The 72089-nt window shown below is 39.6% G+C and overlaps 5 protein-coding genes across 6 annotated transcripts in view; 4 read left to right on the top strand and 1 right to left on the bottom strand.

Annotated features, from left to right (window-relative positions):
• Nucleotides 1-2193: 2193 nt before the first annotated feature.
• On the bottom strand, nt 2194-11461 carry LOC145500188 (uncharacterized). Of its 2 annotated transcripts, XM_081479704.1 has the most exons (3): nt 11320-11461; nt 5905-6385; nt 2194-5374 (listed from the first exon to the last, which is right to left on the bottom strand). In XM_081479704.1, exons 2-3 carry the CDS (start codon nt 6367-6369, stop codon nt 4115-4117), a joined length of 1725 nt encoding a protein of 574 aa, XP_081335830.1. In that variant the 5' UTR covers nt 6370-6385; nt 11320-11461; the 3' UTR covers nt 2194-4114. The 2 variants fall into 2 exon arrangements, with proteins under 2 accessions (XP_081335830.1, XP_081335820.1); XM_081479694.1 differs by lacking the exon at nt 11320-11461 and having other exon boundaries at nt 5905-6839.
• Nucleotides 11462-12926: 1465 nt separating this feature from the next.
• LOC145500196 (tRNA (adenine(37)-N6)-methyltransferase-like) lies at nt 12927-26448 on the top strand. The gene is made up of 3 exons (XM_081479716.1): nt 12927-13101; nt 24052-24310; nt 25291-26448. The coding sequence occupies exons 1-3, from the start codon at nt 12927-12929 to the stop codon at nt 26435-26437; spliced, it is 1581 nt and encodes a 526-aa protein (XP_081335842.1). The 3' UTR covers nt 26438-26448.
• A 688-nt stretch (nt 26449-27136) lies between these two features.
• Nucleotides 27137-42061, top strand: LOC145500247 (uncharacterized). The gene is made up of 14 exons (XM_081479759.1): nt 27137-27285; nt 28754-28894; nt 29402-29652; nt 32341-32422; nt 32803-33051; nt 33406-33479; nt 34541-34717; nt 35223-35396; nt 36323-36484; nt 37069-37179; nt 38268-38451; nt 38795-38852; nt 40357-40471; nt 40592-42061. Exons 1-14 carry the CDS (start codon nt 27139-27141, stop codon nt 40623-40625), a joined length of 1959 nt encoding a protein of 652 aa, XP_081335885.1. The 5' UTR covers nt 27137-27138; the 3' UTR covers nt 40626-42061.
• Nucleotides 42062-43192: 1131 nt separating this feature from the next.
• On the top strand, nt 43193-53848 carry LOC145500224 (uncharacterized). The gene is made up of 3 exons (XM_081479745.1): nt 43193-43306; nt 52492-52857; nt 53331-53848. Exons 1-3 carry the CDS (start codon nt 43295-43297, stop codon nt 53676-53678), a joined length of 726 nt encoding a protein of 241 aa, XP_081335871.1. The 5' UTR covers nt 43193-43294; the 3' UTR covers nt 53679-53848.
• An 11246-nt stretch (nt 53849-65094) lies between these two features.
• LOC145499950 (uncharacterized) overlaps nt 65095-72089 on the top strand; it is a 7838-nt gene continuing 843 nt past the window's right edge. The window contains exons 1-2 of the mRNA XM_081479470.1: nt 65095-65210; nt 71557-71922. Of these exons, the coding sequence (XP_081335596.1) occupies nt 65199-65210; nt 71557-71922 (378 nt within the window). The 5' untranslated portion in view covers nt 65095-65198. The remainder of the gene's footprint in view (nt 65211-71556; nt 71923-72089) is intronic.

The following is a 72089-nucleotide window of genomic DNA, read 5'->3' as shown; positions in this document are numbered from 1 at the left end:
TCCATAAGCAAGCTATAACTTCGTGCCGGTCGGGGAGGGGGTAATGGTTTAGTGTAGGAAATAACGGGATGATCGGTCAATAAGTTAGGCCGTTATCTGACTCGAATAAGGATCTCAGCTAATTATTTCCTCGTGTATGGTTTTCTCAGTTTTACTTCAGCGACGCAAGCATAAGGTGCAAACGGAAAGGAACGGTTGGCTTAACGAGTTGCTGTTTTTTCCCCAAACAAATACTTCTTGGTCACGTACTTTATGTCCGTATGTCACACTGATAAGGTTAAGGCTTCTACTTTCATCATCAAGTAGAAGAAGAAGACAGTTTCTATACATAGGGCTGCGTTTTAATTTCCAACGCGCTACTTTCTTCTGAATGTAAAATTTCCTCAGTTAGACGTTGGATTCATCATTTTGTTCCGCTATAACAGACGTAACGCACACCTGGGTGATTGTCAGAAAATATGGTTACAGACAAATGAGCTTCATTTTACTGGAGCAGTGCTTGTCCTGTATTGAGAGTGTTGTATAAAAGCGATGTATAAAATGGTCACTTGTCTTTGCATTGTGTTAATGTAATGTTTCTTTAGGTACGTTTATTTGTTAAAGGGAGATATATTTAGGACAGAGTTTTCTGTTTAAAAATAATTGACGAGGCAATTTAGTACGTCGAAATCCACCTCAGAAGCCTTAAAGTATCCATGCGATATGAAACATAAAATATTTAAACTTTTCTGGTATCAAAATAATGAAACTGATTCATACACTTATTGACTTTTAGTGTTTTCAATTGGCAGCTATTTCGGTTGTGAAGCTAGTTAATTAAAGTGACCTTGCGAGGTGAGCCCAATCACTTTCTTAGGGTCTGCGCGTTTTCGGTCAGCGGTAGTCGAACGCCGACACTCTGTACAAAAAAAATCGTACAAAAACAGAAAGCAGGAGTCAAAATCCTGGTTGCGTTTTGATTATGCGCATGCGCTTAAATCCAATAACGGTTTCTGAACACGCGTGGAGCCGAGAGTAACCGCTGTGACTATCGCTGGATTCTCATAGATCCGAATAGAGTTCTCGATTAAAAGGATCGCCGCTTCTAGGAACGAGATTGCTCAACCTGCGTGTAAACCTAAATTCTTTGTTGAAAACGAAGAACACCACACGGGGATAATTTGTTGGTCGGAAGTTGCCGGGGTTTCTATTAGTTATGTCAGTGCTAATCTGAATCCTCATGTAAGATTTCCAGCAGCAGGTAACCGTTTCGATTTTGCGCTGTAAAGTAAGACCTGGATCCCCAATTCTTTTAGAATTAAGGAAGTGCGGGCGAAAATTTTCCAGTCGATAGAATTTTTTAAATTTTTACTGCCGTCAGATAATGAGTTACTTGTGTCAGAAATGCAAAAAAATTGGGGGTCACTGACTTCGTTTCAGAGATAAAGCGTGTGGAAAACTACGTATATCCTGATTTTGAAAAATTGGCGCACGTAATTCAACATGGTCTACAGGGGTTTATAGTTAAAAATATCGAAGGTGAGTCAACGGAGACAAACGATCTTAGTCACATTTTGTAGTAGTGGGTCTGTTGCGTAAATAATTCCAAATGTTGCCAACGTTTTCACAAGACTTAACCCTTCAAGAGGCATTTGAAACCGCCGCACAGACAAACGAAGAGCTAAAAATAACGGAATTCGATGGTGAATTTTGCGAAAAATTCAAACTTCTAATCGATAGATTTTCTTCATTTTTTCGCTAAACTTAGAAAATCCGTAGAGAAAATGATCCATCAAAAGAACAATAGGGGTTACCGATTGACCAAGATCGTTAAATCCAGGCCAAGCTATAGCAATGGCCATCTGCCCTATCATTGTCCATTTTATTACTTAGCGGGCGCTCTCATACATGACGTGGCGTGTGAATTTACGTGCGCAGTAAGGATGCGCAGAAACAATTAGTGCGAACGTCCCTAAGGGAGCGTCACTGCAGAACGATCTTTCAGACGATTTCTCGTCTGTTCCTACTATATCACATTTAGTTAGCCTGGGGCGCGAGATGTCTATGAGGTGAAATCATCGATTTTCAAAACCTGTAGTCCCCTAATCAAGCTGTATGTCGTCATACAATGAGAATAGAGACTGAGTAAAACTTAGAGTGGTTTACTATGCTCCTCTCTTCCCCCCCTCCCCCCCCCCCCCCCACCTCCAAGCATTTTTCCACAGGGGTGCATAACGGATCTCTTCCTTGAAATATTGTTCCCCGACTTGCCAAGTTTTTGTTGGTTGGGAAACCCATGGTCAGTCACTTTCATTAACCGGCTATCCTAAGCAAGAAATACCTTGGTAATCCCGTGAGTTACTTTTGCTGGTTCTTACAATTTGTTTGATTCTGTAAAATTTCCCCCTCCCCACTGAAGGTGTAGTAATTTGCCTGGAACCACACTCCCAAGAGGGACATTTGCTGTGACGTAGAAGTTGGGAAAAAATGAACAGATATCAATTTGTCAGCGACCAGAAAAATTGTTGTAAAAATACTCATTTGTCGGTTACTTCATGGCCATGCGGGCTGCAGATGACTGAAGTCTAACAAATTGGTTCTTTATGTGCCCATGTTTCGAGCCTGTTAAAAATTGATGAAGTTTCAGTAGTGATAAAATATAACTGTAAAAGACATTCTCTCACAAGTTTATTGAATCTAAACATGTTGGAGAATATTTTAGAGTTAAGCAGTTACAAGTAGCCAACTTTACTACACCTTGCTCTTGTTTTATGTTACTTCAACATCAGTCCAAACTACCGTCACGTCTCAATGCTAATACTCTGTAAATCCGAGATTAAATAAAGTGTATGTGTTTGAATGTTAAGCTACCAATTTATGTCTTCTTACCCTTTCTCCTTTGCCGATACTGATATTGCATTTCTCGAACTATAAAATCGAAACGTATATATTCATTAAGAGCAAGGTTACATCTATATTTCAGCATTTATGCTTTTTATGATGAAAAGCTTATTTCAACCCCAAAACCCTTGTCTTAACATACAATTTCTCCTTACTGGTTTCCATGAATTTCTTATCATCAGGGAAAAAATCATTCTGTAGTGTTAAATTCCTGTATTCTTGCCAGCTTAGCTTTGATTTCATAATGCTAAGGAGAATTTATGTGGCTGTCTCTTTGCGTCCTGGGGATATCTGGCACATCTAAAACGAAGAAAGGCACGACAAAATTTGGGCTTTCAAACTATTTACATAGTTGTCATTAACTCGTTGCCTGTTTTCTCACGCTTAGATATCTAAACCTCCCAACCTGTCAAATGACATGCATAACGGAAAAAAATAAACTCGTATCTGTCCCAACACCATATGGATCCAAATCTCTCCCAGCACCATACTAGTTGTTAGATGTAAATCAATAAGCCAATCAGTCAATCGATCAATAGGTCAATCAGTCAATCAGTCGAAATCAGTCAATCAGTCAATCAGTCAATCAGTCAATCAGTCAATCAGTCAATCGGTCAATCGGTCAATCGGTCAATCGGTCAATCGGTCAATCGGTCAATCGGTCAATCAGTCAATCAGTCAATCAGTCAGTCAATCAGTCAATTAATCAACCATTCAATCAATCGATCAATCAACCACTCAATCAAACATAAAATCAATCAATCGATCAATCATTCAGTTCGGCTGTGGTGTTATAAAGGTCCTCATTGCTTGGTGAGGACATATTACTAGCTAACACTTTGAAAGTAACCTTATTTTTAGTCAACATTCACCTACTATTCATTCTACACACGTAAAATCCCTGGTCACTACAAGGGATGGACCATTGTATGTTTTGAAGGGGGCTGAGTAGCGTTTATGAGCAAAATATATTTTTTTAACGTTGGGTCAAGAAAGAATTTTATTTTGATTTGCTCCACATCTTTGTTTTCCATTGTCTGCTCTGCATTATTTGTGCACGTTTTCCTGTGCAGGAACTTTTTTCAAGTAATTACCCAGCTACCTCCACCCCCGTCAAATATATAATCTCCATCCCTGAACGGTATAGTTTCGTGACTTAAAGACACATTACATTTAAAGACAACAGCGATAACAACAAGAGCAACAACAAAACTGTCACGGTATTCGGGATGCCTCACTTTGTGATGTAAGCAACATGAGCGCCGTATGGACTTAGCGACTGCCATTTATTGTTGTACCCTCCCCAGCCATAGTGCATGAAGAACTTGTAATCATTTGCTGTTTTCCAGGAGCAGACTGTTTTGGTTTTTTTCCCAAACCACCATCCGGTTGTCTTTTTTTCACAGTGACGATAACTTCTGGATGTTTTCTGATATTTGGTAGCCACAGCTGAGTGCCCAGCCTTGCTTTCTGTTAAGAAGCTAAATACAACAGGATAGCCTATGTCGAGAAACGAAACACCTTTGGATTCAATCCAGGAGCGGCTTCCTCGTCCAGCAATTTTACCGCCGGCGCTTCGTCCTTTGCGACTCTCGAGATAACTGACCACTCGTGCCTTGGATCCCTGGCGTTGTCGAAACCATGGGGCGATGAAATGCATTTTGGAAGTATAAGTTGAACCACGGCCGGCATCATCACAGAAAGTTTGTATCCATGGTCGAATGCTTTCCACGAAGCGCTTTACATCATCTGTTAGGGAAAGCGGTGCCTTCGTGTGACTATCTCCGTATATTCTTGAACTAAATATCGAGTTTGGGCTGGCTGCACGTCTGTCATAGTATCCAAATACTTGTGCCCAAGCCACAGGACTACATCCACTGTAGCAACCGCCACAACAACTGTGTTGGTCATAGTCGGGAAAGTCCGCTTCAGAGTATACAGATCCTTTACACGGAGTGCCACTACCTGAAGAGCGCTTGAACCGTTTGGAATGTAGGTTGATTGCAAAGTGTTTCTTAACCACTTCGTTCTTGAGACCCTTTATTTTGACTACAAATCCCATTTCGCGCCCCTGCAAAACAGTTCGTACAACTTTTTCGTTGCTATGGACCTCAAGCTTTAGGTAGAAGAGGTTGTTGGGTGTCTTCTTTATAGCTAATGGATTGATCTTAGGTTTCCCCTCCAGTAGGCAGACGTCGACAAGAACCTTACAGAGTTTCTGCTGCCAGTCTGATCTCCATAGACGTGGACGCACATTACCATAGCTTGTTACGTAAACGTCGATTGATTTGAAATTTTCACCAAGAGCGACTCTAATGATAGAGCCTGGCGAAATACCTTCTTCGTCTGTTTCTAGTTTCTTCTTCTCTACTCGTGAAACTAGTTCTGTCGAGGCCCAGTATAACTTCGTTTGCTTATCGCGCTCTTGCCATCGATTCTTCAAATCACTGAGACTTTGATTCACCATTAGATCTAACTGACGCCAATCGTCAATCTGTTTGACAAGATTGAGTAGTTAGGCTGGAAACTAATGAATTATTTCTATGGTATTATTAACAAATTCAACGATACATTTGAAGTAACGTTGGTCCACAAATGTTCGGATCTGTACACTTGTTGGATGATTTCTTTCAGTTATCAAATAAAAGTAATTTTGATTTTTCCAGGTTTTTTTTTTTGGTCTTTTATCATTTGTACGAGCTGATATAAACTTCCAGAGGGGTTTAACGTTGAATAATCAGCTCACCTAAGATATAATTAGCCCTAGAAAATACAAAGAAAACCTTTCTATATATGAATATCGATGCGTAGCATTTAAATTTCGCCTTACTACATTGACTGCAATTTAGTCATAAATTTCCTGATATTTTTACTCGGTAGCAGAACCAACCACTTGGAGATTACCGCTTAAAGAAAGAGCGTTTAAAATTGAACTGAACTTTTGACTTGTGAGCATGAGACAACAATAATAAAAGGAGAAAAAGAAAACAAATTTAAATCATATATTACTTATATTAATTTCACCTTGGCGATATCTGCTGTCCAGTTGTAGCTCGCCGCCACAACATTTCCATGGTCATTCTTACAAATTGTCAATCCCATTGGTGACAGCCGATAATACTTCTCGCAACGCTGACCGTTCTTTTGAGCCTGCTCTATGAGCACATTAGTTGGTCTTGGATCCGGGCCACTCTCTACTTCTCGGAAATCTCCAGTTTTAGGTCCGGCAGAAAACACTACGTAATCACTTCCGGTGTCTATTTCGTAATAGGCTACGTAGTCTGGATCAAGGTCCAGTCGATAAATTGGACGAGTGGGGCCTCGGTCATCAGATACATTGATTTTCATGAGATCTTTGAAGTCATTAAGGTCGCTGACTTCAACGATGGAGTCCAGGACCTCGTAGGGAAGCTTCAAGGCGGCTAACCTGGACGCCAAGGCAATGATGATACTGGGAAGAAGCAGGCAGGTCTGTGGCCTCCTAGTCATTTTATTCCAAAGCAACCTTTTGTTCAGACAAACAAACAAAAAGTCAGAAAAAAGGCAGGATCTAAAAGAAATCATATGTCTGGTTTATTTTACTCTTGAAAATCACTGTTCGGACGGAAACATCTAATTACGAAACATTGATCAGCAAGGTGAAAAAAATCAATCATAAGACCAAGCAACCGAGCAACAAAACAATTAAGCAAAAAAGCGATCAAGCAAACAAAAAAAGCAAGAAACCCACCAACCAAACAACCATGCATCAGAGTAACTTAGCAACAAAGAAACCAAACAGCCAAACAGCCAAACAGTTAAACAGCCAAACCGTTAAACAGCCAAACAGTTAAACAGCCAAACAGCCAAACAGCCAAGCAAGCAAGCAAGCAAGCAAGCAAGTAAGCAAGCAAGCAAGCAAGCAAGCAAGCAAGCAAGCAAGCAAGCAAGCAAGCAAGCAAGCAAGCAAGCAAGCAAGCAACCAAGCAACCAAGCAGGCGGGCCACCAAACAACTAAGCAACAAAGCCACTAAGCAACTAGGAAACCAAACACCAAAGAACCAAACAATCAAACAATCAAAGAACCAAAGAACCGAAGAACCGAAGAACCGAAGAACCGAAGAACCGAAGAACCGAAGAACCGAAGAACCGAAGAACCGAAGAACCGAAGAACCGAAGAACCGAAGAACCGAAGAACCGAAGAACCGAAGAACCGAAGAACCGAAGAACCAAAGAACAAAGAACCAAAGAACAAAGAACCAAGCAACCAAGCAACCAGGCAACCAAACACCAAAGAACCCAAGAACCAAAGAATCAAAGAACCAAAGAACCAAAGAACCAAAGAACCAAAGAACCAAAGAACCAAAGAACCAAAGAACCAAAGAACCAAAGAACCAAAGAACCAAAGTATCAAAGAACCAAAGAACCAAAGAACCAAAGAACCAAAGGACCAAAGAACCAAAGAACCAAAGAACCAAAGGACCAAAGAACCAAAGAACCGAAGAACCGAAGAACCGAAGAACCAAAGTATCAAAGAACCAAAGAACCAAAGAACCAAACACCAAAGAACCAAAGAATCAAAGAACCAAAGAACCAAAGAATCAAAGAACCAAAGAACCAAAGAACCAAAGAAACAAAGAAACAAAGAAACAAAGAACCAAAGAACCAAAGAACCAAAGAACCAAAGAACCAAAGAACCAAAGAACCAAAGAACCAAAGAACCAAAGAACCAAAGAACCAAAGAACCAAAGAACCAAAGAACCAAAGTATCAAAGAACCAAAGAACCAAAGAACCAAAGAACCAAAGAACCAAAGTATCAAAGAACCAAAGAACCAAAGAACCAAAGAACAAAGAACCAAAGTATCAAAGAACCAAAGAACCAAAGAATCAAAGAACCAAAGAACCAAAGAACCAAAGAACCAAAGAACCAAAGAACCAAAGAACAAAGAACCAAAGTATCAAAGAACCAAAGAACCAAAGAACCAAAGAACCAAAGAACCAAAGAACCAAAGAACCAAACAACCAAACAACTAAACAACCAAGCAACCAAGAAACCAAACAACTAAACAACCAAGCAACCAGGCAACCAAACACCAAAGAACCAAAGTATCAAAGAACCAAAGAACCAAAGAACCAAACAACTAAACAACCAAGCAACCAAGAAACCAAACAACTAAACAACCAAGCAACCAGGCAACCAAACACCAAAGAACCAAAGTATCAAAGAACCAAAGAACCAAAGAACCAAAGAACCAAAGAACCAAAGAACCAAAGAACCAAAGAACCAAAGAACCAAAGAAACAAAGAACCAAAGAACCAAAGAACCAAAGAACCAAGAAATCAAACAACCAAACAACTAAACAACCAAGCAACCAAACAACCAAGCAACCACAGCTACCAAGCAACCAAATAGTTAAACAATTAAACAACCAATCAATCAAGCAACCAAACTAAACAATCAAATAATCAAACAACTAAGAAACCAAGCAACAAAGCAACCAAGCAACCAAGCAAACAAGCAACCAGGCAACCAAGCAACCAAGCAACCAGGCAATCAAGCTACCAAGCAACCAGGCAACCAAACACCAAAGAACCAAAGAACCAAAGAATTAAAGAACCAAACAACCAAGAAATCAAACAACCAAACAACTAAACAACCAAGCAACCACAGCTACCAAGCAACCAAGCAACCAAGCAACCAAGCAACCATGCAACCAAGCGACCAAGAAACCAAGCAACCAAACAGTTAAACAATTAAATAACCAATCAAGCAAGCAACCAAGAAACCAAGCAATCGAGAAACTAAACAATCAAATAATCAAACAACTAAGAAACCAAGCAACAAAGCAACCAAGCAACCAGGCAACCAAACATTCAAATAATCAAGCAACCAAGCAACCAACCAAGCATGCAAGCAAGTATGCAAGCAGGCAACCAAACTACCAAGCAACCAAATTACCAAACAACAACCAAGCAACCAAACAAACAAGCAACCAAGCGACCAAACAACTAAGCAGCCAAGCAACCAAAGAACTAAACAACAAAGCAACAAAGCAACCAAGCAGCAAAGTAACTAAGCAACCAAAGAACTAAGAAACCAATCAAACAATCAAGCAACCAAGCAACCAAGCAGGCAGGCAACCAAACAACTAAGGAACAAAGCCACCAAACAAAAAGGCAACCAATCACCAAAGAACAAAGAACCAAGGAACCAAAGAACCAAACAACTAAACAACCAAGCAACCACGGCTACCAAGCAATTAAGCAACCAAGGAACCAAGTAACCAAGCAGCCAAGAAACCAAGAAACCAAGCAGCCAAGTAACCAAGCAACCAAAGACCTAAGAATCCAATCAAACAATCAAGCAACCAAGCAACCAAGCAACCAAACAACAAAGTAACTAAGTAACCAAGCAGCCAAGCAGTCAAGCAGCCAAGTAACCAAGTAACCAAACAACAAAGCAACCAAGGAACCAAACAAACAAGCAACCAAGCAACCAGGCAACCAAGCAACCAGGCAACCAAGCAACCAAGCAACCAAGCAACCAAGCAACCAAGCAATCAGGTGTTTGGATTGAGGGGTGATGGGAAGGCTAGAAGGAATATGAATAATGAATGAATTAAAATATATTTACCAGTGAATCTTTTACTGTAAACTGGAATTTTCAACCCTACGCTTAATCGGTACAGCTCCTACTTGGGAAATAAAGTGGTAATTACACCATGCAGTACCACCGTCGCTATTGATTCTTTTTGCTTTAAAGCCTGTTTCGAATTTCTTCTGATAGTTTACCCGTATGAGGTATAATATCATTGTTTTACTCGAGGAATTAACTAAATTAATGATAAAACGGAAAAAAAAAAATTTTAGTTGAAATTGTTTTGTACTTCTCGTGACGACTCGACGTATAATTTGTCCAAATAAATTGGCTGTTTTGGCTACATTTGATTCATGCGTGATGTAAACACGTACGCAAAAACCTGAATAAAAACAAAATTGATTTATAATTATTTGTATCCTTTGTAACTGATTTATTTTTACTTAAGTTAGAAAATTGGCAGTCATGTGCGTGAATGTGAAAATTAATTATCTCTTTTTGATAATAGTCTCTTGCTTTTTAATTTAATAGGCACTTTTGCCGTTGTTAAAATAGCCTGAAACCAAGTCGACTTCCTTCGACTAAGCTGCTCGTAGAATCCAAAAACGGTTTAATCAGCCTACCTGTAGTCATTGTGAATGCCAAATTTTCTAGTGTAAATTTTGAAACGAAACTGAGACAATTTGAATAGGCTTGCCTGAGGTGTTTTGTCTGCAGATAAAATAGCGCTCGGCGTCATGTATCGGGAAAAGTCGTCCATGCTTAATAACTCATACTTTTTTCATCAAACTACAGTTTCACATCAAACAGCGGTAAAAAACAAGCGTAAACTTCGACCGGTTCAGATTCAAAATCTTGGCATTTGAAGGAAATTATTTGACACTGTTTGCCGAAAAGATCCGATTTAATTTTATACGTTAGCAAGGAATTGTATTTGCCCCGAGGACAGATCTAGAGCAATCACGCACAAAAACATCAATGCAGCATCACGGTTTTGGGTGCAGTTAATTGAAGTCTTACAATTATCGACCATTATCGGCTGAATTTTGAAAAGCTGGAACTTGATCATACCGGGTTTCTCATCATCAGATGTAGAAAGGCTGTTATAGCTATCAGGACTTTAAGTTAACTTTTTAGTCCACTTGCAAAGTTTTGCTAGTAAGATTTTTTCCTCTTGCAAATTGGTGAGACCACTAGCAAATAATTTCCAATTGTTTGGGAGACATGGATGATTCTAACTCGCAAACGTGTGCTAGGGGATATTTTTCTCACTCACAGATTGTCAAAATCACTCGCATTTTGCGAGTTTGAGAGCGTTAATTTCGAGCCCTGGCTATATCATACCTCAGTCTAGTCCGCGGGATCTTTTCTCACGTCCATTTACTGTTCAGATTCTTAACAGTTCTTCGTTAGCTAGAGTAAACTTTTTAATCCAGAAAAGTGTCTCACTTCATCCGTTAAATTTAGTCCATATGCAAACTCACTTTCAACTCGCTTATTGACGTTAAGGTGATTTTTCCCTGATGATCGCTTTGTGGTTTCAGCGCAACGCTTGAGACCGTTTGTAGTCAGTTTTCTCGGTAGTTTCCCTGGTCTAACTCATGTTTCACAAAACAGAAAAAAATTTACGGTTCTTTGTTGAGTTCTTAAAAAAAATTAACAAATCTGTGCTGATTTTAAAGCCTTGAAATAAGGAAGAAAATAAAATAATAAACTAGCCAAAATCAACCGTGCATTTGTGATGTGCATTCACAGTCCGATAAGACGAATTCATCATCCGCCAAGAAGTACCTAAGTACAGACAACTTGAAGACTGATCACTTGATCCGATCTGGACGGAAACAAACGGAATCTCGCTTACCTTTTCTGAAGCTTTTAACTGACGGAACGCTATCAAAAGAACTGAGGGAAAATAATTGTAGTGCCAGTAGGAATAACGGAATGATCGGTCCGTAAGTTAGATTGACTTAAAAACAGATTGCGTTTAATTTGTAACATGAAAAAGTATCAATTCTTGTTTGTTTTCTTTGCATATGTAAATAAGGCGGATCCAGACCTTCAGCTAAGTGGGGGAGGGGGGTGGGGGGGAAGCGTTTTGTTTTGCTTGCCCTGCCGGCCTTTCTTCATTCTATGATTTCTCTCTTTTTTTATCCAAAATAAGGGGGGACGGCCCCCTTAGATCAGCCACAGGAAATAACAGGATTCTCCGAGTAATGAGAGTGATCAGGGCTAATGTTGTAACGAATATGGTTTATTGTTATGATTGCGTGACCGTCAAGACCTGTTTTGTTTTATGTGACATACCGATGAGTTGTCGACCTTTCATTCGGACACGTGTAAGTTAAAGCGCATGGAGAAGAAGATTGATTGAAGGATCGTCGAATATACCATTGTAATAGAACGCGGAAAGAGCTATGTGACGTCGTTTGTCCTTTTAATTTAGACCCAGAAATGTATACCACTTAATCGAAGGCAGGTTTGTTACGCTTAAGGATATTTGTGTTGTTTAGATTTATGTTTATGCACACCCCGCGTGCCCGAATTAAGAACATTTCGATTAGCGTAGATTTATAGTAATAGCTTTATTTCTACTCGTTGTATTTGAGTTTTACGAGCTTTCAAGTCCAATAAACCAATTGAGAACGATAGATGCCTGGAGGTCCCGTTATTATATAGCATTTCTCCGATGCGGCACTGTTACAATTAGGAATTCACAGACCGAAAGAATCGATTAATTTCAGCGTCCGCCCCGTTACACATGTGCATGATACACATGTGCATTATATAAATCCAGCAGAAGTGGATCAGCTAGTTATTTAGTCATCCCAGTTTTACTTCAGCGATGCAAACATTGAACCGTTTATTTTGTGGCCGGCCAGGGATGGAGGAATCCCGGGGAGGAACATAATAAACCTTGGAATAAACGCGGAGCCGGATTTCTTCCCCTCTCCCTCCACTCTTAATTCCAAACAGCCTCTTTGGAGCGCTAGGAGACCCCCTTTTTTTTAGAAAGGTTAGTGGATACGGATCGCAGAAATCTAAGTCCGATTGAAAATTATATATATCATTATATATATCATTATATATATCATTAATTATATTATATTGAAAATTATATATATCATTCAGGAAGACGAAGTAAACTAATCTTTTGTCGCGGAGTTTTCGTCGCCCGGCTTATTCGTTTCGCTCTTTCTAAGGAGTGACCAGAAATGGACAAAAAAGACTGATCATATCGGGAAACGCTTTTCTTCGTCTTTATTCCTGAAGTTGTTTATCAGAAATTCCCCAGTACACTAAGCGACTCGATATTATTTGTCTTTCGAATGATGATTTGACTGTATCATTCGAATAGTGTCGCCGTCTGTCACCATAATTTTAATTTTCTATTCCCCTGACTGAGCCAGCGATACCTAGCGCAAACAAATCATGAACCGGTAGCTACGTAGTGTATGGGGACATATACCAATGGAGACGGGATACGAGATAAAACTAAATATGGCGGACGAAGCCAAGGTCCAACTTCTCGAGAGAAAAATTGCCGTCGCAAGAAGAGAACTTAGTAAACTAAGGAGTGATATGAATTCCATGAAGAAGATGTTTGTTCACAAGTGCAAACAAGTTAAAGAAATGGTTGAGACAGGTGAGGTTCCTCAGAGTTTTTCACAAACACTTCAGTTGCACGCACCCGATCGACATGATCGAACTTGAATTCGATTAATGTAAGTTCGATGGGGCCGTTCGATGGTTGAAGGTGAAATACATTCATTTAAAAATGCAAGTTATATAGGAACAATGTCCGTGTTTGCTGAATGTTTCGTTTTTTTTCTTATGAGTAATGCAGTGTAATTCCGTGAGCGAGAATATGTAGAAGACTCGGCTCATGGTACTTTGCGAAACGAAACGAAACGAAACGGTACTTTGCGAAACGGTACTTTGCGAAATGGTACTTTGCGAAATGGTACTTTGCGAAACGGTACTTTGCGAAATGGTACTTTGCGAAACGAAAATATTGTAAAACTATTGAATTGGGCAAATAAACATTGATTGCAAAACAGGTATAAGTGGACCCAGGTTTGCGTGATGCCTGACAGGAAATGAAGAGTCTTTTCTAATTTAAGCATGAAGTTAGAAATACCGGCAACTGATGAGATCCACATGGAGGATCGAAACCATGGTCTTGCCTGAACTAAGCCGAACAATGGCATATAAAACACGCAAAAGACAGTCAGCAGGACTTGCACGTAAACAGCTACATTTGAATCATGTGGTGCCAGAACAACCAAAGGAGGATCAAACCTATACATCGAGCAAGAGAAACATAAGCTTGATCAGATAGCTGCAAGAAACATAAGAATGTCTCTAGACAAACATATAGCTTTCTCAAAGTAAAGCTACGGCATCTCCGAAGGAAGTCGTACGAGAGCAAATATGATATCCGTGATAAGGATCTACCTACTGTGCTTGCAAACAGTTCTAATCAAAGCCGGGCGCGGCGTCACAATATAGAATGCAAGTAAGCAACACATTCACGGTAAATTTCATATTTTGTCCCTCAAAAGCAAATTCCTGGAGACTTAAAAGCATATCTTGAAATGAGCCTAAACAATGCATAAACACATGGCAAATTACAGAGGTGTCAAACTCAATGAGTCGACATGCAGATAACAGCGGAAACCATGCAGACCTATGAGCTATAAAAATTTGCCATAGCATGATCTAGCGGCTCATCTCCACTTAAAATTCCTCCTTATTACACAACATGAAGTACCTTCATGAACACGAGAGAAGCGACAAGAAAGGTTGAGTGACCGAACAGAGAACGGCAAATCTACAAATGTCACGAACCGTAGAAGTCATGTAGGCTAGTCAACCCCATTTTACACAGATTATATGCATTTTCGAGTGGTCTGCGTTTCGTTTTCCAGGTGTCTGTTTGAGAGATCTGTGTTCTGCTAATTAAAAGAGCTGCTTACCGTTTATGCAAATTTCCCAACTAAAATGCCGCACCGACTGTTCTATTCTATGGATAACTTCATGCTTAAATTAGAAAAGACTCTTCATTTCCTGTCAGGCACCACGCAAACCTGGGTTGACTTATTCCTGTTTCGCAATGTTTATTTGCCCCATTCAATATTTTTACAATGTTTTCGTTTCGCAAAGTACCATTTCGCAAAGTACCGTTTTGTTTCGTTTCATTTCGCAAAGTACCGTAAGCCGGAAGACTCTGTTATCCAAGACTAAATTATTTCCCAATTGTCAGACGTCTTTGTGTTGATCTCCGTCTTCGTGGGGATCTCCAGGGGTCCGGGGTATCCTCCCCAAGAGGTTTAGTGCAATCTGGGGGATCTAACGTGTCAAAATTGTATTTCATATTCACAACTTTATTTACCATCGTTTTTAAAGAGATTCCTTTTTATTCCAGCGTGGCCAATCGATGAAAATCGATCATTAGAAGGCAATCGATATAATCAATATAATCGATTTTAATTAATCGGTTATTATCGATCGCCTCGACAGAGATCGACATTGCAACCACTGGGGTCGCCAATACGACTAGATTTTCTTCACTGGCCTTTTCACACTTGGTCGCCAGGCTGACCCCTAAGTTATCTTAATTCTTTGTATTTTTTTCTTATTATTTTCATACCCATCGAATGAGTGGAATGAATGTTGAATACCAAACTATACTTCTCGTTTTCACACATGTACTGTAGCCCTTGAAACGGTGTTCTTCTTGTGCAGTGATTTTTTATGTTGTGAAGTGAAATCAACATCTCTCATTGACAACTTGCTGTATCAGAACCTGAGACTGTGGTGAAAACTGTAGTTTCTATTGTTGGAAAGCTAAGCATTTGTATAGATTTTGGTTATCGAAGAATAAAGCCTATACAACATTTACATGTGTAAACAAGCTGAAGGAAAATTGACTATGCAAGTTTGTTTATCCGTATCACATGTGTCGTATTACTCGCCTGGTTACTTGACAAAGCATGCAGTAAAATGTTACAGCTTCATTTTTTTACTGTAACATTGTTTTCATTGACAAATGTAATTCCCAATAATCATGTGAAAGAAAAAAAACTGTTCTTAATTTATGGTGAATCATGTTGATAAAATTGAAAACAAGTTGTAATACATTTCAGACAAAATATTATATACATGCAGATATTGGATTTCACTATTCAGAACGACTCGACCACATTCATAATTGTTAAACAGTTAACAGTTGATTCCCTCAGTGCAGGGAAACCATGTGTAAAATAATTGTTTGGAAATTTATATCTGACAAAAGTACAACTGAGAACCAAAGTGAATTGGTTTTACCGATTACACCATCAGATGGTGCATTACAGTACTAAGGACGGTGCCTACTTTTGTTAGTACGCACACGCTCTGCGCATCACATAAGGCATGGTTTAAGAGCCATTCGCATGCTTGGGTTGAAATTGACGTAATCAACTACCCTACTAAGTATATGACTAAAATGAAAGCAAAATTTTCCTACTGTGACCAAATCAAGTTTATTGAACCTGTACTTGTAAACAGGAACATATCGATAACCATTAACTGTTAACATCTTCCAGCTGAAAAACTAGCTGTTATCTCTTGAAAATTATACTGAAATCCAACTGTGAACATGTATCTGCAGATGACGTAGTGTGCGTGCAAAACAAGTGCGAGATATTCAAATGTTTTACTTACTGGGGAGGTGACAGGAAAAAATGTAACAGACACCATAAAAGTTTTCAAAAAAAGATCAATAACTTTACCACTACATTTTATGTTATGAAATGAAGTGGCAAACCGTTTCAACATGTGATTAGTTTCTGGATGTGAGCAAAAGGTATTTCCACTGTATTGTAGCTGAACCAGTGGAAGGCTGTCAGAGAAGCTAAAAGCGCTGTTGCAATGATTTTGTTATTAAAAACATACCAAAAATGGTTTTCATGCTACCATTTACCATGTAGCCTTGAGACCTTTATAAATGTGTTTGCTTTTCTGTATGTGAAGGTTAATTCTAAGGAAATCTGTGAAGAAATTTAACAAATCGAATGTGGTTTAGCGTGGTCTGCACTCTTATCAACTGTGATAAGAGTCATCAAGCTCCCTATCAAGATTAGATCCAGTAAGAATGTTAAGCTTTTAAAGCAAAATTATGTAAATTATCTTAAGGATTCATACATGTTCATAGGGCTCGACCATTTTTCTATTTCTTAAGTCAACTTTACTTAGTATTTGAAGAAGCTAGTCATAAAAGGGGATAAGTGACAATTTTGGTTTTTTTGCTCCAAATTAGCTGAATTTTTGCATGTGGTCTTCAGTGTAATAGGAAAATGTGGTCTTGTATTTTTGTCACTGGTTTTTGCTTTGTTTTCGAGTTAAAACGTATGCAAAAAAACTTGGCTTTTCCTAGCTATGTCTTTAGGAGTTTATTTGTTGAACAGCAAACAGGCAGACTGTTTATAGTGTATGAAGTCAAAATGAAATCCCACAACATATAGAGCAGAAATCTGGGAACAGATTGTTTACATCAGTTATTGTGACGTGAACACAACACGTGAATTGATCGAGCGTCAAATGAAATACCATTGAACAAAAAAGAGATGTGCCGCATTAGGCATCATAAAGCCTCGATAAACCCGTAAGTCATCAGCACGTTTTAAAGAATCAAAATGTGTCCTGAAACTTCGAAGGCAGCTGATATACTGTAATCGTGTTATCAGCATTTGAAGTCAGATCAAGCCAGGCAGCAAAGTCCAAGAGCAGTTCTTGCCCAAGAAAAATACCCTCTGGTGAGTTGTGGCCCATTTGCCAAGCATTGCTAGCGTCAAAGTTTGGAAAGCGAGAACTGGTTTTAGAGTGATAAAATTTGTCTTGTATCGACCGCCATGTTTTCCCACGCACGAGGTGTAAAGACCCTTCCCGGCATGCATTGTGATCACGTTCTGCGGACGTTTCTCGAACTGGTAACTACAATCGTGGACAAAAGTCCTTGGGACACGTATGCAATGTAATGGATTATCTGTGTTTTAGAACTGAAGTATGAAGAAAACGCTGCTATATCCTTTATAAATGGGTTGCTGTCCCCCCTCCCCACCCAACACAATGTTGAAAATCAGTTGAAATTGCACATAGTAGTTTTCAACATTGTATGGGGGGTGGGTGGTGAGGTTAGGCAGGTGAAGTTGTATTTGCGCCTGGCGTGTACGCAAAAGCGCCAAAAGTGAAAATTTGTCCCAAGACTTTTGTCCATGATTGTCTGGATTTCAGTTGAGAAATAAAATGTCACTTTTCAGCGGTTTTCCACAGTCTAAATGTGTTTTCTCTCGACTCTGTGAATAGATAGTAATACAAAGATTATTTCTGAGATATTTTGTGGTTTATTTAAGCTTTCTTTTTTTCTTTTCAATTTTTCCCAACGCAAATGCGTGGCGTAAATCGGAATTTGCACTATCTCATACTCGCGCATGCAGTATTTGAAAGGACACACATGGTTAATGCTCAAGGCAGCAACGAGCATAAGGCATTATAGATTATTGTGCATATGACAAGAATTTTTATCGAACAGCGAGTGAAAGTCTTTTTTTTGTTTTGGAAGGAAAACAGAAGATTCTCACCCCGGGAAATCGCACGGAAATGTCAAATGTTGAAGTCATCTGTATCATGAATATGATACATGCAGTGAGTGGGCATCGTAAACTATAATTTCATCCAAACGGTATCGAACCAAATATTAGCACGTTTCCCGCCAGTGGAAGTCATTTCCTTTATTTATTTACGAAACAGTATTGTGACATTTTTTTTAGTGTTGTGGACACTCCTTATTTGCATAACTCAATAGTTCTCAGCAACAGTACTCACTTTAAAACCTTAAAATCTACCTACTTATTTCCGAAAGCTCACATTTAAGACATGTCGAAGTGAAATGTGTTTGGTAATCGATCTTTCTACACCTTTATAGCTGGTAAAAACTTAATTTTGAGCTCTGCAAGCACGGTACTCACTTTCCATTTGTTAAGAATTGTTTAAAGTCAATTCTTCCATACTGGATCAAGTGAGTACCGTTGTATTTACTGCCAGTGTGCTGTGACGAGACTTTTGTGAAGCAATTCCGAAACAGTACCATAAATCTCGTGTTGAAAAGTAGTTTCGCTGGTTTTCTTACTTAGTTGATACTTAACATTGACGAAACACTGTTTTTCTTCGCCACTGAGTACTGTGCGATGACCAATAAACAGTGACGTCACTACAAAGAGCATAGCGCCTCAGTATACTTAAACGCGCTGTAATAACTGTTAAGGTGATCACTAAGATTGAATTAAATACCAAATTTGTTGTTTAAGTACTAGAAGTATCTGCAAAACTGTACATTATAATGTAAACAATTCGTTACACATCCAAATCAAGCGATGCCGTTAACACTGCCATCACATACAAAAGTTTCTAGATTATTTGAGATCAACACCCTTCTCGATCGGTCCAAAACCACTGAAAAATACGGAAAAGCTGTGTAAAAGTCCTTAGAAATGCCTTTCTCATCTCAGATGTTCACATTCTCGGGTTCTAAATGCATTTAGGGTTAAAAAACATCCTGATTGTACATATTTCCACGAGACGCGAAAATCAGACAATCGTGGACAAAAGTCCTTGGGACACTTATGCAATGTTATGGATTATCTGTGTTTTAGAACTGAAGTATGAAGAAAACACTGCAATATCCTTTATAAATGGGTTGCTGTGCCCCCTCCCCACCCAACACAATGTTGAAAATCAGTTGAAATTGCACGTAGTAGTTTTCAACATTGTATGGGGGTGGTGGGCGAGGTTAGGCAGGTGAAGTTGTATTTGCACCTGGCATGTACACAAAAGCGCCAAAAGTGAAAATTTGTCCCAAGACTTTTGTCCATGATTGTAGATTGTTTCGGCTTTTTTCATTTAAACATAATAATGGCCAACAAGTAGCGATTGATTGTAACATAGATCTGTGATCCAGGTTGTGTTGATTTTATTTCATATCGGCATGATTTGTAGCGTTTTGAACTTCTGGGATCAGCGGACATGCAGATGTATGCAGACCTGTACATTGCACAGAAGGGTTAATTTGTTAATCTGTTTGCCCTATTTATAGAGCATTTTCATGTGAAATCATCAAATTCTTAAATCCAAAACTAAAGAGCCACAAGAGTTGTTATCCTCATCAGGTATAAGAGGTACCAGCGCATTTTGAATTCTGAAGTTAGGCAGTGCGTGACATGAAGCTACGATTGCGTTTGTCGAAAAATATGTATTTATCTCATGATTTTTAGCCATTTAAGACATTGCTGTATTTGGAAAAGTGCTTATTTAATGTTTATTTGTTCAGTGCAGATAATCATTGTTCGAGATAACCAAAGTAAGTTCCAGATGCTAACACTATTTTCCGGCCGCCATATTTTACCTATTTAGATGTGAAATCAATATTTTTGAGCTTATACATTGCATGAAATTAACAGTTTGCTGTTTTCTAAGTGAAGTCAACATCCTTTTCGTCATGCATTATGTCAAATCGACATTTTTACCTATTTAGACCTGAAATCAACATTTTTGAGCTTATACGCTGCGTTAAATTAACATTTTTCTGTTTTCTAAGTCAAATCAACATCCTTGCCATCACACGTTAACGTGAAATCAGCATTTTTACCTATTTAGTTAACATTTTTGAGCTTATACGTTGCGTGAAATTAACATTTTGCTGTTTTCTAAGTGAAATCAACATCCTTTCCGTCACACATTAACATGAAATCAACATTTTTACCTATTTAGACCTGAAATCAACATTTTTGAGCTTATACGCTGCATGAAATTAACATTTTGCTGTTTTCTAAGTGAAATCAACATCCTTGCCGTCACGCATTAACGTGAAATCAGCATTTTTACCTATTTAGACTTGAAATCAATATTTTTGAGCTTATACGTTGCGTGAAATTAACATTTTGCTGTTTTCTTAGTGAAATCAACGTCCTTGCTGTCACGCGTTGCGTGATATCAACATTTTTACCTATTTAGACCTGAAATCAACATTTTTTAGCTTATACACTGCATGAAATTAACATTTTGCTGTTTTCTAAGTGAAATCAACAACCTTCCCGTCACAGGTTAACGTGAAATCAACATTTAAACCTTTTTTGACCTAAAATCGACATTTTTGAGTTTTTATGTTGCTTGAAATTGACATTTGGCTGCTTTCTAAGAGAAATCAACATCCTTGCCATTGCGCATTAACATGAGTCAACATTTTAACCACTTTTGACCTGAACGCAACAAATTTGAGCTTATAAATTATAAGTTGCATGAAATTGACATTTTGCTGGTTTCTAAGTGAAATCAAAGTCCTTGCGGTCGTGGTGGGTTGATCCTTTGTTATAATAAACCGAGGTGAGACTTCGACTTATAACAAAGGCTTGGCTTGGCTATTATAACAAAGGATCGGCTCTGTTTACCATAACAAAGGCCCGGCTTTGTTTATTTGAACGGCTGGGCAGGAAAAGGGTGTCAGGTATTTTAATCAAAAGTGAACTTTGTCGAAAACGTTGCAAATTTCGCATGCAGTTTTGTTCAGGTACATGTATGTTAAGTAATGTCCCGTAGTTTTCGCGCTAAAGTTTGCTTCGTTTTTGAGATATTGCGTATGCAATAAACCACTCGGTTTTTCCAACCTGTGTGCCTTTTTGGCATACGTTATTTCTCGAGAACAAAGAGCAACCCAGCGAAAAAAACTTCAGAGCAATGTTTCTTAGGTAAAACGAAGCCCACATGCCAAAATTCAGCTAGTTTTGAGCACTTTCAAAAATGGCTGAAAAATCCAGGGGACTTTCTTGCACACGGCCTTTCAAATGCCCTCTTTCTGTCAAGTTTGTGATCACATTTAATGATGACTGATGACTCACACACGAGGCTCTCTAATTACAATCTCAACGCAAATTGGGTTTGCTGAATGAGTACATAATCAACTAAGAAAACTGAGATGTTACAAATAATTATAAATAAGCGAAACAAAGTAATAGAGTTCAGTGCAGTGTTGGGGTCAACAGCTTGAATACTTTAAAACTGACTTTCATGACATTTCCTTACCTTATGGACTAAAGCTAAAACACAATCAGGGTGGCAAAGTAGGGGCCACTTTGGTAAAAAAGTCAATTTTACAATATCTTTGTTTTTCATGCATGACTTGCAAGTACAATGTCTCTTCATTACTTATCTAAAGTACCTTGGGGCATTCGCATCTAGTTTTAGAGATATGCCCTATCAATTTCTGGGAGATGGACACTAAAAAAATAGAAAATGAATGAACAAACCATAGTATTCTTTTTTTACCAATTTTATGTCCTTGCCCTGCTGACTCCATTTCTTGTGATAAAACTTGCATAAAATATAGTTTTGCCTTGCAAAAAAGGGCAAGAAGCTCGGAGCTTGGTAACCAGGCCTAAAAAGGGAGGCTGATGGGTATCTCTGGTTATTAGATACCAGTAAGGTATCCAGTAACTGAAATTACAGAATCGTATTGGAAATGTCACAGTGAGATATTTAAAATCTTTTTTGAGATTAAAAAAAATGCCAGTTTGTGTCTTAAATTGCATTTGAAGGCACAGGGGGTACGGACACTATAAGGGGGTAGAGACACTACATTTTGGTTGTTGTGTCCATATTTTTACAACAATTAAAACCTAAAAATCCCCATAAATATCATATTTGTATATTACCCAACCACAACAAAAAACAAGTAGAGTTATTTTACATTTAGTCAAATGTGGTTCTTGTAAATCACATGGGGGTACGGACACTACAGGATTTTGGCGATCATTGAAGTCTCAACTTTTAAGTGCTGTAGATTTTTTTTCTTACATGTTTATAACCAAAACATTAAATACCAAGAATAGATGTTTCAAATGCACTCAGAGAGATATTTCTAGTCATATAATGTTTAACTTTTCCAACAAAACCTCGTATGAGAGTGAAGAATGATCATTGTAGTTAATTTTCCAATTTAAGCAATTGGAAAGAAGAAGCCTGAAACAATCAGGGCTTCAACGGGATTCGAACCCGTGACCTCCGCGATACCGGTGCGATGCTCTACCAACTGAGCTATGAAGCCACACATTGGGAGCGAGGTCAATTAATTGAGTTCATATCGTCCCGTGAGGAGTGAAATGATGTGAAGTTTATATGAATAAACTTCACATCATTTCACTCCTCACGGGAAGATATGAACTCAATTAATTGACCTCGCTCCCAATGTGTGGCTTCATAGCTCAGTTGGTAGAGCATCGCACCGGTATCGCGGAGGTCACGGGTTCGAATCCCGTTGAAGCCCTGATTGTTTCAGGCTTCTTCTTTCCAATTGCTTAAATTGGAAAATTAACTACAATGATCATTCTTCACTCTCATCTACAACCGCAGTTCATATATGAATTATTTCATATAAACTTCACAAAACCTTGTATTTTGGAGCTAAAGGTTCGAAAAATACCATTTTGCATAACATGGTACAGTTAAGCAAAAGACCATTTTACAGCTTTCTGCTCAGTGACCTGGCCTTTGAATGGCAGCAAGGCTGGAGGTGGCCTTGTTTTGATACCGACCTCAATGTTTTTGTTGTGTAAATCAAGTTGTTCTAATGCTAACTATGTTCATTTACATGACAACAGCAGAGAGGTCTGTATCAAAGCAAGGTCACCTCCAGCCTCGGTGCCATTCAAAGGCCAGTTCCCCGAGCAGACAACTGTAAAATGGTCTGTTGGACCACTGGCCAAATATATAAATGCATTTATCACCAAAAAAACTTTGGATTTCATATTGCACATCTAATTATCCAAATAATTTACCCTAAGTTTCAAACAATGCACGGTCAAGTTACAATGAAGGAGCCAAAAATAGAAAATTTCAAGTGGTCCTCCATAACACTAAAATTCAGCCTATTTTTGACGCTTTGACCTTTATATTAAAGATGCTCTTTTGTCCCTGGACACCTTTTATGATGAAAGTCAGAAAGTTCAAATGGAACAACTTTATCACAGATTTTTCAGCTCATTATGTGGACAAACCTAATCTAAGGACGAAGAAACATGGAACAAAGTCTTTTTTATGGAGTTTATTTGCTATATTTGTTCTGTTTCCTCCTCTCCTACATGTAAGCTGAAATAGCAAATTGATAAAAACAAACAAAAAAACACACGCACAGTTATCACTGAGCATATCTTGTTCTGTGGTTGCCCAGGTTGATAAATAAGGAAATAAATAAATAAATAAATAAATAAATAAATAAATAAATAAATAAATAAATAAATAAATAAATACAAATATTTAACACCCATTTCTATTTCCTAACTAATCTATTTATGACATTTATTCACACCAAGCTGAAGCATGTGCTAGACGACACCAGAAAAATCGTGAAAGATTGCTGTATTATTCTACTGAAAAAAAAGACAACAACTTGCCATCCCTCCTTTTCTGTTAAGAAAAGTAGGAAGTTAAAAAATGTATTCCTGAACCGGATAACTGAGTAACATTTTTTTGTCTCCATACACTGACTACAATATTCTTTCCTCAGGAAAACAGGAAAGCACCCCACAGGATAGTAACAAGGAACTCATCTCTGGCAACAATCCCCAACGGCAAAATACTCAGATATCATTTTATCCTGGAATGATGCCAATTGGGTTTGTTCAGTCTTGCTTCAAAGAAAAGAATGGAATTCCTAGACAGCCCAGTGTTTGCCCAGCGGCTAAGGCTGAGCTTTGTGTTTCAGTCAGAGGATTTACCAACCCTGGACACTGCTTAGATGGACTGGAGAATTTTTCTCATGTGTGGTAAGGTTGAAACAAATCTACCATTTACTTGTCAATTTATGCTTTTGTTTACCTTAGGGGTGGTTTTCAATTGAGTGTCGAAAGTAATCAGGCGATTACTTTGGTTTTGATTTTGCTCTCACTACGTTCTGAGATTGGCTGAGTAGTCTAAATGGTGAGTAATTGGTTTGGGCTTGGTTTTAGGACACTCAGTTGAAAACCGCTCTAATCAATCAATCGATCAATCAATCAATTGATTGACTGATCGATCAATCAATCAGTCAATCAATTAATCAATTGATTAATCTCTCAATCAACCGATCAATCAATTACTGCCTGTTTGCATTGAAAATTTTATTTTCAATTTTCTCATGGGTGGTATGGTGGAAACAAATCTGCCATTTTTTAGTACATTGTACTCTTTGTACATTGTACTCTTTAGTTCAATTGGTCAATCAATCAATTGATTAATTGATTCATCCATCATCCATTGATTAATTAATTAATTAATTAATCAATCCAGTCAATCAATTACCACAAATTCGCATTTAAAATACAATTTTCTGCCTGTGTTGGTGCTGCAAGTTAGTCACATGTACATGTAGAAGGAGCTGAAGAAGGGGGCTTATAAGCGTGTATGACAATGTATGGAGATGTATATGATGTGGATATTTTTTGTTAGCAGGGAGATGGGTTGCTTGTAACTAGAATTGTACAGTGTTATTGTTTGCATTGTGTAGTTATTAATTATGAACCAAGTTGGGCCTTTGTTATTTTAACAAAGGCTCAGCATGACTTATTATAACAAAGGAGTGGCTCAGTTTATATTCTAACAGTTTGTTTAACCGGAGTTAAGTGTCGGACTGATGGGCCACTTGGTTCATATGCAGACTCTACAGGATTTAAAATGGACCTTTCAGTAATTACATGTATAGTTGTCTCAATGAAGTGTACTACTCAGTGTCTTGTCAATTTCCTAACACTGTCTTCCTCTCTGATAGGATTGTGTTTCTGTTTCACAAGAACACCAACAAAGCTGTCAAAGCTAAAGTTAAGCCCCCCCGTTTAGACGGCGCTAAGGTTGGGGTGTTTGCCTCCCGCAGTCCTCACAGACCCAACCCTATTGGCCTTACATTGGCAAAGCTTGATGGCATTGTTGGTAACACGCTGTTACTGTCCGCTATCGATCTCTTAGACGGCACACCTGTGCTTGATATCAAACCATATGTTCCAGACTATGATGAGCCCCCAAACTTAGTTGAAGATAAATTGGAGCTGGAAAGCAGTGGTAGAACATTGTCGAAAAACAGCGATATTTCTCGAAGTCGGGAAACTGCACCAGGTTTACAGCTGGTCGATCAAAGCTACACGGTACCAATGCGGCAAATTCTGGATTTGCAATCCGAACCAACTACATGTGCTCTAAGTATTGCAGAATGGATAAGAAAGCCTCCTATCAATGAGCTGGAAGTTAAATTTTCTGATGAGGCTATAGAACAAATCGGTTGTTTCCATGGGAAAACGCACCCCCTTCTAAAAGAATTGCACAGGAAAAGTGTTGATTTGTCAGTTCATAGATACGCTTGTCTACAGAAGCTCAAGGTTGGGTTAGAGACCTTCGCTGGTGAGGAGCCTGGATCGTGTGAGCCAGGGAACAATCAAATCGTAGGGAACCTTTGGACAAAGCCTTGTGATGCTGGTACATGTAGATCTGTCAATACAGTTGTCGACTCTGATGGCTCTTGTACAAAAACGTCTTTGAATGAGAAAACAAATGAATCAATTGACGATGCGAAGCATTATGGTTCGCAAGACGAGCTTTCACTCAAAGGAAAGAGTTCTTTTGTGAGCGAAGAAGTTGGCGGAGACTTGAAAGAAAGCGTTCCCCAACTTGTAACTGATAGCGAACTTCTGCAGCCGTCCGATGTGTGTATTTATCAACTAGAAATGCTTTCATCGCCAGAGGAGGCGAAACAAGCTATTACCGATATTCTAAGGGCAGACCCTAGATCGGTTTACAGACGAAACTGTTGTCAAGATAAATTGTATTCCTTTAGCATAGACACGATGAATGTGACTTGCAAATTTGAAGAATCGACGGTTGAAGTTTTACGAGTAGAGCCCGTGTTTTACAGGAAGCTGACATGAAACGCTCGATTGACCAGGTTAAATTATGATTCCACCGACAACATTCAATGTTAATTTTATGTTTAAAACTTGCACTAACAATCAGTTTTGGAACTATAAATTATGACGGTGAAAGGTTTCAAAATTCCTATTTCGGGTAAATGTTGAGAAAAAAGAAAAGTTGCAATCGAATTATATGTCGATATATGCTGCCTTGAGTCACATCGAGCCCCTCCTAACTGGTATGGTGACTGAAATACAATAATTATTAACTCGTATACATAATGACTGAAGCGTATTACAGTTCAAAATATGAACCGTTGTATGTTGTACACTTTTGCAAAGGTAAAGTTGTTAAGTAGAACTCATGTAATGTTCTTTTTCTGATTATTCTCTCCGACATACTTGAGATATTGACCTCGGCACGCATTAACAGCAGGTAATGTAAGTTCTGTCACGTGACAGCGACGTAATTAGAACATCAGATGGAAATCGCACACCTGCCCTTGATTAAATAATTCAAAAACTCATCTTTAACCCAGCTTACAAATTACATATGTACATATCAAATGTTCTGCCGGCTGCGATAAGTACAGGTCGATATCTTTGCATTGACCATTCCCTAAAATTCTATGTTGTTTTAACACTAACTGCCACACGGACATTGTAACCGTTGAAGAGATTGTCGTAAAGGTGGTTGCAACGAAAAAATTGCTTTCACAATGAATCATCGAATATCGCCTCAAGAGGATTTGATTCTTCAAACAAGCCTTTCTGTGGCGGATGATGCATATTCACTTGGTAGCACGTTTACTCTGCAAGACCGAGTGGAAGCAATTGAACAGTCTAGCGAAGAATTTTACCAAATGGTAAGTAAAAGATGGCGCTGTACGAAGGGGAAAATGTTCCCACGCAGCAGAAGAGAACAGGGTGTCGGTCGCATTTCTCTTGCTCAAAACGTTCATAAGATTTTTCGATTGATAGCCACCCACATTAATTAATATAAATTGATTTAAAAATGATGTCCTCTGTTATCATGAACCCAAATATTCGTTTACATGCTTCTTCGAGTTTTCCACGAAGAAATTGATTTTCATAGACATTTTTTTTTTGTTCAAAATCTAACATAAGGGATCGAAACATCTCCTGCAGGAAAACCTATTTTAGTCGGCGGTGTCTATTAAATTGTAAATTTCCTTACTGGCAATAAATTGGCCACAGCACAAACACAATAGTTCCTGATTTGTTTTTTAAGCACCCTTCGAGGCCTTAATTTAATGTAATCAGGCTCTACAAATTATTTTTGTTCAGGTGCTAAAAGGTCGCATACGAAAAACAACTTTAATAATTCGATAGCACTCGTTATACCTGCTAAGATACTCTTTAAATTTAAGCGGTTGGAGGAGAGCTCCATCTTTTTAAGTAATGGAGTTTACTTGATGGTTACGGGTGGACGTTATAGAATGGAAAAAATATATTGAAATGATTTTGTAATCTAATTCCCTAGTTTCCAAACAAAACAGGAGCTACGGTAAAAAAACATATCTTTGTTACACGAGGCTCGATGTGAAGGACTTCCCTTTGAAAATCAGTTATTTTACAAAAGCAATGTATATGGAAATTTTTTCCACTTATTTGTATGTCATATGATATTACAGGAATATAAATCGTTTTGCAAGTATTGCCTTTGTTCTCCTAAGTAGAAGCTAGCAATACGCACTGTATGCAAACAAAACTGTCAGATGTCTTTTGTTCAAGTGTGCCAACCCTTTTATAATTAAAAGATCGCATCGTTGCAAGTGTCAACAAATCTTTAGATACTGGTACCTAATTACCACGGAGTGGCTTCACTGGGGTTTGGCTTTCACTGGAGCCTTGATATATCGACGTCCGAGAGAATGAAATCAGAAATCGCCATGAGGTTTTTGCTAGAAAGTAAATTGAACAATTTATTGCTAAATTTATAGTGGAACTGCACGATTCTTAGCTTGCAGAAATGAAAAAAAAGTTAACTAATAAATAGGATTTAGGAATGGTGCATCCACGGAGTGGCTCTTAATCCACTTCAAGATTGTACTGGAATAGCCCTTTTCATGGTTAGTTTTTCTCATTTGTAATCCATGTGGATGCGAGACAACTTCGGGCTGAAACTACAAAATAGCCCGAAATTGATTCATGCTAGATTATTCTGTAATGCAAATGAGAAAAGATAGCTGTGAAAAGGGCCATTAAGAGGTGTTGGGTTTTGAAGACTTTTGTCTGTTGTCTACGCTATCTTTTTTGGATGTTTTTTTCCCTGCTGGCAAAAAGCAGAATTCTCATGGTTATACTCCATAGGTCAAGTACGAAATGAGAGAAAAAGGAATTGAAAGAGAGCAAGCGATGGATTCGGTTCGTCTCCAGAGATTGATCGATGTGTGTGATACTAAAGAAAATACTGCTCTGTATCTACTACAAGAATGGAATTACGAGCCACAGGTAGATAAAAACTGAAGGCAAATGCTTGACGTTTCAAAGTTTCGTCTTCCTCCATCCTGTACTACAAACCTCTACATTTTTATCTCCCCCTCCAGCCCACTCTCTTTCTCTGCACTTTTTTCGGGTAGTGCCTTTTTCCTTGCGTTCCTTGGACGGTGTATGGTTAAGGGCTTTTTACGGAGCGGAGAGTAAAACTGACAACTGCTTAACACAAATGAATATTGGGGCCTCTTAGCCGGAGCTTATGATTTGTCGCTCGCTGTATATGCGTATTGATAAGTGGTTTTTTTTTTTAATTTACCCACCCTTAAATGTTTTTCTTATCAGTCTCCGCCAGGGATATGTTAAAACCCTCACCAAATATAGGCAAAACTATACCAGGGTGTTTTCCGAACCCGCCAAAAATATGACCGAACCAATGAACATTAGTGCAATTAAGTAATTAATTAATTAATCTTTGTAGGCTGCTTACATAAGGTTTACAGATCAGATTACTATTTGAATTAGGTTTGCAGATTCCTTAACCTCCTGAGCGATTCAGGGGTTAATTTAACTGTTGTGCAAGATCTTTCACACAACACTCCATTACACATAGCTGCGACCAAGAACTACGTCTCGCTAGCAAAGCTTTTGATTGACAGTTATCCCAAGATGCTTCTAGCTACAAACGATCAGAGCGAACTTCCGGTTGAAACTGCAATAAGACACGGGCAAGATGACGTGGCTACTTTCGTTATAAGGAGAATGGATCACAGAAGGCTAGTACATTACTTGGTATCATAACGCTTTTTAATCAAAAGGAAGAACCTCCTTTTGGCTTCAAAATATGCGACGATATTTGTCCTCAGGCATTATCTGTTTCCGAGAAGCCAATTTTGACCTTCGAGGAACAGTATAACAAATATTCAAGCCAAATGGAGGTTGCTGCGTTTAATATGAAATAGGCTAACAAAAGTTCACTGTTTTTGGAAGACATCTTTTCCAAGCAGTTAAACGTCAATTGAATTATGCTGGCTTCCGAAACTTGGAAGCCAACAGAATTAATTGTAAAAAGATATTGCTAATCTGTTATATTTAGCATTATTTAATTCTAAACCTTGGATAATACACTTTAGCTTCTGTCTTTCTGTTTGGTTCACTCAATCTCGTTACCATGCAGCCATTTTCCCCGTGTTTAACGGCATACATATAGAGAATGCGTGTGGCAAGTGTCTCTTTATAGCTTAAAATTTTTCGTCGGTTTAATAAGGAAAGTTCTGTCGGAAAAATGACTAAAAGCTGCACATTTGGTACAGGTAACTCAGATACCTAGAGTTTAGGGTAGGACCATTATATTCTGAGGAGGGGGGAGGGGGTGATTGGGCAATTTTCTGGGGCATGAATTTTTTTTTCTCACCCTTAGGTTGTGCAAAAATGTTTTTAAGTCAAACACAGGACATGGATAGTAGAAAGCACTTACTCGATTTTTTTCCCATGGCTCTCATTGGGTCTTGCACCTCGCTGGAGGAATTTAAAAACGCAACAATCACCGGTCATCAGGGAAATCACATGATCATCGTGACGCCGTCCTTTTTAAAATTTCTCCGGTTTGAAGAACGTTTTAGAAAAGCGTGGACGCTGCCTGAATGAAGCAGAAAAGCAGCAAAAAGTTCACTGGAAGATTAAAAAACTAATAAATTATTGTTTCAGTTCACTTAGTTGAAACAGATTTTAGTATAAAAATAAGCTTATCCTTCCAGCTAAGTTTGTTACCTTACATTTAGTTCTTGTCCTTTTATACTTCCGTGAACTCCAGTGAACTCGATCGTTTCTGAGCAGCGCAATCTGTTGTTGTGATGATGACAGCCACGTAAACAAGTAAACCCTTGCTTCATTTGACTTGAACAAGGCGTATAATTTTTAGCAACGCCACAATTTCGGAGATTCCCTTTAACCCTCTGTCGTTTGTCGAATGTTACCATAATTTAGACAATTTTGGAGGTGATTATGCGAAGACCATTTCGGAAGAAAACTGTTTCGCTCGCTTTCCTGACATTTTCATTCAACTCAGAATTGAGTGAATAACAACGTACGACAAATGTTCCCGCCTTTTCTTACCATCACTTCGTTTAGACGAAACTGAAATGTCCACAACACTCTCTCATTTATCCTATCGCGGACTCATGGAATATTTGTTAACTATTTAGTTAAACAATCAAGATGGGTTGAGACCTGAACATGCAAACGTAAAATTACAATTTTTAGAACTTGGGGATATTTTAACAACTATTCCATGAGCAAAAGAGGCAAAATCGGGCTCGTATCTAACAATGACTAATGGAGTGACTGTTTTATTACATTCTGCAATCAACTAGATAATGTAGACATTTCAATGTGATCTAAATGACAAGACGGTTCAAGACTGTTGGAAATAGAGGCAAGATTTGTAACTTTGAGTTGAATGAAACGTGTGGAAAGCGAGCGAGACAACTGAGACAGAGTTTTCTTCTGAAATGTTTCTCGTACAATCTCCTCTCAAGTGTCAGAAAATTGTCACAAGCCGAGTAAGGTTCACTGAAAGAATCGATGTTACAGCGTTGCTGCACATATTGTACGCCTTGTGCAAATCAAATGAAGCAAATATTTACACCGCTCCTGAAGTATAAAAGGACAAGACCCAAATGTAAGGTAACAAACTTTACTGAAGTGGTTTTGCTAATTTTCTGCTAATAGCTGTTTTTAGTTTCCGAAAGAAATTGTGTCGGGTTTTAGAGACTCCGGTATGAATGTGCTTGCTGCTTTTCTTCTCCATTCAGTCGCTTTTAATAAAAGCTGTTACAAGCCATTTAAAAACATTTTCAAATAAGCTCATTTGTTTGATTTCGCATCAAAATCATTGAGAAAATTTGTGGCTTTTTGTTTCCAGGATGGCATTTTCCATCAGCCTAGTATTTATGCGGTAGAAAGCTCACAGAGTTTGCTGTTTTTAGCCACTTTTTTTTTTCAGGGAAACTTTTACCTCCCGCCGACAAATTTGTAAGCTAAGTGACACTTGCAACACTCATTTTCCATATGAGGGGAAACACCGAGTATGGCTGATAAAAATGATTCAGTGAACTAATCAGAAAGCTAGAAATGCACTTTCCGAGGTTGAGAATTTAATAACATCAGATATTCTCCAGTCTTGTGACGTATTTTAGACCAATTGCGCTCGAGAACTAAAAGATTTCATTGATGAATTGACAATAAAATGGGTAACAATTATAACTGGCCATGTCAAAGCAAATTCTGTACGTATAAAATGAATTTTTAGCTTCACAACTTAGTGTTTTTTAATTTTTTTCAACTTCCTTATTGCTCGGATCATGTTCCTTCAGTTACTAGCATACAAAAGAAAGTTAAGTGTACGCGGTACTGTAATTTCTCGATCGTCCAGCATTTCTTTGATTGCTGTAACATATCTCTAGAATTGGAAACTTGTTCAGGGCGACACAGCAAAGAGCAGCTCCGCTAAGTTTGGTGAAAATGACCGAAGAGTTTAAAATGCAGGTTAGATAACTGAATAATTGCTTAATTTATCTCCGAAATAGGAAAAATAACTGTTATGATTTCGGTTTGGTAGCAGTCGTTAACATGAATGAATGAACGAACGAACGAACGCAAACGAATGAATTAACTTTATTGACGTGTGTAAAACCAACTTGCAGAGGGAGAACCCCGTGCTAACAGGGGACACTTAACTAAGATTTAATGACCCATCGTCCTCGCAAAAATACACTGGGACCTTAAAAATTAACTTCTTTTGTCGTTAAACACCTTTGATGGTAAAAGACATGTCCATATCTGTTATTGAAAATTCAACTTTAAGGGCGTTTGAATGTTTTAAGTCTTCACTGTTTCCCTTACGATTTCTCGCTCATCCACAAAAGAAAACCATCGTGGCCGTACTGGATTGTCTTATTTCTCCACGTTGGCCACACCCACCGTGCCTACCATCTGACATTGTCCCGTGCCTGTCATGGCAACAGCTTAAGGACACGCCCACTCACTTTCACGTGACCTATGACATCCTGGAGAGTGACGTCAATGGTAGATTACCGGATGAAGCTGAATATGAGTGCACTCCTAAGTCTTGTTATTACAATTTGGCCAAACATTGTCAACAAACAGTAAACAAGGTAGATAAGATATCTTCAGCAATTCCAGTAATAAATTGTTAAACAAGTACTTTTTATCTTGGTTCTTGATATTTGATTCACGTTAGAAGTCCCAGAAGAGCACTTAAGACGAACGCTAAAACGTCAAGAAGAACCGACTAAAACCAAAGGAGAATACGTTAGCAACTGAATAGATGCTAACGCATAGAAAACTCTGCAAAGCATCTAAGAATCCTTCAACCGTTAAAAATATTTTGAGAAAAGTGTCATGGCTTTTCCCCAAAAATGTTTGGCGACTGTCTATGCCTTTGATTATTTTCAGTCCATTGATTGCTTCGCTAAACTTTATTTGTTGATGTTTTGTATTCCTCACAGGAAATTTTAAATCACGTTGTGATTAAGATGCTGACAAAAAGAAAGTGGGAAAAATATGCTTCGTTCTGGTTCAGGTAAGACTGAATCTCAATATCCTTTTTAGCTATTCTCTTAAAAACTTTTACATGTTGACATTCGATAAATAAAAGTCTGCAATGACCACTCTCGACAAATCTCGACAAATCGCATACATGTATGGGTTAGCTATTTATAGAGAAAAATTTTATCAAGATTTAATCACTCTAGCTGTGGCTCTGCAGTAAACTAAAATAATTAGTCTAGATATCGTCCATTGATTCAGTCTGCTCTAGTCTATTTAATTTTTGTTCTCCTAGACGAGTGTATTTTTAAATACTTCTGAAATGTTCGTGGCTAGTCTGACGCGGCGTTTCGTCTCGGCCAGGAGACTCTTCAGAGACCTTTAGAATTCAAAGGCAAACTCGTTGAGCATCACGCCCAAAGTCCCGTTCGCAAATTCTTGATGGCTTTGGGCGTGATGCTCAACGAGTTTGCCTTTGAATTCTAAAGGTCTCTGAAGAGTCTCTTGGCCGAGACGAAACGCCGCGTCAGACTAGCCACGAACATTTCACAAGTATTTGACAATTGTTTGCTTTTGTATGAGTGTATTTTTGCTTTGCAAATTATAAATTGGTTTAAACAAATCTTGAGCAGTTTGTTATGTGTTTGTGAAATATTCAAAGAGAGAAAATCCTAGATCTTTACCGTTTCTCAGCAACTTAACACACGTGATATATTTCGTATAGCCATTATCGCACATCTATTCCACTTTCCAATAAGTGACTTTCCTACTCTCCATTACTTTTGCTATGGCAGTTAATATGGAGAAATGTCGCGGAAAATCATCAAAAAATTGCTTTATGTCGTATTCATTTGAAAAATTCCCCGGAATTGGCCTCCATTGCCAGCTAGTTCCATTTCAAACCGAGAATACGAGACATGAAAGATCCATTGACCAGCTTCTATAGTGACAGTTAAATTTCTGTCCTGGTTTGGAATCCTATCAAAAAGTGACTTTTTTCTATTTACGGGCTTTCTTTCCAAGCACGGAAAACCTTGTCAGCTAGATATGAGCTCCAGATATTTGCAATTAAATTATTTGTTAATTGACTGGCAGGTTTCGCGCATGGAATTACACGATATTCCTGGCAGCTCTCAGTACCGATTTCATGATGGCTGCGAATTCTGTGGATCCAGTGCGTTTTGGGAAAACACGTTTCTTTCAGTTCCTTGAAGTCTGGGTTATCTCCATGACTTTGTGGTTTATAATTGACGAAATCTCTGAGCTCAGAAGGTACAGTCTTTGCTAAATAGGGTAAGAACTAAAAAAGTGCTGAAAGTATGTTTAGTATTAAAAAAATGCCGATTTGGATATGATGTGTATGTCTGATATGAAGATCAGTCACGTTACTTTGAAATAATATGGCAAAGTATAAAATTACTTTTAAATTGAAGGAAACCTGAAAATAATAGTTTAATAAGGTATAAAATCACTTAGGAGATAGTAATAAACCATAAAGAAACAAGGATGGTCAAGGATGAAGAAGATTGACACGGATTACAAGCGAAGAACTTGAAAAATTTAGACTTAACTCTTCAAGATGCCCAAACCGTGACATAGCTCCTTTAAGAGTATTTCAAAACATGAATACGATCTTTAACTGTCTCGTACCTTTAAAGGATAAAGATGAATTTGTGCTATGGTCACTTTACGAGACGACGAGATAATGTTCATACGCCAGTTCTTATCTAAGAATCTCAGCTTTTTTATCTTATACTTACTTTCCTTAAATTTTCAGAGAACCAGTCGCCTACATCAAAGATGCCTTCAACTATTTCGATCTGTCAGGATACTCTCTCATTCTGGCGACCTTCCTCTTTAGATTTCTTGGAAGTGATGTCCAGTGGACTTGCGCTTCTTTGGCAATCGGCATTAATTATATCGGTGTTTTTAAGTACTCAGGTGCAAACCAGTAAGTAGAAGATTTATGAGTCAATGACCTTGATGTTTATTATCGCAGTTGACTTCATCCTGCTGATACATTGTTTATATATCGTGGTGGAGCGATCTCGATCAGTGCTTATTAGAGCTTGTTGTCTGCTATGGTTCCTCGATTCAATATCTCTTATTATTAAAAAGCTGGATAATTAGATAATGCAATTCGAGAGTTTTCATTGGCTTAGTCATCATGGGTTATCAGCCTTTACACCATGTTCTACAAATAAAGCAAGCGTACGCTTGAATAGAGGCCTTTTTAAATTTTATTTTAGCCTAGTTTTCTAATTTTTTTTTTTTTTTTGGGGGGGGGGGGTTAATAAGACAATTATTCCACTCGCGCTTGTTGCATATGAGATGATTATAGCCAACTCGGCGCTACGCGCCTTGTTGGCTATCTATCTCATATCCAACGCGTGCTCGTGGAATAATTATTAATTATATCTCTCAGTTACTACACGCGCTGTAATTGATCAATTTAGTGGACCGTATTCTACTGTAAGGCCCGCTAAAATTTAAAGCTGTTTTTGTTGCCAAAATGTTTCGTGATTTATCTCCAAGTCTTCATAACTTTTATAGCAAGTAAAAGTTTAAAACTTTCTTTTACTTTATATTGTGTATTAAAACGTGCTAATGACTTAACAACGATTTCAAATTGACTCGTTTTGCTTTCGACGTGCGTCAGAAAGTTGAAGCCGTTCTGCGTGGATAGAAATCGAAAAAAACCCGCCAGACACACAGTAGAGATATAACCCTCGTTTTTTTCTCCTTCAATTTATGGCCCGTGCGCTTCGCTCTTGGGCCATAAATCGATGGGGAAAAGCTCGGTTTGTAACTTAAAGTACGGACCTCAAACTCGGTTAGTAAGAGGTATGTAAGATCGTATACTTGATTTATTTACAGAAATACTGGACTGTACATAAAATGCCTTGGCAAGGTCATCTACAAGGACATTCCGAGATTTCTGACGGTGTTTAGTATTATTCTGGTGACATTTTCAGTTTCATTCTTCTTGGCTATCAGAACGGACAAATCCAGGTTGGAAGAGAAAGCACTGAAAAATAAGTAGGTACAAAATATGCCTGTCTATGACAAGCTATTTTAACTGGGCTTGACTGATTTAATCTCATTCTCACTGTTTGCTTAATGATACAGAATTATCAGTCTCTATAACAAGAGGAAAATTAAAGAGACGCTTTCTGGGGAGAGGTATTGATAGTTATTCAATACAACGGCAAACAATACAAATCGTTAGTCACTCCTCTAGGGTCCTCAAGAGGTTTTTAAGGAAAAGGTAAATTTATTATGGAAAAAGGCAAAAAGAAACTCAATTATTCACACATACGATTGGTCAATTATAAATAAGGAATCGAGAAATTACGGAAAAGGCAACGGTTTTGGAAGTATAGAAAAGGGTCAGAGAAAGGTTCGAAAAACTTTCATTTAGGTTCACATGAGGCCTTTTCAGGATGTTCGAACATATGCAGACAGACTTAATCAACGTAATTCATCCAAGTATTTTAAAGTGTTGGTCAATATAAAGGTATAGAAAAGGATTATTAGTCATCATATCCAGAATCCCAATTCAGGCCCTCTCTAAGGGGATTAACCTGTTATTAAGTTTTCCTTTTCTTGTTATCTTATTGTAGCGCTCTCAGAAATGAAATGTCGTGTACCACCAGCGTAGGATGTGTAATGTTATCTGGTGTAATGACCTGGCTCGAAGGATCGTCCGTAGTTCCTAATCTGCGAGAAGTTGGGTTAGTTCATTGAATGACTAGACTGATAAAGATTTGCTTCTCAAAATTTGTGGTATATTCGATGAGTTCATAAAAGGAGAACAAAAGAGACGAAATCACTTAATTAAGGACGTTCGCGCGAAAATTTTCCAAAATTGATATTTTTCTGAGACTTTTACCTCTGTAAGATGATGAGTTAGTTATGTCAGAAATGTAAAAAAAATGGGGGGTCGCCGACTTCGTTTTGGAGAGAACATACCCGGAAGAACACCCTCAATCTGAAAAAATCGGGTTTGTTGGCGAATAAGGCCACAGTGTCTGTGAACCCCAAAATATTGCAATTAGATCTTTGAAGTGAAATTTTCTCTGCCAAATATTGTTTAAGTGGACCTATTAAGTGAATATAGTCAACTGGCGAGGTTCCTTAAAGAAAAAGTTCGTATTTAGCGACCATAGTTTCACGCGCCTTGCAGCCGCAAGATGGCAGGATTCGACATCCCGTGGACAGAAATCTTGAATTTTTTTTTAACTTCCCACATTGATTTTTTGTTCATTTTTGGACAATGTGGAGATAATTGTAAATAAAATCTGTTTCTGGAAAGAAAAGTAGGGGTCACCGAACGTCCAAGATCGTTAAATCCAGGCAAAGCTATAGCAATGGCCATCTGCCCTATCATTTTATTACTTGGCGTGTGAATTTGCGTGCGCAGTAAAGATGCGCAGAAACAATTAGCGCGAACGTCCTTGAGTCCAATGGCACAGTTGTGTAATATTTATATAACGGCCATCTAGTATGAAATAAAGTTTAAGTCAGTGTAATTGGAAACCGTGGTGAATAGGCGCAAGGAGAATCAACCAGAAACGAGGACTGTGTTGTTGATACTGTTGCACCTGTTTACTTACACAGTCACAATCGGCGCAATTGCTTCTACGGCGTCCAATGACCAAGTCTCCTCGCGAGGATCAGGTACAGACAGGGAACGGGGAAGAAGAAAGAGTGAGATAGAGAGCTCTCGTGTTCTCCCTATGGCCCCTCTTTTCCGTTCCACTCATTTTATGCCCGAGAAGAACAAGCAAACTTTACATGCTCTTTTTATTTCCATGTCTAGATGGCTAGGGATACTACTGACATTGCTATTCATGATGAGTGTGACGACCATTCTGTTGAACATCCTGATTGCACAACTTTCGCTGACGTACGAACTGGTCCAAGAAGAGTCACTGAATTCTTTCACTGCGCTAAGAATGCAGGCCGTGGCTATCATTGAGTGGCAGAGCAGGTTTAAATTTTGGGTGGGTACAAAGACTGATGATGTGAAAATAAAGTTGTAAAGTAAAATAGCACAAATCAGGGGGAGATTAACTCCATTTTAAGTTGAAAAAGTCCTTTTCTTGTCACTTAGAACTAAGCATTTCTACGATTGGAATTTATTTCTCTTGCAACTGCTGGTGATAACATATACCTACAGTTTTGGTGTATGGTGAAACTTCGACGAATGCGAAGTGTGTATGGCGGATCTCCGATGATTTCCGAGCCCGCGTGCGCGTGTACCCTGAGTGGAAGAATCATTAGCCTTGTCAACTAAAGCATTCCGATTCAACATAATTAACGCTACTTTAATTAATTTCGTTCCAGAATCTTCGAAAGAAGTATTATGTTCCTGGGGAATTAAAGACCAAAGAAGAAATTGAAGGTATTTAACAAAAGACATCTGCAATTTAGCCTTAATTAATAGCCATCGAGGTATTTTCATGTAGACTGAGGGCCCGGATTCTGACTAAGAAGTGTGTAGTGCGTATAATTCTAAATGTTGCAAGGCAAAAGATTTCTTAAGACCTACCCTTACTTCCATTGGTACAACACGCCTAATATCGATTAAATTATGTTCTTTGGAAGATAACATATCCCGTCTAGTGTGCCGTGACTTCCTCTTCTCTAACACCGTTTAGACTGATCTACAGTAGATCACAGTCATAGGCAAATGGCCTCACAGCTAACGCCTGATTTCTTGTCACTGTTAATGATGAGAATATTCTGATCGAACCACGTGGAATGATAGCAGGCTCAGTCCAAGGTCATTATAAACTGTTTTCCTGTGGGGGTAAGGGGAGGGGGAGTGGTCAGAGAAATATCCCATGGTTCCATCAGTATATGGTCTGAAGTGAGACATCTTGGGTCTAAACAAGAACGTCCAAATCATAATCTTTCAAAAAAATAAAATCTATTTAGGGGCATCCAATTTAGCATTGGATCCCTGATCACATACATTTGACAAAACTTCAGATAAAATAAAAAGACTAGATATAATATTATTTTTAAAGTAACATATATAGGTTATTTTTTAAGATGGCGTCTGAGCTTTTCAAAATCTTAAATTCATCAAGATTCTCAATTTGCTTGATGCTTCGAGGCACAGCATTGTGTATAATGAAGTTGTTAAACAATACAGCCCCGAAGGGAGCTCTTGTGGGACACCCACTTCACTGTCTCTGAACTCGCGCATTTACCGCTGTTTGCGGTCCAGAGCATATGAGAACATCAAACCGTGCGCATGCGTTCCAGTTAGCCATACCAGGAGGAGTCTGTGATAGATAGAGTCAAAATATTGGCTAAGATCCTCTGAAACTTCGATGACAGCTCCTCTGTTATCCAGACTTCTCCACGCGTCTTAAGTCTTTTTCTAGCAGCGCGCTGTTTTAGATAGGAAAGATAGTCATAAATGGTGCAGTGCATTTGATCAAACAAAATTTCCTCATAAACCCCAGATAAAGCTGTCAGAATCGATACAGAACGATGCTGAGTTCTCTTTGTGCGTGTCCTCTCGTTTCTCCAAAGCTAATGTTAAATTACTACCGTGATATTTTCACTCTAATGGCCATGGCCAGGCATGATTCATAGAAAGGAAAAAACTGAACGAAGCGAGAGAGGCGATATGCTATCCACCGCTACAGTTTTCCTTAGATTTAGCTGACAGGTTCAAAGTTAAAGTTGTCTTGTATTTCTCTTTCCGCCACCATTTTAACACTGGGGTGGTCAGCAAAATCCTCCTGTCTCGAGGAGCCATCCATCTCAAAAAAACTCTGGTCACCCACACCAGTCTTTTGATAACCCTAACACGTAGCGAGTTAGCGAGAAGTGAAATGCCCGAGAGAGAACGTATTGACCAATTTATTCAAAGAAAGCATATTTCTATTCAGAGATGATGAAAGAGTACAGAGAGAGTGCGAATCTGGCGCCGCCCATGCCCGAAGAGATATGCCGGCAGATTCAAGACCGATTCAGTGCCATGAAGACAAACTCCCAACAACTGCGGTAGAGTATTAAAGTTTAATGCCACAGTCACGACTTTTTGTAAAACGAAAAGTACTGAACAGTTTACAAAGCTGTCGACGCAGTCATTAACTTAATCATTCAATTTGTTTTCGAAAACAGGGATGAACTTCCTACATTGCAGACGAGACTGTAGGAGTATTAAGAAGCCTACACTGTGGGACAGAAATCAAGAGGATAACAGGAACCCGGCCCGTGTGTAACAACAGAAGTTAGAATTCAGATTCATAGTGCGGCAGAGTAGGAAACAAACGTTTCGAGTATTGCTGCATAAACTTGTGTGAACGATACGTTTTTCCACTGGGGACTGTATTTTCGGTTGAACGAGCTCGCGAACTTTACTGGGCGGGACACGCTCTTAACTCTGGAGAGCACCACTTAGCTTGCGGGAAGGAAACTTATCATTATATTATTTCCTGGTACACGAAGATATACTTCAATGGTCTTCTTTATGGACGTCAAGTATCAGACATAACTTGGTTGCAACAGTAGTTTATTCTGAATTCGTTGCAAATCGAAAACTGTTATAATACTGCTCGTCTATACATGGTTCTTAGGTACAAAGTACAAATTCTGTTGCTCTAACTACGGTCGCAAGTAAAAAAAAAAGCAAAAGATGCTTAAATTATTCATTTCAACTGAAAGGGAGAACCTCTCCTTTAAAGGACCGTAAGTGGCACAGGAAGAAAGCATACGTGGAAAAAGTACGAGGTTCAGTAGAAAAGCACCCTAAGTAATTAAAGCTCTTCAAGTAGGCAAATAACCTCAAGTAAGGAACGGTACAATATATGCCGTACAACATATGTCCCTATACACCACGTACCTACCACCATGAGAAGCAACCTCGTTCAGAGATTGGGAGGGGCGGGGAAAGACCCTGGCATCGGCTAGCCACGTGTTAAAACTAAATGTAAACCATCTCCCAACTCGCGGTACCGCAATGGGAACTAAGGTGGCAGTTGCTTTTGCCAACATCTTTATGTCCGCGGTAGAAACAGAAATTATCAGTAGAAGCAAGATTAACTGACCCCTGGAGTGGAAAACGTACATAGATGATGGGTTTTCCCTGTGGGACACAGAAAAATTGGAAAAAGACCAGTTTATTTCACCAGGCACCATCCAACCATAAAGTTTGCGGCTGAAATATCAGAGAAAGAAACAAATTTCTTTGACACTATTATCTCTAAAGGCGAGAGATTTGACATCCGCACGCACAAAAAACCGACTGAACAATATCAACACACGCATTTCAATTCCTGCCACGCTCCAGGCGGGAAAAAAAGGATTTATCAAACTATATTTGAAGAAAATATTTCAAACTTCAAATCACACTTGGGTGTCCGAAGCTATCCAGATAATCTGTAGCCTGCGACCAGGCTCCCGCTGAGCCCAACTTTTTTCCGTCGTCACCGGGAGCCTGTTCGCAGACTGAATAATCTGGTGAACTAAGTCTTCGCAGAAGTTGAATTTAGAGACAGTAAGTCGGCACTTCAGCAAAAACCGCAAAAAATGCAAAACGGATTAATATCTTTTGTCACAAATAGTATAATCCAGTGCTTACCGCATTTACCGCATTTATCTTAGTCACAAATATCATCGCACTTGACATTTAGAACTAGACAATGCTGTCGCGAGTCCGGCGAAACATTAATCTGACTGTATTCGTGTAAAAGTTTCCACATAGAACAATCCGCTCTTGATGTTAATTACATTCATAAATACTTGACCACATTTTTCAAGTTTTAAAATTGCCCAGAATTAGCAATTCTCGGGGGGTGAAAACGAAATGGGGCCACGCCATGCAGGTAAGAGCAAACCCCGTCACTTTTATCTGGGAGTCTCCTCCTGGGTTTCTTAATTACTTTTTTAGCCTTAACTGGCACCCCGGTGGTACGCCCAGAAATAAAAAAATGGGCGGAGGTGCGCGGCTCCGCTTTCCAAAACCCTTACCCTATTTATGACCAAAATCTGCGACTTTTTCCTACCCTATTTATGACCTGACCAAAAATTTGATACCCTGTGATCTAACCGATAATGATGAAAAAGTAGATGCCTCCAAGAAAACATACCCAATTCAAGACTAGAATGCAAAACCCATATCCTATTTATGACCAAAACGGCCAAAATCGATACCCTATTTATGACCAAAACGGCAGAAAAACCATACCCTTTGGGGCTGTACATACCTATATAGCCCTACAAGGGAGTACCCCCCACCCCACCCCTGGACTGGCACACGTGTTTACTTCTGTCTGAGCAAATTAAAACGTTTCGGTCACGTAGCGTATTAGTACAAAACAAAAGACTGTCTTAAAGGTCTTAAAGCGTCTCGCTCTAAATTGCCAGAAGTCTAAACCACGTGTAAAAGAGAATAGAGAAAATCTTAAAACGTAACTGCGTTATTTTTTCGGGGAGGGGGAAAGAGATAATTCTCGCCGGGAAAAGAGACATCTTACAATGCTAAGAAATCGTTTTTTATGTTTGAAACTACTTTAGAAGGGCGGGAGAGGTTGAAGCCGGGAGGTGTCTGACATTTCTGGCCAGAAGGGTGCGTAACACGTGAGGGGAGCACCACACGTGTCGGCCGCCGGAAAGGACACGTGCTGGCAAAGATTGCATAACACTCTAGGTACTAAATTGTTGAAACACGTCAATCATCTGTGTTTTTTTAGACCTGTAAAAAACCTTGGCTGTCTAGGCAAATATCAGTTTGTTGTTCAGTGACAGAGAGAACTACAACAGCTCGAGTTTGCTACGTGAGATTTCTATTTTAAAGCAAGATTTTTTTGACACCGTATAGTCAACATGGCAAAGCAAGTAAGTGAGTCTTAATTGTCGCTTTTACTAAGGGGAGCCGAAACTCTCCGCGAAAGTAACTGGGGAGGCAAAGCGCACCCTGAACGCGCCATAAATGATTATTGACCTAAGCTGCAAAGCCTCGCCGGGGCGTTTGACCAATGCTAAAGCAAGGTAACCTTTATTCAGGGATGATTCCAGTCTCGGCCTCCGAAATTTTCTGAAAAATGTTTCCATCTACATTGAACAGGTCGCTTTTTTTACGAGCTGAAAACCAACGTCGAAATCTTAGAAGGGGGTACTCTCTTGCATAAGGTTTCAAGAAATAAAAGGCCACTGAAAGGAAAGGTATATGGGACGTCAAAGGGAATGGTTTTTGAGCCATTTTGGGTTCGAAATGGGGTATGTGTTGCACTGTGACCTGAATTGGTTACGTTGCGTAGATCAAGTGAAACTAATTTCTCGTTACTGTGTGCCCCTTCTCAACTGGTTACGTAATTAGAAGCCATCGTTGGTTAGCCGTTTAGCTGAGCGGTTTGGCTGAGCTTGTTAGCTGTTTAGCTGAGGTGGCTAATTCTGCGTTTTTATGGAAAGTTGTCCGTTTATTTTTTTATCTGATTCCTTGAACCCGATCTAGTCTGCCAAAAACGTTCACCGTTGAGAACAACTGGCCCCTCGGAAACAACACGCATTCATGTTTTACATTCCTCGATCACCACGTACCGCATTTTGTGCATGTTCCTCTTCCTGAAATGTCTACTGAAATGTTTTATGCCAAGTTAAAAAAAAAATCCCATTACCTTTTGCATAACCTTACGAAGTCACCAAAAAAATCAGCCTTATCGTTTAATAATAAGTGAATTTGCTGTTTTATACCGGCGGTCGACCGAAGCGACCAGTCTGTAACTTTGTCTTCATAAACATTTGACCTAATTTGCTTACTTCGTTTTACTGACCTTTACTTTGCTAGAAGACAAACTAAATTCCGAGTTAGGATTTCGAGTTGGATTTGGAGTTGGATTTTCGAGTTAGGATTTGGAGTTGGATTTTCGAGTTAGGATTTGGAGTTGGATTTTCGAGTTAGGATTTGGAGTTGGATTTGGAGTTGGATTTGGAGTTGGATTTGGAGTTGGATTTTCGAGTTAGGATTTTGAGTTGGATTTTCGAGTAAGGATGTAGAGTCGGTCTTTTCGAGATGGTTGCTGGTAATCCAGCTGCGACGAATCGGCTAGTTAGTCCGTAAATTCCAGTCCAATGTAGTCAACAAAAGAATTCCTGTAGGGGTGGGGTTAGTGTTTTGCCTCTTTATTTGCGACATCACTATATAAAGTATACATGAAGTAAAAGGCAAGACATTGAGTCTTACATGAAGCGATTTCCCATAGCCACGAACACGCTCCGGGCGTAAATCGATGTTAAGAACTAGAATATTATTTTTCTTGTCATATCTATTCTGGTGGTACAAATTTAGAAATCCGCGTTAAGAGTTAGACACAACAAAAGGCAAATATATAAATTCTAATACAGAGATTTAGGGCAGCCTAAAAGCGTAGCTCCTGGGCCGGGTTGTCCAGAGCTCGATTAAGCTAACCCAGGATAAGGTAGAATTTTGATTTGAGTTTTGTAACTTTGCGGTGAGGATTTCTGTGTATCGTTTGGCCTTCTGCTTTCAGTTTTAATAATCACAATAGACACAAAACAAAGCAGCAAAATACTTTTGTATGGAAGAAAAAGTTATAATTCGGTTAACTTTTAATCCTGGGTTAATCCTGGGTTTAAAACGTTCGTGCGAAAATTTATTCAATGCAGAGCATTTCTGCGGTAAGATATTAAGTACCAGCGTCAGAAATTCAAAGACTAACTAACTTTACACGGTGCAAGCGACAGTAAAACGGCCCTAAACGGCGGATGTTCGAAACCTGGGGGGGAATTCCTATATGAAATGGTCGGGGATGCTCGCCGTCTCGGGTAAAAATCAAGGATTCTGGTCTCACTTAGGGTGTTGACGACGAAACGTCACCATTTATTCCGTTTTAAGTGGTATCTTTTAGGGGTGTAGTGAAGCTCGAGGAACTCCCATATTGGTCTCCTTTAGGAGTTGAATTCCAATTTTCCGACATGCATCCCTGACCTTTTCATATGGGAGTTCCTCCACCCACTCCCCGCCACCCCCGGGGTTTCAAATGTCTAACAGGGAGTGATGGAGTGAAATCGCTTCACCACTACAACTTGGAAAATAATAGTTTCGAAGTTAAAAAGCAGACAAGGGGACGCGAACGGTTGTCTTAAACACTGAAGATAAAATTCTCAATGGACAAATCCAGTTAGACGACCTTGAACACCACAAACCCCTTGAACGTTCTATGGTTGTAGAGACGTCCCTAGGGGTACAACAATTAGTTAAAGAACTCCACCAGCACAACTATATCGATGACACATGACCAACCTATAGTTTTGTCAAACATCTAACCCGCCTCGCATACCATGTTCTACACGCTCACAAAATTTCACAAACCAACTCCAGTTGGAATACCCATAATATCTGGACGTGATGGTCCGACTAAAAGGCTGTCTGCATTTGTAGACAAACTCCTTCAACCCATAGCAAAAGAAGAGGAGGCACATCTTAAAGACTCGACGGACTTCATCAATTTCATAGAAAAAACGAGAGTGCCAGAGAACGCTATCCTTGTTTCAATAGAAGTCACAAGCCTACACACAAATATACCTCAAGAGTAGGGGATAGAAACATGCAGTATGCAAGGGATACGAATCTTACTATGAAGGACAATCCCCTATCCCAACACAATATCTTAAAATAGCGCTTGAACTGGTACTTCAAGAAAACTCATTTCAGTTCACTGGAAAAAAACTACCTCCAAACACATGGAACAGCCATGGGTACTGAAGTGGCAATCGCCTTTGCCAACATCTTTATGGGAAAGGTAGAATCATAAATTTTAAATCGAAGTGCTCAAAAACCACTTGCCGGAAAAGGTATATGGACGGTATATTCTCTATCTGGAATATAAACAAAGACGAAGTCACGCAATTTATTAAACAAGCAAATAGCCACCATCCCACTATCAAGTTCACGACTGAAGTTTCCGACACGGAAACGTTCCTCGACAAAAAGTTTACAAAGGCGAAAGATTTGCAAAACATGCAGTCTAGACTAGACATTAAAACTCATTCAGTTTCAAAGCTACTGAAACATTTCATTAAACGCATTTCTCAAGTTGCCACCCATTAGAGGTCAAAAAGGGTTTCATCAAAGGCGAAGCATTCAGACTTCTCCGAACCAACTCCTCTGAAACAGCATTTAAACTGCTATTTCACAATCTAAAACAAATCTCATCGAAAGAGGGTACCCAGAAACTCTCGTTTCAACTGCAGAAATTACATTTGAGGAGAGAAAACCTGCCCTACAACAGAAACGTAAACAAAGCACGCGAATCTTGCCTTTTGTCACACAATATCGCCCATCAGTGCCTAACTTAAAGCAAATACTAATGCAGATTGGCATTTAATTCAACAACAACCATTGCTTAGAAGAATTTTCAAAGATCCACCTATTGTCTCGTACAAAAGGGGCAGATCCTTAAAGGATATACTCGTTAAAGCAAAGCTTTAACTGGCTATTACACGTGGGTGAGAGTTGTGCAGGCCTGTCACCCCATTGTTATTACCTCTGAAAATTTATTAGAAACCCAGCCAAAAAAAAATCCAACTCGAAAATCCAACCCGAAAATCCAACTTGAAATCCAACTCGAAATCCTAACTCGGTAAATAGGCAACATCTGATAGTTGAAGCTGGTGCACTGATTTCCGTTCAGCAAATTCAACTTTAATGCGTTCAATAGAAGATATTAAATATTAAAGGCACAGGACTGAGATGATAGTACAAAAGACATTTATCAGCAATTAGTCAAGTGATCCGGTAGAATTCAATGCAGTACTTTCGGAAATTTCGCTACTCCTTACCATGCATTGCTTGATACCAGCTAGCTCTGTAAAAGTCGAGCAGAGAGGGTTTTTTCCTTTATAAAACGGAGCGAAACGCATAATGGAGAATGAGTTTCAAGTCTCAAAGGTGTGAAAAGTAATTTGCGGAAATTCTATTGTTTCAGCGAAGACGAAAAAGTTCGTTTATTAAAATAGTCATGAAAATAGATAAATAGTGTCCTGCACCCAAATTATAGACTGCTGGAAGCTTAGCCTGCGTAGCAGGCGTTTTCAAAACAGCACCGAAGGGAACGAAAAGGAAACGGCTGCTACGCCCGGGGGGTACTTGCAGAAAAGTTAGGTGGGGGTGTGCGGCCCACTTAGCTTCCCAAAACCCTTGCACTATTTATGACCAAAATCTGCGTTTTTTGCTACCCTATTTATGACCTGACCAAAAATTCGATGCCCTATTTATGACCGCTGCGGCTGACACAACTGTTGCCCTAAGCATAATCTTTGAAGGGCTCTTGTTGATGATTTTATTGATAATGACAAAAACGTATCTTCTAAAAAACATACACAATTCAAGACTAGAGTGCAAAACCATGCCCTATTTATGACCAAAATGGCCAAAATCGATACCCTATTTATGACCTAAACGGCTGAAAAAAACCTACTCTTTGGGGCCGCACATACCTATATAGCCCATATAAGGGAGTAACCCCCCCCCCCCCCACCCCCGGGACTGCTACGCAGGCTACTGGAAGCTCTTCGTTTCTCTTAGGATCATACAGAGTGTTAATCCGTAAACGCGAAAGGGGCGGTTATGGATGGATGAGAGTGTCGCAACCATGTCTCGTCCCAATCTCTTGTCTGGCAACGGAGTTATTAGTCGTGTCATTTGCACGCAATAAAATATAAAATCAAAAACAAAAACCATTCGGTGGATATGGTCAAGAAATTGTGATATTACAGAAGATAAGTAAAGAAGACAGTTCTCCAAGTTTAAGGTGTGTACGTTGTCCCAAAGTTAAGATATTCGTCGAAATGTTCCGCGCAAATTTACAGAGCCCAGTATGGAGCCGCTATGTTGGTGTTCCTCTGTAGTACACCAATATGGCGGCCGGAAAACAGTGTTAACATCTGGAACTTACTTTGGATGATTATCTGCACTGAACAAATAAACATTTAAATAAGCACTTTTCCAAATACGACAACCTCTTAAGAGTCCCTGTCCATAAAAATGAAAAATAACTCGGCAAGGGTCGAAAATTCGATTTCGCTCATATTTTCATGGCAGATAGGCTAGGGTATGACAAAAACTACTGGATATTTTTTTTGGCAAAATATCCTTTTATTTCAAAGAAATATGCAAATTACCAAATTCCGTTAAAATCGTCATTTGACGCACCATTTTATTAAACAAGTTTGAGACCCTCACATGCAAAACCACATTATTCTTCCGTCTTTAAAACACTCAAATATTTTTGTGCAATGTTTAAATGTGTACTGGGTTGATTTAAGGGAATGTTGCGTTGTCTCTTTGGGTGCAAAATAATTAAATTTCGAAGACATGTATTTTATTCACGTAAAAGTACTTCGGAAATATAATTAATTTTCACCATGTGCGAAACCTTCAAATGGATTAAGCTTCTGGTGGCTGAATTGCAGAAGGATGGTCTACAGATTCCTGTAAAATTTTCTTTGGGCAAATGATTGTGAGCGACGCGAGAGCTTTTCAAAGTACGTTAAAAATGCAAATATTTGACCATCCGTCGTCAAATTTCAGTTTACGGGTTGGACGTACATTTTAGCATGCGCCACATGACTTGACCTATGTTAAGTTGAAATAGACACAGAGCTGATAATTTCGAAATGTTCTAACCTCATTTGCTGTAAAAGGCAGGTCCAAAGCCGATTTGACGTGTTTCTCTCACCATTCGTCGCACATAAAGCAGAAGTTTTCTTTTGTTTACATAACGTCCGATGTACATCGCCAACTGTCAACTTACTTAATGTTCGAATACCATGAATCTGTGACCATCTTTCTGCGCATATGAACATGACTGCATCTAAGTCAAAAACGGCTGAGTCATTTGTAGATAGTTGCTTGCTTTGCGGTGCACCAAAATATCACGTTTGATCGATTGCTGACCATTGCTGATAAGCGTGTCGGCGCAGCACAATCGTACAGCCGTTATTTGTTCATCACGCAATGCTGTCACGGCATATGCTGCACATTTGGATCTTTTTTGTATAGAGCACTCTCAGGGTAAGTGAAACAATTCAATCATAGTTCATCTGTTTGTTCATATATATAATAATATGTGTGTATATTTATATAATCGTATTCCATAGTGTACGTGAACTCGGTCCAAATCACGTTTGTTTCAGACAACAGCTGATAGAGCTAGTGCCTGTACTCACTAGAATTTAAAAAAAAAATCACCATAAACAAATTGTAGATCAATGAAGCAAGAACTAGCTGAAATAAAAATAGGAAATCACAACGTGTCTAATTCGTGAGAAAAACGGACTAAATTTAATCAGTAATTACGTGAGTAAATAGCCCTGGCCATGCCATTTTGACGTATTTTATTTGCTTAGTGGCGAGGCATTGGTATGTTTGTAACAGAAAATAGAGGACTGTTGTCAGTAGAGTCCAAAATTATTGTCAGTAAAATATTGTAAACAAAACACCTATTGACCGGTTACCTCCGCGGCCACCATTTGGTCGTTCCGATAAGGGTTTCATTATTGTCTTTACCCCTATTAAGCGGCCACCCAAAATTTAAAAACTTTGTTTTGGAAAGGGCGATGGCAGAAAAGAGTCTGAAATTGAAGGTGCATGACGAGTTATAATTCAAACACACGCCTATCATGATTGTCTTGAATTGACTCCATGTTCACCAAGAAATTTATAACCCGATAGTGAAAAATTAAATATTCAAGGTACACCAACCTCTATTTAAGCGGCTAGCCCCATTAGGCGGTCGCCACCCATTTCCCCGAGGGTAGCCCATTGTATTACACGTAAACCAAAAATAATTGCACAGCGCGAAAAGACCTGCGTAATACTGTAACGCTAAACTCATACCTAGGGCATGTAGGTAGCGGTGGTCGAGTAAAAGATAACAACAGGGGTAATGGTAAACTATTCATTCTTTTCATTTCTTAATTTAATCTCTTCCTATTCAACGCGATTGTTTGCTCCCAGTGGTTCGAAGCCTTACGGAGCCTTACGTATTAGGATAGAAATTGTCCTACCCCTACCCCCTAAAATGGGATGACAGCATTGCGTGACGAACAAGGAACCGCAGCAAGCAAGGATTCAAGCCATCAAACCATGATGATCAAACGTAATATTTTGGCGCACTACAAAGCAAGCAACTATCTACAAATGACTTAGCCGTTTTTGACTCAGATGCAGTGGTGATCATATGTGTCGAAAGAGGGTCACAGATTCATGGTATTCGACCATTAAATAAGTTGACAGTTGGCGATGTACGTCGGACGTTATGTAAACAAAGGCAAACTTCTGCTTCATGTGCGACGAATGGTGAGAGAAACACGTCAAATCGGCTTTGGACCTGCCTTTTACAGCAAATGAGGTTAGAACATTTCGAAATTATCAGCTCTGTGTCTATTTCAACTTAACATAGGTCAAGTCATGCGGCGCATGCTAAAATGTACGTCCAACCCGTAAATTGAAATTTGACGACGGATGGTCAAATATTTGCATTTTTAACGTACTTTGAAAAGCTCTCGCGTCGCTCACAATCATTTGCTCAAAGAAATTTTTACTGGAATCTGTAGACCATCCTTCTGCAATTCAGCCACCAGAAGCTTAATCCATTTGAAGGTTTCGCACATGGTGAAAATTAATTATATTTCCGAAGTACTTTTACGTGAATAAAATACATGTCTTCGAAATTTAATTATTTTGCACCCAAAGAGACACCGCAACCTTCCCTTAAATCAACCCAGTACACATTTAAACATTGCACAAAAATATTTGAGTGTTTTAAAGACGAAAGAATAATGTGGTTTTGCATGCGAGGCACTCAAACTTGCTTAATAAAATGGTGCGTCAAATGACGATTTTAACGGAATTTGGTAATTTGCATATTTCTTTGAAATAAAAGGATGTTTGGCCAAAAAAAACTATCGAGTAGTTTTTGTCATGCCCTAGCCTATCTACCATAAGAATATGAGCGAAATCGAATTTTCGACCCTTGCCGCGAAATTAAGAATTTGTCTGATTTTTACAGGCGGGCACTCTTAAATGGCTAAAAAAACAAGACATAAATTTTTCGACAAACGCGATCGTAGCTTTATGTCACGCACCACCATAAGCTCAAAATTCAAAATGCGCTGGTTTCCAAACGAAGGGCGCTATTGAGCTGGAAAGTTGTAAACAGATATAACTTTAGTACCTCTTATGCCTGATGAGGATAAAAACTTTGGTGGCTCTTTAGTTTTGGATTTAAGAACTTGATGACGTCACGTGAAAACACTCTATAACCGAAATCACGTTTCTTTCAAGTACAGTCTTGGGACCGCTATTAATTTTAAAAACTGGTTCTAATATATTTTGCAATAATAGTTAATCATTAACCCTTTTGTAACACATTGTAACATTGTAACACAGAGTAAGATCAGAGACTGTTCATAGCACAAAGTCCAGTCAGTCAATGCATCAATATGGAATAATCTACTTAGCTTTAAAACGACATCGCTGAACAATGTTCAAGGAGTCTGAGCTGAGCTTTTAGAAGTAAAAAGCCCTGGAAATGTCCACTTATTGCAGGCTTTTTGCAACAAAATGGCTTAATATTGGTGTCCGCGTCCGCCAAACAGACCAGAGGTGTCCGCTGAATGCAGGTTTATTTTACAGTAAATGTGGGAAGAAAATTTAGGGACTCAAGCTGGTGTCCACTAAATAGAGAGGTTGTCCGCTTAATATGGGGTCCGCTTGATACAGGTTTCACTGTGGAATATTTTGGGTACGCGTATGTTCTTCTTCCAAGCTCTTTTTCGAAAATAGGATTCATGCTTTGAGTTAAATTGAAACGATGTCCTACCTCGCTCTATATATATGTATATATATCAAGATTCACATCAATATCTGTCCCCTTCGCTTCCTGTTGTGCCGAAGAGCAACCAGCTAGATCAAGGCATTTTAAAAATATCTCATATCAGCCTGGCACCTACCTAGAATTAAAAAAAACTTTTCTCAAGCTGGCTTTATTCCTCTTTAGTATCCAGCCTCGTTGTCCCTTGATGAACTCAAGCGTGAATGTCCTGCTTTCGCGGACAAGGTTTGCCCATTTTCCGAGCTACCGGAGCAAGAGAAAGGCGTGGCTGCCAAGTGCCCTGCCTTCAAGAGTGGCTGTCCATTTAAAGAATGTAAAACTGTTGGAGAGTTTGAAGGCAAGCTTGGTCTGATGCGTGACCAGTGTAAGGGGGATGCTGCTTACCTGGAGTTCCTGAGGGTAACCGTCCTGACTGCCAAAGGAAAGGAGGCCGATGTTGGATCCGCTTGCCCGTTTTTCCAAACCAAGGGTGGCTGCCCATTTGCCAAAGACACCAGTGGAAAGCCTATACTTTCTCCAGACTACATCGTGGTATGTTCCTTTCTACGTTTAATGCAATTTAGATCTAATATATAATTCTTATTATTGGTGTCCATACTCCTGTTATAGTTATGGTTGGAGGAATTAAATTAACTATCGTGACAATTTACCTGTGGTGATTGTTTTTATATAGGCGTTGCATGGAGAAATGAGGTACTGAACAGTCACGCTTGACAAAAAGTTTAGCAATGGGACTGATGGAAATAAATATGTGTATATTTAGAACTATTTTTAGCAACGATAAGACCAGATCAAAAATCATCCACTACTTGAGAATGTGGAAGGGTGAAATATCGCTGAAAACATGGGTTTCATACTTAAAAGTTTGAGAAAATTTGAGAAGCTTATTAGAACAGTATAGACTAGGTTCTTACCGTGAAGTCGACGTTTTTGTTTGTCAGATTTTTGTCATCTTTTTTCATTTGATTTTTATTGATTTGAAAATTTACAATTTTTTTTTCAAGACTCCCATGGGAGTTACCTTAAACGACGCGATGAATGCGTGTCCAGCATTTGGCAAAGGTGTGTGTCCATACGCCATCCTTGTGACCAAGTGCAAGGGTCTGGCTGGCAAGTGCCCCGCTTTTGAGGGAGGCTGCCCATTCAAGAACTGCAAGACCGTTGGAGAGTTCGTGGAGAAGATGACTCAGATGCGAGATACCTGCAAGGGTAAAGCTGCCTATAGCAAGTTCTTCCAGGAGCTTCTTTCCATCACTGACAGTGAACAGAAGAAGCTTGGAGCCTGCCCCTTCAATGCACATGTCTGCCCATTCAGCCGTGATGCTAAAGGAAAGCCAATTGTCCCCAAGTGAGGTCGACAGATCAGTGGCTGTTGCTTAACATGGATTTGACGAAGACAAAGATCAAACTGGACTGACTTATCTATCGTTAACGAATATTTGAAGTGCATTTTACACGTTTCAGATTTTTCTGCGAACGTGTTTTTTCACTGTGTGATTACTTGTTTAATTAACAATAAAACTTGTGAAATTATCCAGACTAAGTACTCTAGTGGGGATATTGGGACTTAATTTCATTGATTATTTAAACCTCTCTTACAAGGGAAGTTGACAAGTTCAACGCCTCTCCCCCCCCCCCCCCGCCTCCCCAACCATCGACACGCATTTGTCAAAGAAAAAAATAAGTTCCCTTACACCGCAAAAGATAACCTTACAACCATTATTGAATTTTTTTTTTCTGCCCGTTGTTTAGGTCCCACACACTGTCTGTGGGTCACCAAGGATGGGTTTTTGATGAATACCTAACAGAGGCCAATATAGGTTAGGTAGCTTGCAGTGCAGGCGTTTTCCGTGTGTTCACGAGTTATCGGTATTAGCTCGCTATCAAGTAGATTCTCCACCATGTTGTCTCAGGAAAAGTGGGCGGGGAGGGGTGGGGACGAAAGGAAGAAAAATTTCCTTCTCCTCCTCTTCCCCCGTTACTCCTCTTTTAGCCTCACCCCTACTCCCTAGGACCTCATTTCGTCTTTTGTGAGTTTGAATTCAATATTGTGCTCGCCCTATCAAAATGCGTGCGCTCGCGCGCCAAAATACGCCGGCATTGCAGGCTGTAGGTTAGGTGATAATGGACCTTTTTCGGCGATACGGCGGCCATTTTGAATTCAAATAGCTACTATGAGATGGTCAGGGGGCAAATTAGTTTGTATTTGCCCTCTGAGATTCCCATAATAGCTATTTGAAACAAAATTGAAAACGGCCTCCATATCGCCGAAAAGGCCCATTATTACTTAATATTGTTATGCTCAATGTATTGTACAACTCGTTGCATAAATAATACTAAGTGCGCACTTACTAACAAAAAACGTAAAAGAGCAAACAATTAAATGTACTATCATAAATGGAACAGTTACACGAGTTCACTGAATTTAACCCCATAAGCTGAAAAGTTCAGACGGGTTCATGGTGTTATTTCAATTATTTTCAATCCTCGAGATCGGCCAGTTCTTAAGTAGAACAGTTGAACGATTTCAGTTAATTTAACCCGTAAGCTGAAAAGTTCAGATGGGCTCACGCTGTTATTTCAATTATTTTCAATCCTTGAGGTTTGTTACATGTCATTACGTTGATAACGGGTTTTTACGACAAACTTCTCTGAAGGGGAACGTTTTCGTTTTCCCTTTCTCCTTCTGTAATGCTCAGACTTAGCGATTCTGTTCCCTGAAAAGCTTTTCTCCTACGCTGACGAGCTCAAAACGAGACTGCGTGGAACTGAGGCTGCAAAATCTTGCAAACCAATATCGAGAGAGGGCCGTACGTGGTCCATCATTGCAGATGTCGTTAATGTTGATAATGGGTTTTTCCTTAAATTAAGTCTTAAAAGTATCACGTTCAAAACGTTTGATAAGCGGTAGCTTTTAAGGCTGAGTTCCTGCAAACAGAATTTGTCTTACAGACAGGAAATTTCGCATGTATCCAATATATCTTCAAGTCACGTTTACTGACTTTGATATCACTCTGGTCGAAATATTATTAGGCTAGCAAATTATTACTTGATTTACTTCTTGGAAAAATAAGTCTATTAAAGATCAACACATTACACAAATGATTTCTACCAAGACATGGATTAAAAAAGGGTTCTTACCAGGCGATGTTGCCTGGGTTCTTACTAATTTATACTGCAAAGTTCTTAATCAAGTTATTCCATATTTATCTAAATAAGGCGTCTGTGCCTAGGCTGACTGTCGCATGTACGATCAAACATTACATCCTCCGTGCTCCTCTATCGAGAATTTTGCGGTTGCGATTAATTGTGTTACACTAAAAAACCACATGTAAGAACCTACAATTTTTGAAGTCTGGCAAAACGGGTTCTTGCATTTTGGCTTAGTTATTGGCAATTTAGGCTAAGTAGGTTCTTAATTAAGCCCTCAATTTTTCTGAAGGAGATATAGTTGTTGATTACCAGAAAAATAAATAAACTTGGGTTTGGTCCTTGAATATACAGTCATTATTCACAACTGTATTATGTATTTTCTAGGAATATAAATTTGAAATCTCAAAGTCACTCCTTGGTTAAAATGTTTATCACAATTTAACTGGAATCCAAATTTAACAACCTGCTTGATCTCACTTGGATGAATAGGTTGTTATACATTTCTGGGTATTAAAATGGAAAATTTTTGCCAGGAGGTTGCTAAACCACTAGGTTCTTACACGCTGGTTTTTACTGTATGTGAATGAGCATCTTTTACAGGGCAGAAAGAAATAAATGATTCATTGGTATTCATCTTTTTCTCTAACTTGCTGTCATTCAAATTTACGCTATATTTTACCATATCCTATTAAGAATCTCCGGCGGCTCACCACTTTTTAATTTTCCTCCATCAAGAAAAAAATCATCTATTGTTTCTGTTGCAGCTGTAGTTGAATCACCCCAGCTTATCCTACGACTTTTGATTTGTAAGAATGAAACAGCCTTTCATTTCCTGCGACAAACCACGACGGTTACTGACAGTTCTTACGTTTCAGTGTTGCCTAGCAACTTGACCTACATAAAGCGAGAAAGAGAGGCAGCTTGATTCATTTGTCAAGCTCCCACTTTGACGCGCCATTCAGGTTTTTTTTCAGTTTATCCCTACTACGTAAAATCTTTATTATTCTCCTACTTAAGGTAAGTCTTATATGTTTTTTTTTTTTCGCTTGTCTCTTTAAGAGTTCTTTGAATTTCGTTTGAAAGTTAATATTTTTACTGTTAACTATAGCTTCCATACTGGGACGGGGAAACTGACTTACAAACTGTAGTTAATGTCGGGTGTTTTTTGCAACTCAGAATCCTTCAGTTTGTCGACAGAGTTTTGTAAAGAAATTATTGGAACCAAACTGAACTTAATCTGGTTCAGTTTTGAATTGTTTTTTTTTTTTTTTTCGAAATTGTTTAGGGATACCATATGCAAGCGGTTTGTTCTTGGAACGCGATACAATTAACGACAAGCTTTTCCTCAAAGCTAGCTTAAAATGCTGTAAAGAAACGTACTTTTCTGGATACTGTTTAAAGAACCCTCCAGTTTTCGATCTCAGTTAAGTTTGTTGAAAACTGTGTGAACGCGCACCGCCACTTATTCCTCTCGCAATATCTGTTTTATCTTATCTCTCCCTAGACTACAAGTCACCATACCTTAAGCTCTTTTTATTATCCATTTTTAATAGAAATACATTGTTTTCGCCGACTAAAATAACTAAATGCAGTCGGTAATAAACTCTTGAGATCGTGCCGACCCTTTGAGAAAGGCTTCGATTCAATAAGATCTAAGAACACATCGTGCCTCTAAGATAAAGTTGGATTCACTATATCAAACATTTTCTCCTATTGAACAAGTCACCGATTCCATTCCGTAACTATATATGTTTAATAATACAAATTTGATTTAATAAGATCTAAGAACACATCGTGCCTTTAAGGTAAAGTTGAATTCACTATAACAAACATTTTCTCCTATTGAACAAGTCACCGATTCACGGCCATCCCGTAACTATATATGTTTAATAATACAAATTTGAATCGTGCAGTAATTAAACAAGCAAGTCCGAGAGGAGAATCAAATTCTCGATCATCTAAGTTCAGCTGGAAACTGAACTCAGGCCTTCTCACAAGACATATACTGGAGTAAGCCGTGTGACTATGAACATTGTGCCCGCACGAAAAATTCATCGGGGCCGGGTTTTTTGGAGCTGTAAGCTGAAGTAAGTGATATAAATCGCTTTCCCTTGCTAATCAAAACTCTTTTGATCTTGTTCCGAGAGTTTTAATTGTGCATGCCGCCCTACGCTGTGTCAACAACGATTATGGCGACCGTCATATATTGGAAATTAACACGACCCGACACAAAAATTAATTTGTCTTCAAAATTCAAAAGTTGCATTAACCTTTTAGAGAAATTGCTTCAGCTTTTTCTCAAAGCTTCTTAAAATATGTTAAGAAAACACTTGCTTGCGGTTATTTTCTTCATTTCCCTAGGGTTCTCAAATGTCCGTCGTGTTTTACGACGGTATAATGCATTGCTAAAGTTGCAGAGAATATTGCCTCTGTATTTAGAGACTTGAATGACAGTTCCAAAGAACAGTCCAAATGCCGGCTGTTCTCGGCATCTACAACAGCTGGTTTCCGCGAACACGGTTTGTTTTTCTCCAGTGTTCTCAAATTCCCATCGTATTCGAATTTAAAACAGCTCTTATTGACCAAAAGCGCACACGGCTGTGTTTCGATCTCTAATTTCCAAGACCACTTAACGTATAGTTCTTTATTTTTTACAACATCAATACAATGTGAGCATGACAATTTTCACGCGAATAAGAACATTCTCAACCGGAGCAGGATTGTCCTGTATTGATGTATCACCAAATTCTCTTAAACAAAAGGTAAAGAAATTTTGGCAACCAGTAAGGAGAATTTCTGTCGAGGAAAAGGTTGTTGTTATTCATCGTGGTAGATGCAATAATAAAGTGTATTATCGTTTGTCTCACGATGTAGTCACTGAGATGTAGATCGCGACGTTTCGACTGCTTACTGCTATTCTTCCTCAGGCGATAAGGTCGGCTGATTGCACGGTGCAATACCGTGCAATCAGTCGACTTCGAAGCTAGATGCATTATCATAACAGGACTGGCTCATATATTTGTGTATTTCACTATAAACGTCTCGTGATTAACTTTAAATATTGGAAATTTTAAAGACAGCGACCTCCAGGCCGGACAACGACGAGGGCAAGAAAAGAATCATTTTCTCTTTCAGAACTACTCGGTTTCCCTTTAAGTAAGAGTCATTCGCAAGCCAACGTCCGATTCGAAACAGAAGCAGACAACTTAGACGACGAATTCAAAATTCAGAATTCATTAACTCAGAATTTAGTTGTACAAGGCAGCTAAGTAATATATCTCGAAAGAAAGACCGTGTTTGACCACGTTTCCAAACACCGCTGGAGAAAAGAGTTGAAAACACCACGCACAGCGGGGTACTTTTGAAGAAATGTTCCAAAATGACGTTGTACAACGCACGTGCGGGCCACTGCTCAGTAAACCTTCGTGCGACGAAGTTCTCGTTGCCCTCGTGATTGCTTTTTAAGTTCCTAGCATTAGGATTACTGGAATAAGTATTAGGATTCTAAAGTGTTATCGACGGAGATGAGAAAACCGATTTTTTTTTATGTATATAATTGAACAATCAGAAAAACGATGACGTATAAGACGATCTGTAATGTGCTCCGCCCGAGGAAGCCCGGGCTCTAGATGCCGCTCCTTGGCCAGTGGCGTGGATGAATTTGATCAAACAAAATGCTCTCATAAACCCCAGATAAAGCTGTCAGAATCGATACAGAACGATTCTGAGTTCTCTTTGTAAGTGTCCTCTCGTTTCTCCAAAGCTAATGTTAAATTATCAACGTGACATTTTGACTCTAATGGCCATGACCAGGCATGATTCATAGAAAGGAAAAAACGGAACGAAGCGAGAGGGGCGATATGCTATCCACCCCTACAGTTTTCCTTAGATTTACCTGACAGGTTCAAAGTTAAAGTTGTCTTGTATTTCTCTTTCCGCCACCATTTTAACACTGGGGTGGTCAGCAAAATCCTCCTGTCTCGAGGAGCCATCCATCTGACAAAAACTCTGGTCACCCACACCAGTCTTTTGATAACTCTAACACGTAGCGAGTTAGCGAGAAGTGAAATTCCCGAGAGAGAACGTATTGACCAATTTATTCAAAGAAAGCATATTTATATTCAGAGATGATGAAAGAGTACAGAGAGAGTGCGAATCTGGCGCCACCCATGCCCGAAGAGATATGCCGGCAGATTCAAGACCGATTCAGTGCCATGAAGACAAACTCCAAACAACTGCGGTAGAGTATTCTAAGTTTAATGCCACAGTCACGACTTTTTGTAAAACGAAAAGTGCTGAACAGTTTTTCAAAGCTGTCGACACTGTCATAAACTTAAGAGTAAATGTCAGCCGAAATCAACGATTATCGAAAAAATCGCGGACACGGTCAAAAATCGATTTGGCTCATTTTTTGCCTGTAGGTAGCCTTATATAGTAAACAAATGGAAATGGGGTTAGATGTTGGAGTTATGCACTTTAACGGGAATAAACCGTTAAAAACTTTCGGGGGGTTAATTGCTCAAATTTCACTAAGCGCGATCCTGAAATTATGCTCTTTTCGGGCAGTTGTCATACGAACAAAAATGTAACAGAAGGACTTTTCTAACTATAGAAATATAGAGTTTGACTTGCTTTATCGAGACAAAGTGATAGTTTTTGTCTCGTGTTATTCCTGGAGGAGCTACGTCTCTGTTAAGAGACGACATCTTCGGCCTTTTGAAATTAAGGCAAAGGTGGCCTAGAATAGCTTGGCAAAAATACTTGTGGTAGTGTCTCAAAGCTTACAATAACACTACCAAGAAGCCTTGAAGGATAGTTCTTTACGATTTGGGTTTTAATAATAAAGTGTATTATCGTTTGTCTCACGATGTAGATCGCGACGTTTCGACTGCTTACTGCTAGTCTTCTTTAGGCGATAAGGTCGACTGATTGCACGATATCATTTATATCACAAAGGTCGGCTGTGATTGGTGCATTTCGATCCTCCTATTGTTCCATTGTTCCGGCGAGTAGCTGTTCCCTCAGTGGTCCGCTGTTGTACCGTTCTCCTGTTGTTGTGTTTCTTGATCGTGGGTATCCATGCTTCAGGAATTTCAATTCCGCTGTCCCTGTTGATGTTGTTAGGGTGAAGTCTTATGTGAATAGCTTCCTTGACCCTACGTGTGTACCAGTGAGGATCTCGATCAATAAACTTGACCTCATTCCAGATAGGATAGTGGCCGGTCTCGTGGGTGTGTTCAGAAACGGCGGAGGTCTGGGTACGGGCGAGTCGTACATCCCTGTCATGTTCTTTGATCCTCTCCTGCATAGATCTCCCTGTTTCTCCGATGTAGACTTTGCCGCAATTTAAATCCACCGCCGTTTTACCTTATGTCCAAGGAATCTCGGAGTCTTTCCGCCGCTGCCTAGAACAACAAGGCATTCGCACCGTCTTTAAGTCCGACACGACACTTCGGTCACACTTAGTGCGACCAAAGATGGTGTTGTCTACAGGATTCCCTGTGAGTGCGGCAAAGTCTACATCGGAGAAACAGGGAGATCTATGCAGGAGAGGATCAAAGAACATGACAGGGATATACGACTCGCCCGTACCCAGACCTCCGCCGTTTCTGAACACACCCACGAGACCGGCCACTATCCTATCTGGAATGAGGTCAAGTTTATTGATCGAGATCCTCACTGGTACACACGTAGGGTCAAGGAAGCTATTCACGTAAGACTTCACCCTAACAACATCAACAGGGACAGTGGAATTGAAATTCCTGAAGCATGGATACCCACGATCAAGAAACACAACAACAGGAGAACGGTACAACAGCGGACCACTGAGGGAACAGCTACTCGCCGGAACAATGGAACAATAGGAGGATCGAAATGCACCAATCACAGCCGACCTTTGTGATATAAATGATACCGTGCAATCAGTCGACCTTATCGTCTGAAGAAGACTAGCAGTAAGCAGTCCAAACGTCGCGATCTACATCTCAAGTGACTACATCGTGAGACAAACGATAACACACTTTATTATTGCATCTACCATGATGAATAACAACAACCTTTTCCTCGAGATTTGGGTTTTATTTCTTTGGAACCTTTGACTATCAAAAGATGACCACAGGCCGTATTTCGGTTAAATACTATGACGCCATAATAAGATGCATAATAACAAAATTAAACGCGTTGTACTCAAATAACTGTTTGGTCAGTTATATCTTCATTGGCCGTTGAAATGACTAGAAACATGTTAAAATGTCCATAACTACACTTGATTTTCATATACTGAGACAGGAGAAACAAATTTCGACTTTTCCTACCCTGTGAATCGCGCCATAATTCTGCATAATTCTGCACACAAAAGGTTGAACAATTGAATTGCACACAACAGGACAAATTTGCCACACAGCCGTTAGTTTACGTTTGCTTCGCATCCAGTGGACACGAATTCGAGCATTTGCATCCCTTCCGCGCCTTCTGCACTGGCCAGTTTCCAACATACTGAAAATCGTCAACATAAATTGGCGGAGATTCGAGAGGGTAAGCCGAAAACACTGACCCCCGGTCCGCGGACTACCTATGGACCGGTCCACGGACTACCCCTACGGACCCCCTCTACGGACCACCCCCGAAAATAGAATAAAAATAAGAAACAAATATTTCATTTACGGGTTGTCTAACAGATTACTCGTGTCGGCAAAATTTCGAACGTTAGTGTGCAAATGTAACATTCTTGAGTTCAGGCTCGGGCACAAGTTATATCATTACACATTGCCATTTCCTTTGCTGCGGCCATACAGTATATGAAAGACCAGGAAGCCTCCAAAAAGCCTTCGGGGAGCCTCTGGGAAGCCTCGAAATTTGTGCTCTTTCTCCTCTGCCATTTTTTCAGCCCATTTTCGCGCGGATTCGTGAACTCGTTCCAGACTTCTTAATTTGCTCAGCGGAATTACAGATACGAACAAGCCTAAACAACCTAACAACACACCTCCCATAGCCCGATTGAGCCACGAATGAAAGTTAATAACTCTCCTTCTTTTTGTCATCGGCATCCTCTTACCTTACGCTGAAAACAGCTTTGAGGCATTTTTTTTTGGGGGGGGGGGGCTGGGGGACGTGTTAATTACATTTTCACAGTGTAACACTCGAAATTTCGCCGATATGAGTAATCTATTAAGCAACACATTAATGAAATATTTGTTTCTTATTTTAACACTATTTTTTTTGGGCGGGGGGGAGCTTACGTAGAGGGGGTCCGTAGGGGTAGTCCGTGGACCGGTCCATGGGTAGTTCACGGACTTAGTCCATAGTGGGGGTCCGGGGACCGGGGGTCAGTGTTTTCGGGTTACCCCTCGCACGCGCTCATTTCCGATCATGCAATTCATAACGGTTTATCCCCGTCAAATTGAATATTTACACAAACTAACCTCATTTCACTTTAGCTAGTACCTATAGCTACCTGTAGACAACAAATGGGACGAAACGACCTTTTGACCATGTCCGCGATTTTTTTATTTTTCTTTGATTTTTAGAGACATCCACTCTTAATCATGCAATTTGTTTTCGAAAACAGGGATGAACTTCCTACATTGCAGACGAGACTGTAGGAGTATTAAGAAGCCTACACTGTGAGACAGAAATGAGGAGGATAACAGGAACCCGGCCCATGTGTAACAACAGAAGTTAGAGTTCAGATTCATAGTGCGGCAGAGTAGGAAACAAACGTTTCGAGTATTGCTGCATAAACTTGTGTGAACGATACGTTTTTCCACTGGGGACTGTATTTTCGGTTGAACGAGCGCGCGAACTTTACTGGGCGGGACGCGCTCTTAACTCTGGAGAGCACCATTTGGCTTGCGGGAGGGAAACTTGTCATTATTTCCTGGTACACGAAGATATACTTCAATGGTCTTCTTTATGGACGTCAAGTATCAGACATAACTTGGTTGCAACAGTAGTTCATTCTGAATTCGTTGCAAATCGAAAACTGTTATAATACTGCCCGCCTATACATGGTTTGTTAGATGCAAAGTACGATCTCTGTTGCTCTAAATACGCCGCAAGTAAAAAAAAACAAAACAAAAGATGCTTAAATAATTCATTTCAAAAGGGAGAACCTCCCCTTGAAAGGACCGTAAGTGGCACAGGTAGAAAGCATACGTGGAAAAAGTACGAGGTTGCAGTATGGTCGTCAAGTACTTAGATAGTTGATACGTAGGGGACCCACAGAATGACACTATAGGTCGCATCGGTATACCAGGTTTGTGCAGTTTCGGTAGTCCGTAAAGTTTCGGTGGTTGAGGTACTGAGCACCTCAGTCGATAGTAGCGTTGAGTGTCAATAGCGTCAGTCTTTTTAAGCGTAAGTATTTTGCTGTTAAGTTTGCGTTGAAGTGCTGGCGTCGGGTCGCGTTTAAGTTCTTCGTAAGTTTGTTTGTCGTTAACAAGTGCGTCCATTTTGTCAAAGTAGTCAGTCTTGTCCATAACAACAGTGACACGTCCTTTGTCGGCTGGTAGTACGACAATGTTGTTGTCGTTTTTCAGTCGTTTCAGTGCTTGCTCATGGTTCGTCTTTTGTCAAGCTATTGTCAGGTATAGAGGCTGATTGTACCGTGGAAGCAATTCTGCTTCTGATGTTATCCTTGGCAGATTCTGATAAGTCTCGCTGACGAGACAGAACCGCCTCAACACTAGATACAATAGACTCGGTCGGTATCCGTTTAGGCGTCACTGAGTGTTTTAGCCCGTAGGACAGTACGTGAGTCTCGGTTTTGTCTAAGGGACGGGAAGAAATGTTCCTGACCCAGTTGTCGTCAGTTTTTGGCCCCACTTCCCAAAACCCTTACCCTATTTACGACCAAATTCTGCGATTTTTTCCTGCCCTACTTATGACCTGACCAGATATTTGATACCCTATGGTCAAAAGACCACGATCTACCTCATTTTCTCTTGCTATGGTCTAATCGATAATGATGAAAAAGTAGCTGCTTCTAAGAAAACATACCCAATTCAAGACTAGAGTGCAAAACCCATACCCTCTTGTCCAAAATCGATACCCTATTTATGACCAAAACGGCAGAAAAACCATACCCTTTGGGGCCACACATACCTATATAGCCCTATAAGGGAGTACCCCCCACCCCACCCCTGGACTGGCACAAGTGTGTACTTCTGCCTGAGCAAAGTAAAACGTTTCGGTCACGTAGCGTATTAGTGAAAAACAAAAGACTGTCTTAAGACTCTTAAAGCGTCTCGTCCCGAACTGCCAGAAGTCTAAAACACATGTAAAAGAGAATAGAGAGAACCTTAAAACGTGACAGCGTTATTTTTTCGGGAGAGGGAAAGAGATAATTATCGCCGGGAAAAGAGACATCTTGCAATCCGAAGAAATCGTTTTTTACGTTTGAAACGACTTCAGAAGGGCGGGAAAGGTTCAAGCCGGGAGGTGTCTGACATTTCTGGCCAGAAGGGTGCGTAACACGTGAGGGGAGCACCACACGTGTCGGCCGCCGGAAAGGACACGTGCTGGCAAAGATTGCATAACACTCTAGGTACTAAATTGTTGAAACACGCCAATCATCTGTGTTTTTTTAGACCTGTAAAAACCTTGGCTGTCTAGGCAAACATCAGTTTGTTGTTCAGTGACAGAGAGAACTACAACACCTTGAGCTTGCTACGTGAGATTTCTATTTTAAAGCAAGATTTTTTTGAGACCGTATAGTCAACATGGCAAAGCAAGTAAGTGAGTCTTAATTGTCGCTTTTACTAAGGGGAGCCGAAACTTCCCGCGAAAGTAACTGGGGAGGCGAAGCGCACCCCGAACGCGCCATAAATGATTATTGTCCTAAGCTGCAAGGCCTCGCTGGGGCGTTTAGCCAATGCTAAAGCAAGGTAACCTTTATTCAGGGATGATTCCAGTCTCGGCCTCCGAAATTTTCTGAAAAATGTTTCCATCTACATTGAACAGGTCGCTTTTTTTACGGGCTGAAAACCAGCGTCGAAGTCTTAGGAGGGGGTACTCTCTTGCATAGGGTTTCAAGAAATAAAAGGTCACTGAAAGGAAAGGTATATGGGGCGTCAAAGGGAATGGTTTTAGAGCCATTTCGGGTTCGAAATGGGGTATGTGTTACACTGTGACCTGGAATTGGTCACGTTGTGTAGATCAAGTGAAACTAATTTCTCGTTACTGTGTGCCCCTTCTCGACTGTTTACGCAATTAGAAGCCATCGTTGGTTAGCCGTTTAGCTGAGCGATTTGGCTGAGCTTGTTAGCTGTTTAGCTGAGGTGGCTAATTCTGCGTCTTTATGGAAAGTTGTCCGTTTATTTTTTTATCTGATTCCTTGAGCCCGATCTAGTCTGCCAAAAACGTTCACCATTGAGAACAACTGGCCCCTCGGAAGCAACACGCATTCAGGTTTTACATTCCTCGCTCACCACGTACCGCATTTTGAGCATGTTCCTCTTCCTGAAATGTCTACTGAAATGTTTTATGCCAAGTTAAAAAAAAATCCCATTACCTTTTGCGTAACCTTACAATGTCACCAGAAAATCAGCCTGATCGTTTAATAATAAGTGAATTTGCTGTTTTATATCGGCGGTCGACCGAAGCGACCAGTCTGTAACTTTGTCTTCATAAACATTTGACCTAATTTGCTCAGTTGGTTTTACTGACCTTTACTATGCTAGGAGACAAACTAACTTCCGAGTTAGGATTTCGAGTTGGATTTTCGAGTTAGGATTTCGAGTTGGATTTTAGAGTTAGGATTTCGAGTTGGATTTTCGAGTTAGGATTTCGAGTAGGATTTTCGAGTTAGGATTTCGAGTTGGATTTCGAGTTGGATTTCGAGTTGGATTTTCGAGTAAGGATTTTGAGTTGGATTTTCGAGTAAGGATGTAGAGTCGGTCTTTTCGAGATGGTTACTAGTAATCCAGCTGCAACGAATCGGCTAGTTAGTCGGTAAATTCCAGTCCAATGCAGTCAACAAACGAATTCCTGTAGGGGTGGGGTTAGTGTTTTGCCTCTTTACTCTGCGACATCACTATATGAAGCATACATGAGGTAAGAGGCAAGACATTGAGTCTTACATGAAGTGATTTCCCATAGCCACGAACACGCTCCGGGCGTAAATCGATGTTAAGAACTAGAATATTATTTTTCTTGTCATATCTATTCTGGTGGTACAAATTTAGAAATCCGCGTTAAGAATTAGACGCAACGAAAGGCAAATATATAAATTCTAATACCGAGATTTAGGGCAGCCTAAAAGCGTAGCTCCTGGGCCGGGTTGTTCAGAGCTCGATTAAGCTAACCCAGGATAAGGTAGAATTTTGATTTGAGTTTTGTAACTTTGCGGTGAGGATTTCTGTGTATTGTTTGGCCTTCTGCTTTCAGTTTTAATAATCCCAATAGACACAAAACAAAGTAGCAAAATACTTTTGTATAGAAGAAAAAGTTATGATTCGGTCAACTTTTAATCCTTGGTTAATCCTGGGTTAAAAACATTCGTGCGAAAATTTATGTAGAGCATTTCTACGGTAAGGTATTAAGTACCTGTGTCAGAAATTCAAAGAATAACTAATTTTACACGGTGCAAGCGACTGTAAAACGGCCCTAAACGGCGGAAGTTAGAAACCTGAGGGGGAGGGGGGGGGGATTCCTATATGAAATGGTTGGGGATGCTTGGCGTCTCGGGTAAAAATCAAGGATTCTGGTCTCACTTAGGGTGTTGACGACGAAACGTCACCATTTCTTCCGTTTTAAGTGGTATCTTTTAGGGGTGTAATGAGGCTCGAGCAACTCCCATATTGGTCTCCTTTAGGAGTTAAATTCCAATTTTCAAACATGCATCCCTGCCCTTTTCATATGGGAGTTCCCCCCCCCCCCCCCCCCCAGGGAGTGAAGGAGTGATGGAGTAAAATCGCTTCACCACTACAACTTGGAAGATAATAGTTTCAAAGTTAAAAAGCAGACAAGGGGACGCGAACGGTTGTCTTAAACACTGAAGATAAAATTCTCGAAGGACGAATCCAGTTAGACGACCTTGAACACTACAAACTCCTTGAACGTCCTATGGTTGTAGAGACATCCCTAAGGGTACACCAATTAGTTAAAGAACTCCACCAGCACAACTATATTGATGACACATGACCAACCTATGGTTTTGTCAAACACCTAACCTGCCTCGCATACCATGTTCTACACGCTTACAAAATTTCACAAACCAACTCCGGTTGGAATACCCATAATATCTGGACGTGATGGTCCGACTAAAAGGCTGTCTGCATTTGTAGACAAACTCCTTCAACCCATAACAAAAGAAGAGGAGGCACATCTTAAAGACTCGACGGACTTCATCAATTTCATACAAAAAACGAGAGTGCTAGAGAACGCTATCCTTGTTTCAATAGAAGTCACAAGTCTATACACAAATATACCTTAAGAGTAGGGGATAGAAACATGCAGTATGCGAAGGATACGAATCTTACTATGAAGGACAATCCCCTATCCCAGCACAATATCTTAAAATAGCGCTTGAACTGGTACTTCAAGAAAACTCATTTCAGTTCACTGGAAAAAAACTACCTCCAAACACATGGAACAGCCATGGGTACTGAAGTGGCAATCGCCTTTGCCAACATCTTTATGGGAAAGGTAGAATCATAAATTTTAAATCGAAGTGCTCAAAAACCACTTGCCCGGAAAAGGTATATGGACGGTATATTTTCTATCTGGAATATAAACAAAGACGAAGTCACGCAATTTATTAAACAAGCAAATAGCCACCATCCCACCATCAAGTTCACGACTGAAGTTTCCGACGCGGAAACGTTCCTCGACAAAAAGTTTACAAAGGCGAAAGATTTGCAAAACATGCAGTATAGACTAGACATTAAAACTCATTCAGTTTCAAAGCTACTGAAACATTTCATTAAACGCATTTCTCAAGTTGCCACCCATTAGAGGTCAAAAAGGGTTTCATCAAAGGCGAAGCATTCAGACTTCTCCGAACCAACTCCTCTGAAACAGCATTTAAACTGCTATTTCACAATCTAAAACAAATCTCATCGAAAGAGGGTATCCAGAAACTTTCGTTTGAACAACAGAAATTACATTTGAGGAGAGAAAACCTGCCCTACAACAGAAACGTAAACAAGGCACGTGAATCTTGCCTTTTGTCACACAATATCGCCCATCAGTGCCTAACTTAAAGCAAATACTAATGCAGATTGGCATTTAATTCAACAACAACCATTGCTTAGAAGAATATTCAAAGATCCACCTATTGTCTCGTACAAAAGGGGCAGATCCTTAAAGGATATACTCGTTAAAGCAAAGCTTTAACTGGCTATTACAGGTGGGTGAGAGTTGTGCAGGCCTGTCACCCCATAGCCTGCAGTGCAGGCGTCTTATTGGGGCGAGTTAGCGTTACAACCTTGCGACCGCCTTTTTAGACCGCCATGTTAGACGGTGGGGGATGGGGGAGGGGAACCCCACCCCACCCCACCCCTCCCCTATCCTTCCTCTTGCCTATCATTCACCCCCTTGGTAAAACTTGCTTTCTCTCACCAGTCTTTCACTGCATGAAAAATTCAAGATGGCGGCTAAACTTTTTACGATGTGAGCGCTCGCTCGAAAAAATCTCGCCTGCTCTGCAGGCTAGTCACCCCATTGTTATTACCTCTGAAAATTTATTAGAAACCCCGGCAAAAAAAATCCTAACTCGAAAATCCAACTCGAAAATCCAACCCGAAAATCCAACTTGAAATCCAACTTGAAATCCAACTCGAAATCCTAACTCGGTAAATAGGCAACATCTGATAGTTGAAGCTGGTGCACTGATTTCCGTTCAGCAAATTCAACTTTAATGCGTTCAATAGAAGATATTAAATATTAAAGGCACAGGACTGAGATGATAGTACAAAAGACATTTATCAGCAATTAGTCAAGTGATCCGGTAGAATTCAATGCAGTACTTTCGGAAATTTCGCTACTCCTTACCATGCATTGCTTGATACCAGCTAGCTCTGTAAAAGTCGAGCAGAGAGGGTTTTTTCCTTTATAAAACGGAGCGGAACGCATAATGGAGAATGAGTTTCAAGTCTCAAAGGTGTGAAAAGTAATTTGCGGAAATTCTATTGTTTCAGCGAAGACGAGAAAGTTCGTTTATTAAAATAGTCATGAAAATAGATAAATGGTGTCCTGCACCCAAATTATAGACTGCCGAAGGGAACGAAAAGGAAACGGCTGCTACGCCCGGGGGGTACTTGCAGAAAAGTTAGATGGGGATGTGCGGCCCACTTAGCTTCCCAAAACCCTTGCACTATTTATGACCAAAATCTGCGTTTTTTGCTACCCTATTTATGACCTGACCAAAAATTCGATGCCCTATTTATGACCGTTGCGGCTGACACAACTGTTGCCCTAAGCATAATCTTTGAAGGACTCTTGTTGATGATATTATTGATAATGACAAAAAGGTATCTTCTAAAAAACATACACAATTCAAGACTAGAGTGCAAAACCATACCCTATTTATGACCAAAATGGCCAAAATCGATACCCTATTTATGACCTAAACGGCTGAAAAAAACCTACTCTTTGGGGCCGCACATACCTATATAGCCCATATAAGGGAGTAAACCCCCACCCCCGGGACTGCTACGCAGGATTATACAGAGTGTTAATCCGTAAACGCGAAAGGGGCGGTTATGGATGGATGAGAGTGTCGTAACCATGTCTCGTCCCAATCTCTTGTCTGGCAACGGAGTTATTAGTCGTGTCATTTGCACGCAATAAAATATAAAATCAAAAACAAAAACCATTCTGTGGATATGGTCAAGAAATTGTGATATTACAGAAGATAAATAAAGAAGACAGTTCTCCAAGTTTAAGGTGTGTACGTTGTCCCAAAGTTAAGATATTCGTCGAAATGTTCCGCGCAAATTTACAGAGCCCAGTATGGAGCCGCTATGTTGGTGTTCCTCTGTAGTACACCAATATGGCGGCCGGAAAACAGTGTTAACATCTGGAACTTACTTTGGATGATTATCTGCACTGAACAAATAAACATTTAAATAAGCACTTTTCCAAATACGACAACCTCTTAAATGGCTAAAAAAACAAGACATAAATTTTTCGACAAACGCGATCGTAGCTTTATGTCACGCACCACCATAACCTCAAAATTCAAAATGCGCTGGTTTCCAAACGAAGGGCGCTATTGAGCTGGAAAGTTGTAAACAGATATAACTTTAGTACCTCTTATGCCTGATGAGGATAAAAACTTTGGTGGCTCTTTAGTTTTGGATTTAAGAACTTGATGACGTCACGTGAAAACACTCTATAACCGAAATCACGTTTCTTTCAAGTACAGTCTTGGGACCGCTATTAATTTTAAAAACTGGTTCTAATATATTTTGCAATAATAGTTAATCATTAACCCTTTTGTAACACATTGTAACATTGTAACACAGAGTAAGATCAGAGACTGTTCATAGCACAAAGTCCAGTCAGTCAATGCATCAATATGGAATAATCTACTTAGCTTTAAAACGACATCGCTGAACAATGTTCAAGGAGTCTGAGCTGAGCTTTTAGAAGTAAAAAGCCCTGGAAATGTCCACTTATTGCAGGTTTTTTGCAACAAAATGGCTTAATATTGGTGTCCGCGTCCGCCTAACAGACCAGAGGTGTCCGCTGAATGCAGGTTTATTTTACAGAAAATGTGGGAAGAAAATTTAGGGACTCAAGCTGGTGTCCACTTAATAGAGAGGTTGTCCGCTTAATATGGGGTCCGCTTGATACAGGTTTCACTGTAGAATATTTTGGGTACGCGTATGTTCTTCTTCCAAGCTCCTTTTCGAAAATAGGATTCATGCTTTGAGTTAAATTGAAACGATGTCCTACCTCGCTCTATATATATGTATATATATCAAGATTCACATCAATATCTGTCCCCTTCGCTTCCTGTTGTGCCGAAGAGCAACCAGCTAGATCAAGGCATTTTAAAAATATCTCATATCAGCCTGGCACCTACCTAGAATTAAAAAAAACTTTTCTCAAGCTGGCTTTATTCCTCTTTAGTATCCAGCCTCGTTGTCCCTTGATGAACTCAAGCGTGAATGTCCTGCTTTCGCGGACAAGGTTTGCCCATTTTCCGAGCTACCGGAGCAAGAGAAAGGCGTGGCTGCCAAGTGCCCTGCCTTCAAGAGTGGCTGTCCATTTAAAGAATGTAAAACTGTTGGAGAGTTTGAAGGCAAGCTTGGTCTGATGCGTGACCAGTGTAAGGGGGATGCTGCTTACCTGGAGTTCCTGAGGGTAACCGTCCTGACTGCCAAAGGAAAGGAGGCCGATGTTGGATCCGCTTGCCCGTTTTTCCAAACCAAGGGTGGCTGCCCATTTGCCAAAGACACCAGTGGAAAGCCTATACTTTCTCCAGACTACATCGTGGTATGTTCCTTTCTACGTTTAATGCAATTTAGATCTAATATATAATTCTTATTATTGGTGTCCATACTCCTGTTATAGTTATGGTTGGAGGAATTAAATTAACTATCGTGACAATTTACCTGTGGTGATTGTTTTTATATAGGCGTTGCATGGAGAAATGAGGTACT

The sequence above is a fragment of the Orbicella franksi genome, chromosome 1 (assembly GCF_964199315.1).
Source record: "Orbicella franksi chromosome 1, jaOrbFran1.1, whole genome shotgun sequence".
NCBI lineage: Eukaryota > Metazoa > Cnidaria > Anthozoa > Scleractinia > Merulinidae > Orbicella > Orbicella franksi.
This window is presented reverse-complemented; position numbering and strand designations above follow the sequence as displayed.

Coding starts and splice junctions, on each gene's coding strand:
- LOC145500247 (XM_081479759.1), top strand. CDS start 27,139: ATGAATCATCGAATATCGCCTCAAGAGGATTTGATTCTTCAAACAAGC. Junction 36,485..37,068: donor GAGAAAGCACTGAAAAATAA/GTAGGTACAAAA, acceptor ATCTTATTGTAG/CGCTCTCAGAAATGAAATGT. Junction 37,180..38,267: donor CCTAATCTGCGAGAAGTTGG/GTTAGTTCATTG, acceptor TTCCATGTCTAG/ATGGCTAGGGATACTACTGA.
- LOC145500188 (XM_081479694.1), bottom strand. CDS start 6,444: ATGATTTCTTTTAGATCCTGCCTTTTTTCTGACTTTTTGTTTGTTTGT. Junction 5,375..5,904: donor GGACAGCAGATATCGCCAAG/GTGAAATTAATA, acceptor CTTGTCAAACAG/ATTGACGATTGGCGTCAGTT.
- LOC145500224 (XM_081479745.1), top strand. Junction 52,858..53,330: donor TTTCTCCAGACTACATCGTG/GTATGTTCCTTT, acceptor TTTTTTTTCAAG/ACTCCCATGGGAGTTACCTT.
- LOC145500196 (XM_081479716.1), top strand. CDS start 12,927: ATGGAGACGGGATACGAGATAAAACTAAATATGGCGGACGAAGCCAAG. Junction 13,102..24,051: donor TAAAGAAATGGTTGAGACAG/GTGAGGTTCCTC, acceptor TTCTTTCCTCAG/GAAAACAGGAAAGCACCCCA. Junction 24,311..25,290: donor GAGAATTTTTCTCATGTGTG/GTAAGGTTGAAA, acceptor CCTCTCTGATAG/GATTGTGTTTCTGTTTCACA.